This window comes from Halichoerus grypus, chromosome 9, assembly GCF_964656455.1.
Source record: "Halichoerus grypus chromosome 9, mHalGry1.hap1.1, whole genome shotgun sequence".
Taxonomy (NCBI): Eukaryota; Metazoa; Chordata; class Mammalia; order Carnivora; family Phocidae; genus Halichoerus; species Halichoerus grypus.
The window spans coordinates 19,995,015-20,059,343 of record NC_135720.1 but is presented as its reverse complement, the minus strand read 5'-3'; the positions used below and the strand labels follow the sequence as shown (position 1 = coordinate 20,059,343).

The window sequence follows — 64,329 nt, the reverse complement described above, 5'->3', positions numbered from 1 at the left end:
GTTAAAAAGATTCTAAAAGTGATTGTGGTGATGGTTGCACAAATCTGTGATTATACTAAGAACCACTGAATTGTACACTTTAAATAGATGACTTATATGAATAATATCTCAGTAAAACTGTTACCAAAAACAGCAAGTCAACTATTACCAGCTGTGGGCCTCTTGAAGTCATTGGGGTTTTGAACCCCTGGGGGGTTTGGGGGAGTTTTTGGCTTTTGTTTTTAAAGATTTTATTTATATATTTGAGAGAGAGAGAGTGAACAAGAGAGACAGCACACGAGCAGGGGCAGAGGGAGAGGGAGAAGCAGACTCCCCTACTGAGCAGGAACCCGACATAGGCTCCATCCCAAGACCCTGGGATCATGACCTGCACCAAAGGCAGACGTTTAACTGACGGAGCCACCCAGGTGCCCCGAACCCCTGTTTTTCAAAAGAAAATGCACATAAACCTGATTCCTAAGAATCTGGAAGAGGAGGATTTGCTCCCTCCAGCAAACATTAAGGTGCTGATTTGCAGTGGTAGATAGGAAGAATAACCTTTTTATTTTTTCAACTTCTTCTAAAAAAGGTAACTATTTCACAAGAGACAATCTATATACAAATACTTTTGAATATTTATTTATTTGAGAGAGAAAGAGAGTATGAGCACGGGGTGGGGGGCAGAGGGAGAAGGAGAGAGTCTTAAGCAGACTCCAAGCTGAGCGCAGAGCCCAACATGGGGCCTGATCTCACGACCCTGAGGTCACGACCTGAGCTGAAACCAAGAGTTGGTCTCTTCAACCAACTCCGCCACCCAGGCACCCCAATATACAAATACTTTTGAAGTATACAGCATTGAGTAGGTGACTTGGAACTCACCAACAAGTAATAAAATGTGATTCTTGCTCTCAAAGAGCTCATCGGTATAGTTGCTGGAAATAAATACACATGAAAAACTGTTACAGCACAAAAATTAATTTTTTCAAATTTAACAATACTAAATTACTTGTTACCAAGCAGCTACTAACAACAAGTGACAGGCATTATAAAGGTCACAAGAGGATTGAAGCACCAAGGACCTGGGCGGGTTGGGTCTGATAGCAGGTCATGAAGGACTTGCAACCAGAGCTTGGAAGGGACAGAAAACAAGAAAGAGGTAGGGATGAAGGGACACTGGTATTCCATGTCAGGTAACCGCAGCAATAAAAGCAGAGACGCAGAAAATCTCAAAGCATGTTTAATGTAAAGTGATGTTAGAGTAACAAAGGATACAGATTCCAGAAATATTTTTTCTTAGATAACTATATGACATATTCTACAATAATCAATTACATGTTAGACTAGTTCTGCGCTCTCACTTATATGTTTCACAATTTTTATTAAAAATAATAAAGAAACGGGGCGCCTGGTGGCTCAGATGGTTAAGCGTCTGCTTTTGGCTCAGGTCGTGATCCCAGGATCCTGGGATCGAGCCCCGCATTGGGCTCCTGGCTCGGCGGGGAGCCTGCTTCTCCCTCTCCTTCTGCCTCTCCCCCTGCTCATGCTCTCTTTCTCTCTCTGTATCTCTGTGTCTCAAATGAATAAATAAAATCTGTAAAAAAATAATAATAATAAAGAAACAAGCATATTATGATAGTTCTATAATGAAGAAATGGGAAGTAGAGAAAAAATGTCTTGGGTGTTTACTGTCCTAAGAAAGAATATCAAACTTATTAAAATCAAGAGGTGAACCATTTCATACACTTTAGTTCAATATGAAGACATGAGTTCAATTATGCTATTTCATGATAGCAAAAATTAGTATATTGTAAATTGTTATAATCTATTTGTTGGCAGTGAGTATGTGAGTACACCACCCACAAGCTTACCAGGCAAACAGTATTAATCATGGCAAGGCTAATATATATTTAATAATCTCATTTAGTTATCAAACTTCCTGAAGTATTACGTTAGGTACATGAGATTGCATTTTTTAAGTAAATATCTTTGGGATGCAGTAACATTCCTTTTAGAAAGTGTGATTTATTATCACTTTGAAGAAAGGATTGATTTTCCAGAATCTTTAATTTCCAATAAATGTCCAGCTCTGACATAGTCATTGCAGGGCCAGTAAATTCACCTGGAAAAAAAATACTGTGCTTTAATTAAGTTCGTTTGTCTCAGGTGGAGGAGCAATTGATTCTATGATCAATTTAGAAATACCTCCATAGAATAAATGAAAACATAGTTTATTTCACCAGATTAATGCCTTTAGTGGTCAGTCAGTTTAATATAGTTGGTTTCCCACATTGCCCTGAGTTAGAAAATTCAAAGAAAGAACAATTGGCGTTGGAACAGCAGAGTTTTAAGAACCAGAAGGAGCACCAAGTTCCTTTGTTTGATATATGAGGAAACCGGGACGCTTATAAAAACATCTTTTAAGTCTCTCATTTATTTGTTTTCATCTATACATCTAAATTTCCAAAACATGGGGTGCCTGGGTGGCTCAGTCGTTATGCGGCTGCCTTCAGCTCAGGTCATGATCCCAGGGTCCTGGGATCGAGCCCCGCATCGGACTCCCTGCTCGGCGGGAAGCCTGCTTCTCCCTCTCCCTCTGCTGCTCCCCCTGCTTGTGCTCACTCTCTCTCTCTGTCAAAATCTTTAAAAAATAAATAAATAAATAAATTTCCAAAACAGAAAGGATTATCAGAGAGACACACTTCCTTTTGTTTCCATGCCCTTCCTCTTACTCCATGTGGTCACTTCAAGTGTCGATGATACATCCACCAGAACATACACAATCCCATGATTGAGAAAAGTGATTTTCCTCAAGAAAATAAATATTAGTGATATTTTGGTTTTGTGAACAATATAATTATAGGGCTTTTTTAGAATATCTTCTACTAGTCTTTAAAGGTAATGTTTCCATACATCATCCGCATTTTAAACCTACTCCCTCCCTTGAGATTTTCCAGGAAGCTGTATTGTCCTGGGTTATGTCCAAGAGCAATCTTGACATCTTCCTTGTCTATTTCCCCACCTCTACTGCTCTTTTTCTTTCCTTCCCAAATAAACTATTTCACTGAACCGTATTTTCCATTTGTGTAAGTCACAAACAATTGAGTATCAGTAGTTTCATAAGTTTCAAATTAATCCTTGAACCTGAATCCTTGATTTAGGATTTGCTTCTAGGGCATCCATACAGAGAAACTAAGTTTCACCTATTTTTTTTTTAATTTCATATAAATGAAACTATACTGCATGTTTTCTTGTGTAACTGAAGTCTTTTGCTCAACACTATGGTTTTGAAACACATACATACTGTGGCATGTTAAGTATAGCTTAATTATTTTTGTTCATGTACAGCATATTTCATTGTTTGAATATCCCATACTTTATAAATGTTATTGTTAATAGATAGGTGAATTATTTTCAGTATGGCCTTATTACAAACATAAAGCTACTAACAGTCTGGTATGTACTTCCTGATGTACATTTGCACAAGTTTCTCTAGGACCTATCACTATATAAGTAGTTCTGTAAAAGTAGAATTGCTAAACCATAGAGTATGCTCATATTCTATTCGTTCTTTAAATAACATTCAAAATAGGAAACAATAACCTTTACTGGGTGCAATCCAGTATGTACATCTTCTGATTCAATACTTTCTACACAGCATATCTTCAATGTAAGAGTTTTAATTCTATGCAGAATTGAGTTGGAAGGCAGGCTGAAGCTTTTGATTCCTCTTAGAGTACCTTCTCCTGGATTTTCTCCTTGAAAAGTGTAATCTCCCTAAGTTTACCCTTTTTTCAACCAATAAATAAATCCAACTCCTTTAGTCATTTCTTCATAGAAGCTTTTCTTATGCCTCTAATTATTTCCATTGCTCTCTTCTGAACTGCCTCCAAATTTTTCAAATCCAGGGTGACCATGGAATTTATTGTCCAAAGCAGATAAATTTTGAGACTGAAAAGAGGTGTTAAAATAATTAACAGTGTTAATTGATTTACAACAGATGTAAACTAGATTCATCCCAGGCAAACCAGAATGAACTGTTACCTTACTCATATTACACTTTATTTAATGTGTTCTCAAAGCAAATAAGGAATGCTTCTGGAGGATGGGCACATATTAAGTATTAAAGAGGCGTGGATGGCTACATGACGTGTTCCCACTTATAGCCCCAGCCTAGAGACTTTATTATGAATTTATTATGCATAAATAACAACACATAATGATATTTCTAAACAGGAAGGGTAAAACACTGGGCTCTTAGTGGCGATGAGGTAATATCAGCTAGGTTTCTACTGTGTCCTTCAGGGAAATTATGATTGCATATTTGATTTTCAGTTTGGCAATAGACACAAATCTCAATGGTAATTTAGTACAAAAAGGAGATTTTTCTAAAGTATTAGCTGGTTGCTAAGTAACAGTGGAAAAATGGTAAAATCGGGAAAGTTTTACCAAATTCCCTTGTATTTACTGGCTTCAGAAAACAGCTCTCTTTTAGATAGGACCTGTTTGACAATTTGTACTTGGAAAACTGAAAGTGTGACATTTTTCTACAAGCAGAAATATGCAAAACGAAACTATTTTAGGCATCAAGAAATTTCACAGGGTTCGTATTTGTTTATACAGAACAGTCTATAATGCAACTCATTGTTTAGATAAGCAAAATATCTGAATAAAAATGCAAAGTATTTAGGAAAAAGTCTAATTGCTTCAAAATACTTGGATGTTCTCAAATAGTTTGGTAATAATAGAAGTGATCATTTAGTGGGAGCTATGTTGTGGTAGTCACTGAGTTTCAGACTTTGGTTATATTATCTAATAAAATCCCCTTAACTAGAAATTAGGATTCCATTTTGCTGGTTAAGACACTGAAACTTAACTGGTTACTTAAATTTTTGTCTGTTACAAGTTAGCAAATGGCTGAGTCAATATTTGAATCCAAAGTTTTTGACTCCAAAGGCCTTATACTTTTTATAAAATATTTGGAGGTTTCAATTTTATTGCTACCTCATAAAAAATGCTACAGTTCAAATGATATTAAATTAATTGTCACAGCAAATACAGTACTGAGATGTGAGGCTATTATGTTGTAAAAACAATTCAAAATGATATAAGTAGAGATTTGGGGGCCCACTTTAAAAAATAGAAGCTATGCCTTCCTTGAAAATGTATTTCTAAGCTAAAAAAAGTAATTATTAATATTTAAACACTAAAGAAGTTGACTTAATCTAAGAAGTATAAAAAAACTATTTTTTTAATGTTGAATTCCACATTCTTGGAAGTCAATTTAAGCAACATCAGTTTAGGGGGGAAATATGTATTAATTAGTACAATAATGTAGATAATCAAGTAGGAGGAATTTAACCTCCAAATTCATTGAGGTAAGGTATTTTCTGTTTGCTTCTCAAGTCTACCCACTTTTTGCTATGATAAAAGTACACTTTGGTGGAGAAATTTTTAACCTATCTTGTATGAGTTTGACATTATTCTGAAGCAGAAAACTTGAAATCTTTGGAGTAATGCTCCTGTGCAAACTAACCTTTTCAAGATATACCGAGAGTAGAAGATTTAAAAAGTATTCTTTCTGATGGTTTTCATTGCCCATCATGCATAGGAATTCTATGTGTTTTCTATTTTATCTTCCATCTAATTTCCATAAGTTAATCACTGTTTTCCTCTAATCTTCTTACCCTCTGGCCTACCTTCTTTTATTTATCTTAGTTTTTAACTTCTAGCAAACTCTGTTGAAATGCCTGAACTGTGTTAGTTGTCTTTCTTCCTTCACAATACATTAAAAGTGATCCTTTATTAGGAACAATCTTTTATTAGAAAAAAAGGTCATACTTTAAAGATCTATATGTATTATGAACTTTAGTCTTGCTGAGATTAATACAAAAGTAATGACTATGGTATGAGGAAAAAAGTTTTCAATTGTAGAATTACATATAAGTTCCCCAACATAATACAAGCCACATCTTCAGTGGAAAATATTAAAAATGTCAGGATAACTTTTCTACTTGCTATCTAAATGGGATTCTTTTATTGCTAGCTAAGCTGAAGATAACATATGAAGAATACTCTGGACAATAATTGTAACTTAGTGTCTCAAAATCAAGAATGATAGATTTCTATGAAACTTACACGACTTTAAAAAAAGATAAAAGATAGCATGCATTTTTCTTGATTTCTGAAAATTATAAAGTAATAAAGTACATTTAATTGTATAGTTCTATAAGGAATATCATTTCAATGCCTGATCAGTGAAGATTTGATTTTGAATGACTTAAAAATTTGGTTAAACTATAATATCATAATGTTTGGGATTGGCAAATCCTAAAGGGAATTAGTGAGTCTTTTTCAATAAAATGAAAAACTGTATCTGTTTAGCATGTATGTGTGTGCTGATTAATAACATTAGAAGAAAACTAAACCATTAGATGAGTAATGAGTCAATAATAAATAATCACCTTTCAATGTAGTTCAGCTGTGTGTGTGTGTGTGTGTGTGTGTGTGTGTGTGTGAGCACTAATGGGTCTGGGGAGAGAGGAGAGAGATCCCTCTAGTCGGGAAAAGCAGATATGAGAAGCCCCAAATCACGAGGATGTGGATATGAACAGTGGCTAGTAGGAGATCATCTCAGGGGAAAAATAGTGATAGGAAGATATTTAATGTTTGAAATAAAAAGATAGGTGACTTACCGACTTACAGTTATTTGTCTGGATTTGAAAGCATTCACTAAGCCCAACTAGGTACAGCGCCAACGTATCACAGCACCAATATTCATCAGGAATGCAGAGGCTTTCATCATGGTTGCCAACGATGATTAGTCCAAACTCTGCTTCTATGTTTTAGGTGTTTGCAGAAGAAGTAAAGGCTTCTGCTAGATCATGGTTCAGGAAACTGGTCAATGGGACACTCACCTGTTTTTGTAAATGATGTTTGTTGGAACGCAGGAAGGTTCACTCGTTTGCATATTGTCCTCAGCTACTTTCACACTATCCTGGCAGAGGATACATGCAGCAGAGACCAAAATGCCTCCAAGCCTGAAATGTATACTATCTTACCCTTTCCAGAAAAGCTTGTCCACCACTGCTCTACACCAGCGCTATTCTCTGCCTCAGCACTATTGACCTTTGGGGCCACATAATTCTTTATTTTGTGGGGCTTTTCTTTGCACTGTAGGATGTTTAGCAGCATCTGTGGCCTCTACCCCCTAGACACCTGCAGCAGATCTGCAGTTGTGTCAACCAAAATGTCTCCAGATGTCACCAAATGTCCCCCGGGGTGTGATAACACCCCTGATTGAGAACCAGGACTCTAGACAAGTATCATTTTTCTAAATTCCCTACAAGTTTCTGACATAAATTGTTCTTTCATGTTGACTTGCATAGCAACATGTGAAAAAGCCAATTTGAAGAAATTTTTATTGGAAATATAGAAATAATGGAAAAGGACTACATGCTCTTGCTTCTACCTTTTCTACCCAACAAAACATATGTGGACTCATACACTCTCACAGTACATGTCAGTCCTCCCAGCTAAGGCTAACTCCAACTCTGCATGATCTCAGCTCCTCTCAGCTACTCAAGGGCATGACAACAGCCCTTCCCCATGGCGCCACCAATTTCTCTTTCTTTACTGGATCTTTCCATCAGTAACATTTATGCTACTATGTGTCTCATTTCAAAACAAACTAACTAAACCTCTCTCTCCATCTCCTTCTATTTGCTGTTCACATATCTTTGATACCATTTATAGTATGTCTTCTTGAGAGATCTAAATCTTCAGATTCAAGAATTATGATGAATCCCAAATGGGATAAATGAATAATCCATACCTAGATCTTTCATAATGAAAACAAAGAACACCAGTGACAAAGAGTTTATCTTAAAAGCAGGCAGAGAAGAAAAAAGGCAAATAGGAAAGAAAGATAATGACTGACAGGTGTTTTCTCACGACAAAGATGGAAGCCAGAGAATGGCTGAATACCTTTGAAGTACTTCGGGGAGTACTCCTTACTCATGAGACTTCCTCCTAAAGAATTCTCATCTTCTGTAATGTTGGTTCGGCCGCATCATCTTTAGTGCAGGGACAATGGCAGCAGCACGGTACTTGTACTGCTTGCCTCACAGCATGATGAATAGATGCTGATTCCCAGTCGTAAGACTCATTTTGTTCTTCATTGATCTTGACTTCCAAATCACATAACCACTATTGCATCATTATAAATATATTTCACATGAAATAAATGTGGTCATAGAACTACTGATCTTTTCATTTTTAACACTTTGATGGTTTAGTATCAAAGCAAAAAGCCATTGAATAAACTAAAATGCTGTAACTAGTAAAATATTCTAGGACCAATGATACATTTCAACTGTTCATTGTACAAATCTATAAACTGTGAAAAATTTACTTTTTTTAAAGATTTATTTATTTATTTATTTATTTATTTATTTATTTATTGGGGGGGCCAGAGGGAGAGAAGCTTTCAAGCAGACTCCCCACTGAGCACAGAGCCCCACACAAGGCTCACTTCCAGGACCCATGAGATCATGACCTGAATGGAAACCAAGTCAGATGCTTAACTGACTAAGCCACCCAGACACCCCTGAACAAATTTACTTTTTACTTAAACAAGTAAATGGCAAAAACTTTGGGTTTATTAGTATTAAATCAGTGGTTATTTATAATCAATATCTAAGGCAATTCTAGACAAGCAGATAGGTCAATGACATGCAGCTGAATAGGTTTTAGAAAATGAAATTACTGGGGCGCCTGGGTGGCTCAGTCGGTTGAGTGGCTGCCTTCGGCTCAGGTCATGATCCTGGGGTCCTGGGATCGAGCCCCACGTCCAGCTCCCTGCTCAGCGGAGAGCCTGCTTCTCCCTCTCCCTCTGCCTGTCACTCTGCCTACTTGTGCTCTCTCTCTATCTCTCTGTCAAATAAATAAATAAAATAAAATAAAATAAAAAAGAAAATGAAATTACTTAGCAACTGTCAATTGTCAGGAGCTAGTAATGTGATTATAAGATAAACTTACTACATTTGTGCTTGAAAGATTTTAAAATTTTTTGGAGCTCAATATCTATCTCTAAGTAAATAAAAAGATTTTTAAAGATATTTATTTTATCTATGTGGCAAAATGGTATTTTTTCTCTCTTTTTTTCTTATCAAATTTTTTCACATAATGGGTCTCATACACACACACACACACACACAGACACACATGCACGCGTGCGCACACACACACACCCTCTTCCCACTGATTCCTTCAGGCTCTAGTCCATCCCAAACTGGAATAATCAAAGAGGGAATCTAAGGCTTTGGCAAAGAGAAAAGATTCAGAGACCCATTCAAGTTATACTATAAAAAAGCAGTCTATTGGTAAGAAAAAGCTTTCTCTCATGAATGTTTCTCTTTGAGAACTAAACGAAGCAAAGCACCCCCACCTAGGGAGCAACTAAATAGGAACAGAGGTAGTCTGGCCTCAGCATCTATGCTGCTAACAACTGATCAATACTCTTATTAAGAAGTGCTTTTGGCAGGAGAGATGAGGAAGGCTTTGTACATGTTGAACTGTGGTATTTGCAGCCATCCAGAAGATGTTAACTGAAAGACAACTGGGTCAGTCACTGTGGAGTTTAGAAGAGTAAACCTCTTTAAGAGTTACCAAACCTGGTATACCTGAAGGTGAAAAGTAAATGGGATTACCCAGTTAAAGGGGCAGAATGAGTGAAGAAGAGGACCAAGGATGAAGCTCTGGTGTGCCCTGGTATTAGAGAAGAGCCTTGAGATGGAGAAGGAGCATTTATTCATTTATTTGACAAATATTTGTGTGTCTGCTCTGTCTGATGCACTGAGCATGATAATGGGAAGACAAATAAGATGTGGTCCATGCCATTAAGAAGTCCAGCTAAGAGCAGCCAAAATAAATACAAGGAAAAGTAGGAGGGTGTAGCATAAAGGAAGATATAGGAGCAAGAGTGTCAAGTGTCACAGAGAATTTGAGTAAGATAAGAACATGAAAATATCCTAATGGAATTGGCAATTCAAAAGGTTTTTGCTGAGAATGATTTATTTGCCTGTGTTGAAAGGAAATCAAATTGCTCAAGGTGGTTAATGAATAAGACATGAGCTAAGGCACAGTAAGAGCCAACTGCTCTTTCAAGAGGCTCGACAGAAAGTCGGGAGATGGATTGGGATGGACAGAAGTGAGGAGGAGAGGGAAGCACAGGTGGAGGTTTCTGCTTTAAAATAAGATGGGTATATGCTATGGTGAGCGCTGTGAATTGTGTAAGACTGATGAATCACAGACTTGTGCCCCTGAAACAAATAATACATTATATGCTAATAAAAAAAATAAATAAAATAAGATGGAGAAGATAATCATATTTTTACGCTGAGGGAAAGTTAGCATGGAGATAGAATTTGATTGTACAGAGCAATAAATGCTGGTCAATGGAGCACGTTCCCACTAAGGGGTAAGAGAGAAAGATGGAATCCCAAGCACTGGTACAGGGGATTAGCTTTGTCATCAAGTAGGAATGAGTGTTTTAAGGAGGAAAAAAAAAAGCGAAGAGGAGTAAAGATGAATACACACGCAGAAAAGGTTGGAATAAATATGGGTAGGAAAATGCTGGGTCGTCTTATGGAGTCTTCTATTATCTGTGACGTTAGAACCAAGTTTCCCTGCTGAGAAAGAAGAGATGGAGATGCTCCAGACAGTTCAGGAACACAGAGTGGCTGGGTGACTCTGCATTCCTTTTAGTGTTTTGTCTAGAAAATACTTTTTTGGCATTCAGTCTTAGCACCCTGACAGCACGCAATGAGAACAATGAGATATAAGTCCCCACACACCCTTTGATATCAGGACTTCTAAAGGCCCACCTTCAACTCCCTAAGATGGCAACTGTAACTCCAAGAAAGCATTGATTAAAGGTCAGAGAGAGATGAATAATGGTAATGTGGCAATATGAATATATCCAAAACAGAGATACTAAGTTTAGGAGACTATTTTAGGAGGCTAATATTCAGTAACCTAAGATTTGCATTGTTCTCAAGTTCTCAGCTCCAGCGTCTCTTATAATAATTTCTATTAGTGTCAAAGATCTGAATTTTGACAGGAACACACTGTTTAAAGTTCATCCCCGTACAAACATCATTTCCACTCACTGGCTTTCCAGAAATGTTTTGTTGAGTGGACAAGAATGGAGAGGATGTTAGAGTTAACATGAAGAGAATGGTAAATAGCCAAAGTCTATTTCTGTGCCCCACTCATTAATGAGTGGCTATGGCTGCTGAACCTTTTCCTTTGCAGGATTAATGAATTATTGAAAGTGCTTATGAGTTGTGATATAATCAGTTTTGTTTTATTTTTAATTTTACACATGGATAAATTTTTTAATGCAGATAAAAGCAAGGATAAATGAGGAAATTATGAGTGGTAGATCAACTCTGCAGCACACAAATGAGACTCATGCTGTGAACATTTCTGTTTGTAACACAGTGTCGATCAAATTAAAAACAGACAAAACAAGGCACAGGTGAAATTTTCAAAACTCTCTTTAAGTTAACAATATTAAACCCTGTGAATTTTACATACTGGATATTTTAGTTTTTATTTTTGAGAGAGAGAGTGTGTGGGGGGGAGCAGGGAGGCAGAGGGAGAGGGAGAGAGAGAATCCCAAGCAGACTCCATGCCCAGCATGGAGCCAGACGCGGGGCTCCATCTCATGACCCTGAGATCATGACCTGAGCTGAAATCAAGAGTCTGATGCTTAACCGACTAAGCCACCCAGGCACCCCTATATTGGATATTTTAAATTGAGACATATTTGTAGGATATGCCATAGAATTCATTCTCTTTAAATGTAAAATTCACTGCTTTACAGTTTATTCACAAAATATCTTCCCTATCCCCAAAATCCAATACTCATAAATAGTAAGTCCCCACACCCTTTTTTACCTCAGCCCTTGGAAACAACTAATAAAATTTCCTTCTCTATGTATTTGCCTATTCTGGACATTTCATATAAATGGACTAATGCAATATGTGGCACTTTGTGTGTGGCTTCTCTCGCATAACACAATGTTTCAAGGTGCAACCAAGTCTTAGAATGTATTAGTAATTCATCCCTTTTTATCACCAAATAACACTTCATTGTATGGACATACCATATTCTTTCTCTACATCTCTCATTGACAGACATTTGTGTTGTTTCCCCTTTTTGGCAAATATGAATAAAGTTCCCATGAACATTTGTGCACAAGTCTTTGTATCCCCAATGCTCTCAGGTATATATGCTTAGGAGTGGAATTACTAGGCCATATAGTAGCTCTATTTTTTTAACTTTTTCAAATTAAAAACTTTAAAAAATTAAAATTAAGACAGAATTTTACTAGTTGTGAGTGGCTGCAGCATTTTCCATTCTCATCAGCAATGTATGAGTGTTCCAATTTCTCCATCTCCTTGCCAATGCTTGTTATTTTTCTACTTTTTAATTATAGCTATCCTAGTGTGTGTGAAGTGCTATCTCGTTGTGGTGGTGATTTGCATGTCCTTAATGACTAAGGATTTTGAGCAGCTTTCCATGTGCTACTGGCCATCTGTATAGCATCATGGGAGAAGTGTCTGTTCAAACTTGTTGCCCATTTTTTGTTTGGGTTGTCTTTTTAGAGTTGAGTTTTGAGTTCTTTATATATTCTTGATACTGCACATACCTGATATATAATATGCAAATGTTTTCTCCAATTCTGTAGATTGTTTTTTCTCTCTCTTGATAGTATACTTTGACATGAAATTTTTTTCATGGGTGTGGAGCCTACTTAAAAATGAAGAGAAAAGAAAGACTTACCTATAGACTCTGACATGATTTAGAAAAAGCAAAATCAATATATGAAAACTTTAAGTAAAAGGAAGGTGAAGAATCTAAAGCTGGAAAATTTAATGCCAGCATAGGATGGTTTAATAATTTTGGAATGTTTGGCCTCTAAAATGTCAAGATAAGACATGAAAAATTTTTAATTTTGATGAAGTCCAATTTATCTGTTTTTAATTTTGTTGCTTGAGTTTTTGGTGTCATATACAAGAAAACATTGCCTAATCCAAAATCACAAATATTTAGGCTGTTATTTTTTTTTTTTTTCCTAAAAGTTTTATAGTTTAGCTCTTACATTTAGATTGTTGGTCCATTTTGAGTGAATTTTTGTGTGTAGTACAAGGAAAGTCTCTAACTTCCTTCTGTACTATGTGAATATCCACTTGTCCCAAAACCATCCATTGAAAAAACTATTTTTACCCCCATTGAATTTTCTTGGCATGATTGTTGAAAATGTATAACCATTGTTGTAAGAGTTGATTTCTGGACTCTCAGGTATACAGATCTATACGTCTATCGTTATGCCAGTACCATAGTGTCTTGATTAATGTCGGTTTATAGTAAACTTCAAAACTGGAAAAGGTGAGAAAAAACTTTGTTTTTTTGCAAGATTGTTTTGGCTATTCTGTTAGGATCAGCTTGTCCATTTCCATAAAAAAAGACATTTTGGAGATTTGGTAGGAATTATATTGATTATATAGATCAGTTTGGGGACTACTGCCATCTTAACAATATTAAGTCTTCATGGGATGTTTTTCTGTTTATTTAGATCTTCTTCAATTTCTTTTAACAATATTTTGTAGCTTTTAGCATGTAGGCTGAACGTCTTTGGTTAAATTTATTCTTAAGTATTTTTTTTACTTTAATGCACTATACATTAAACTGATTTCTTAATTTTATTTTCAGATTGTTTGTTGCTACTTACAGAAATACAATTTATTTTTAAAGTTTTTATTCAATTTATTTAAACTTGATTATATATGCTGCAAACTTGGTGAACTCATTCATTAGTTCTAATAGTTCTGTAGTATACTCCTTAGAATTTTTTATATACTAGATCTTATCAGTCTGCAAATACTCCTTTCAAATTCTTTTTTAAAACTTTTTTTTTTTTAACTTTTTTTTCCTAATTGCTCTGGTTAGAGCCTCTAATACAATGTCGAATAAAAGGGATGAGACGAGTCATGCTTGTCTTGTCCCTGAACTTAGGAGAAAAGCTTTCAGTGTTTGCCATTTAGTTTAATGGTAGACGTGGATTTTCTGTATACACCCTTCAACAGGTTGAGAAAGTTCCCTTCAATTCTTTGTTTGATGAGTAGTTTTATCATGAAAGAGTGCTGGATTTTGTCAAATCCAGCTTTTTCTGTGGCTTTTGAGTTAATCCTGTGGGTTTGGTCCTTTATTCTATTAATATGGTGTATCACATGAAATAATTTTCTTATGTTGAACGAACCTTGAATTTCTGGGATAAATTTCACATGCTATGGCGCATGTTTTGTTCATATGTTGCTGGAGTTGGTTTGTTAGTACTTTGCTGAGGATTTTTGCATTTACATTCCTAAGGGATATTGGGCTATCGTTTTCTTATGATGTCTTTATTTGGTTTTGATGTTAGAGTAATGCTAGCCTCATGATGCTCTCCCCTCTTCTATTTTTTGGAAGACTTTGTGAAGGATTATTGTCAATTCTTCTCTATACATTTTGTAGAATTCAGCAGCACAGCCATTTGGGCTGGGCTTTTCCTTGTGGAAAGTTTTAAAATAATAAGTCAATCCCTTATACTTGTTATAGATATATTCAGATATCCGATTTCTTCTTCAATCATTTTTAACTTGTGTCTTTCTAGGAATTTATCCATTTCATTTAGGTTTTCTAATTTGTTGCCATAAAATTGTTCACAGTGTTCCCAATATAATTGTTTTTGTTTCTGTAAGGGAGGTAGCTATGTCCTTTCTTACATTCCTTATTATGGTAATTTGACTCATCTCTGTTTCTCTTGGTCAGTCTAGCTAAAGGTGTATCAATATTGTCGATCTTTTTAAAGAACTAACTTTTGGGTTGGTTGATATTGCCTGTTTTTTATTTCTTTGCCATTTCCTTATTTACCCTCCAGTCTTTATTATTTCCTTATAAACTCTTTGAGTTTAGTTTGTTCTTTTTTTTTTTTTTTGAGATTCTTAAAGTAGTTTATCAATTTGAGATATTTCTTCTTTTTTCATGTAGACATTTACAGCTATATATTTTTTTGTAGCCCTACTTTAGCTGCATCCCATATGTTTTAATATTTTGTTTTTCCATTTTTATTCATTTCAAAGTATTTTCTAATTTCTTATGTGATTTCTTTCATTCATTTAGGAATGTGATGCTTGATTTCCCCATATTTGTGAATTTCCCAAAAGTTCTTCTATTATTGATTTCTAATTTCATTCTATTGTAGTCACAGAATATATTATGTATGCTTCACATCTTTAAATGTATTGCTTGATGTATCTCCATTGGACAATGCTCCCTATACACTTGAGAAGAATAGGTATTCTGCTGTTGCCAGGTGGAATGTTCTGTGTCTTTTAGGTCTAGTTGATTAATAATGTTAATCAAATATTCTATATCCTTAATTTTCTGAATACTTGTTTCATCTAGTATTGAAAATAGATTTTTGAAGGTTTAACTATTATTGTTGAATTGTGTATTTCTCCCTTTAATTCTGACAGTTTTTGCTTCCTCTATTTTGTGCTTCCCTTGTTAAATGCATATATGCTTATTATTGTCATATCTTCTTGATGGACTGCCCGTTTTATCATTATAAAATTTCCCTCTTTGTATCTAGTGACAATTTTTTAAGTCTATTTTGTCTGATAGGCACTCAGCTATCTTTTGGTTACTGTTTCCATGATATATCTTTTTTTTTGCATTCTTATCTTTAATTTATGTATTTCTTTAAATCTAAAGGTACTTCTTGTAAATAGCGTATCACTGGATTCTATTGATTTTGTCAATTTCTCTTTTCTGACTATTTATGTCTGCCATTTCACTATTTGTTTTCTAAATGTCTTATGTCTTTTATGTTTCTCTATTTCTCCATTACTGCCTTTGTTTATATGAGTAATTTTCCAGTGTACCATTTCTATTCCATTTTTGTCTCTTTTGTTATATTTTAGGGTTTTTTTTTCAACTAAAATGTTACCCTATGGATTACAATTAACATTAGGTTGAATGTCTACCCAGAACCCAGAATATCAGAAAATAGAGTCTTTGCAGATGCAATTAGGTAAGATGACATCAGACCAGATTGGGATGGGCCCTAAATTCAACAACTGGTGTCTTTGTAAGAAGAGAGGACCCACAGAAACAGACACAGGGAAGAAGACTATGTAGTGACAGAGGCAGGGATTGAAGTGATGCAACCACAGCCAAGAAATTTCAAGGATTGTCAGAAGTCACCAAAAGCTATAATGAAGCAAGGAAGCAGTCTTCTCTAGAGCCTTCAAGGGAGCATGACCCTCCTGACACCTTGATTTCAGACTTCTAGACGGCAGAACTATGAGAGAATAAATTCCTATATTCTTAAGCTACTCAGCAATAATTTGATGTGAAAACCCTAGGAAGCTAGTTCAGGTTAATACCATCTTAGTATCAAGAGCATTAAAAACTATGCTCCTATATATCTCTTTTCCCTCCCCTTCTATTGTGCTGTTATTTTATATAAATTATATCTTTATACATGGTCTGCCCAGGAACAGATTTATAATTATTACTTTATACAATTGTCTTTTAGGACAAAAAAAACTTACAAGCAAGAATTGCATTTATGCTGTCTTTTATATTTACCTGCATAGTTACTTTTACTAGTGCTCTTTATTTCCTCATGTGGATTTGATTTACTGTCTAGGGTCTTCCTCAGAAGTCCACTCTTTCTCAAAGGTCCCCATGTGGGTGGGGGACATGACTTCAATATTCAGCCTTCAATGTAAAGCCTCAAAGTCAGCCAAAGGTAAGGACTTGTGGCCTTCTTAGGTCTTTATGGAGCATGCATACAGCGCTACATGTGCACATAGACTTACAGATTCCCAATAATATATCAGAACTTTGCAAAACCCTCCATGGACATAGCATTCCTCAGCCTTTCCTTTTATATTTTTTCGTTAGACTATTGTTTGCCCCAGCTATTATCACTGCCTCATGTAGCTACAAAGTTAAACTATCACTGGTTATTTCCAATAAATGCCCCTGGGTAAAGGCTGTTCACATTGGGTGATCGCTCATTCAAATCAAATAAAGATACACATTGCAAGTGGAATTTTCCAGGGAACTGCCAGATAGGTTAAATAATTACATTTCTCTGAGAATGGGACTTTGAAATACCTCCAAACCCATTCTGACCCTCCCATTGCTGTTAAGCTGCCAGTTCTCACCATAATTATAAGCTGTTGGTTTTCAAGATTTCCATAGAGCTTAGGAGAGGAAGATGGGATTGGGGTAGGTCAAAATGCCACAAAGCTTGCTGTTTTTACTGAGACTCAGCCATTTTTCTTGAATAAATGTTCCCTGGATCGTTGCAAGTCTTTGGTTAATTTCCTGAGTTCTGAAAAAAGTTTATTTTGCCTCTAGTTGCCAGTATTTTCATTATTCTTATGTAGAAGAGGATATTTCATATCAGAGGTCCTTACTCTGATATTCTCAATAATGTCATTTTCATATCTTGAAATCTTAAATAATGAAATAAATTTATGACCTAATAGCACATACTACATAATTTGTAAATGAAAAGATCCTTTGCTTTTCTTCTCTCTTTCCTCATATTCTTCAACTGTACCATTTCATTGCTCGTGTGCACCTCCACTAGAAAGAAAAGAAGAGCAAAGTATATAAAACTTAAATTGATCTTTCACTTTTCCTGGGTTGCTGTGGTAAAGAATTTCATGAAGATAGAGTTGAGTCTGATGACTAAATGAGAGATTTGAATTATCTTTATCTGTAATTTTTTATGTTAATTGTCATCATATTTTTTAAAAAAGGATAAGAGGCATCATAAATACAATATCTGCTAAGATATTGTAAAAAATGGTTAACTCAATTTAACTTTCAGTTTTCAGGTAATACAAGGGATGCTGGAAAAAGCTAAATGAGGAAGTAATCAGACAAAGGCAGGAGATGATTCTCACAGAAATCTGGCCTGGATTTTTCAATAAGTCAGTGTCACAAAAAGGGATTGTGCTAGTTTAAAAAGACACTTATAATATATAACAACCAGATGTAATATGTGGGCTTAGATTAGATACTGCATTGGACAAACCAACTATAAAGAACATTTTGCAGATTTGGGTATTATTGAATATGGCCTGGGTGTAGGTAGGACAAAAATTTACTGAAATAGAAAACAGAAATCATTAATTGGGAAAAGTAATTCACAAAATAATATTTACAGTATAGTATCATTTGGGTTAAAAATATGTTTAGGAAAAATCCAGAAATATAAAAACTAAAATGTTAAGTATGATTACTGTTGGGTGATAGAAATCTGATGTTAATATTTCTCATTTTTATCTATATTATCTATTTTCCTATATTTTACATGTACTATTTTTTTAACATTTTAAAACATCTACCTCTTAGAATAGCAGGTTTATCTCATGTTCTCACATTAACAACATGTATTTTATGATGTTCACTTTCAAAACTTCCCACAAATATACCTACATTACACATGACATATTTTCTCCAAAGCACATGAGACTGACTCTTTGTAAATCTCATCATCCTTTTGGTAGTATAATCTGTATGGATTTTAAGGCAATCTTACAAATAATATTAGACATCTTTGTTACTAGCTAAAGAATTCACTTAATTACTGGGGCGCCTGGGTGGCTCAGTTGGTTAAGCATCTGTGTTCAGCTCAGGTCATGATCTCAGGGTCTTCTTTTCCCTCTCCCTTTGCCCCTTCCCCATCCCCCCCCCCCCATGCTTGCTCTCTCACTCTCTCAAATAAATAAATAAATAAACTTAAAAAAAAAAAAAGAATTCACTTAAGCCATTTTGGCCTCCTTTGCCCACATCACACAATATTTCATTTAAAGCATGCCCTTCAGTGCCTCTACCGCATTCGACCAAAGACGCAAACAGTATCCTTTATTGTCTGAGAGTCACAGACACAACCATCATAACAGCTATTCTTTTTTTTTTCAAGGTTTTATTTAAATTCCAGTAAGTTAACCAACTGTGTAATATTAGTTTCAGGAGTAGAATTTAGTGCTCATCACAAGTGCCCTCCTTGACACCGATCACCCATTTAGCCCATCTCCCAGCCCACCTCCCCACCAACACCCCCCAGTGTGTTGTCTAGATTTAAGAGACAATTTTCTGGTTTGCCTCTCTCTCTCTTCTTCCCCCCTACGTTCATCTTGCTTCTATTCCTCACTCCACTATAACCTAAACTCTTCCAGCAGCCAGAATGATCCATTTAAGAGGACATTAGAGCATGAAGTAAGTCGGACTCAAAGCCATGTAATGAATCCCCACTTCACGTCAAAGCCAAAGTCTCACAAAAACCAAGGCTCTTGATCTGGTTTCCCATTGTTGCAGGATTACAGGGTCCTTGTCTCACAGAGTCCAAGAATGAATCTCGCGGACACAAAAGGGTGAAGTGAAGTGAAAATTTATTAGGTGAAGGTGAGAGCAGAAAGGAAAGAAAAAGCTCTCTAAAGTGAAAGGGGTCCTGAATGGGTTGCCACCGAGGGCTTTTAGTGGTGGTCTTTTATTGAAAACTTGACCAGGAAGCTTGTGGCCTTGAGATTCTTGGGCCGTCTTGGTTTGAGCAAGGACTATTGATAACATCCTTAATGACTTATTTCTTTGAGGTCTGGTCATTTTCTGTGATTACAATGTAGCCGCCAAAGAAAAATACTCCCTCACATCGGGGGCCAGGGGACCTAGTCTCTTATCTCTTGTTCACTCCATCTTAGTGCTTCTGCCTGCCAGGAATAGTTTCAGAGCCCAGCCAGGGCCCCCCACCCCCACCTCTCCCTGCCTATACCTTAACCCTTACCTCTCTCTTTGTCTATCCTGCTGTTTCCCCACCACTCACTCCTCCCCAGCCACACTGGCTTTCTTGCCCTTCCTTGAAGCTATTTAGCACACTGGTCTCGGGGGCATCTGTACTTGCCGCTACCACCTGCCTGGGACACTCTTCCCCTAGATAGCCACTCTGCTCATTTCCTCAAGTCTTTGCTCAAATGTTGTCTTCTTAAGGAGGCTTACTCTGATCATTTTTTTTTTTAATTACAAAATCTCTCATCCCCTCCTTCCTGATTCTTCTTTCTCCTATTTTTATTTTCCATAGAGTTTCCTTTCCATAGGCTATCTTTTACCAGAGATCAAGCATAACATTTCATAAAGGTAAAAGGGTCAATTTATCAGAAGACACAATAATAAAAAAGTATACACCTATGATGAGCTTCAAAATACCTGAAGCAAAAACTGACAGAACGGAAAACAGAAATAAATCCACAGTCACAGTCGGAGATTTAAACGCCCCTCTCTCAATCACTGATAGAGCAAGTGCTAAAAGAAATCAGTAAGAAAATATAACATCTGCATAATATTTACCCACTGCTACAGCCCAAACTGCAGAATACACATTCTGTCCAAGTGCACATGGATTGTCATCAACATTGGCCACGTGCTGGGTCGTAAAATAAAAGCCATGATAAATTTCAAAATTTTGAAATCTGACAACAATGGAATTAGAAAATCAGTGACAACTATTATCTATAAAATTCCCCGATTTGGAAATTTAATGACATACTTCTAAATAAATAAAAGAAGGAATCAAAGGAGAAGTCAAAAAGTATTTTGAACTAAATAATAATAAAATAACATCAAAATTTGTGGGATGCAACTGAAGCAGTGATTTGAGGGAATTTTCTATCTTTCGATGCCTATATTACAAAAGAAAAAAGACTTAAAATCAATGATCTAAGTTTCCACACTAAGAAGCTGGGAAATAAAGAGCAAATTAGAGGCACCTGGGTGGCTCAGTCAGTTAAGCATCCGACTCTTGCTTTTGACTCAGGTCATGATCTCAGGGCCATGGGATCTGGCAAGTCCCAAGTCAGGCTCCGCACTCAGCAGGGAGTCTGCTCGAAGGTTCTTTCCTTCTGCCCCTCTCCCCTACTTGCATATGCGTGCACGTGCTCTCTCTCTCTCAAATAAATAAATGAATAAATAATCTTTTTTTAAAAAGGGCAAAAAGAGCAAATTAAACACAAGGTAGAAACAAAGGAAATAAAGAGAAGAGGCAAAAGTCAGTCTCATGTAACAAACAAGGGAGAAAATTAAGAAAGACAAAGTTGGTTCTTTGAAAAAATTAATAAATTCATAATCTCCTGTCAAAAGTGGTAAAGAAAAACAAAAAAAGGATACACAAATTACTAATATCCGCCATGCAAGATGGGCCATTACTGCAAATCCTGTAAACACAAGTGTGATAAGGAGTCCCTTTCCTAGCACAACTCCCCTGGGCAAAGGAGAGCTTGTCCCTGCTCCCACAACACGTGGTCTCCCACCACTTGCAGCTGCTAAGGCAGCCCTCAGGAATGAAGTCTCCTCCAGCCCCAACTGCACTGCTACTCAGAATTAGCCCCACCCATGAATTTTGGTCATAAATTCCCCAACTCATAACATACTTCTGAAGCCTACTAATTTATCAACGTTATATCTTCAGGGCTATTATTCTAATTTTGTAAACTGAATGTAATTGGTGTTCTATGTGGCTCAGTCATTACACTGAGTTACATTCAAGGAAGCATGATTCATGAGTCAAAGAGTTTTTAGAATAAGAATTCCACACTTTGTCTCTGCCAAAGAACATCAACAAATTCCACAACATAAGCTACATTAACATTTCTCAAAACAACCTTTTCTCTCCTCCCCAGATCTTGGCTACCATTCTGGTACTCTGGACCCCAGAGTTTCCCGAACTTTTCTCCACTCTCCGGTTCTGGTATCTTTTCTTTATGCCTTCTATGTTTAGCCCATACTACTCCAGCATCCTTGAGAGAAAATCTTGCCACTATTTCTGCATCACAGTGGACCAATATGGGGAAACTATAGGATTTGATAACTTCCTGGTCCTCCCTTGAGCCCAGAGGAGTGAAACATAGAGGCCTTTCAAGAAGGTGATTCTTTTATTCTGACTCCATCACTCTCAAGAAATTCTGAAATTTTTCTGAAGAACAAAATTCAATACTTTCTTACTCTCTCCGGTTTGCAAAAAAGAAAGAAAAAAAGCAGAGGATAATTTTGATTTTTAATTGTCCCTAGTTTTAAATATTCAAGGGTTTTTATAAGAAAAATCTAAAGAGAGAAGGAGGGGCTACCAAATTTGGAAGTTTCCTAAGCATTTGTGGTAGACTAAAATGGGCACGATTCTCCCCATTCCCGTACACACACTCATTTGCAACATGACTTTGCCGCTTCGCCCATTGAAGTAGAGTCTATTTCTCCATTCCTTGAATCTGGGCTGGGACATTAACTGCTTTGGAAAATGGGACATTAACAAATATGGCAAGCAGTGACTTGGAGTGGGCTTGCACATTGGGACTTACTCTCTTGCTGTTCTTGCTATTCCATGTAAATAAGCCTGGACTAGCCTGATAGATGATGAGAGATATGTAGCCTAATCATCCCCATTATACCAGCCAAAGATCGCCAACTGCCAGACATGTCAGTAAGGCTCTGTTAGATCATCTAACCTCCAGCTGACCCATCAGCTGACCATGGATGTGTGAGCCAACCAAGCCAAGTCAAGCCAGACGAGAATAGCCCAACCAACTAATCATGAGCTAATTAAACATGTTTCAAGCCATGAAGTTTTGGGGTGGCATGTTATATAGCAAAAGCTAACCGAAACAGCATTAAAAATTATTCAATCATTGTTCATGATTAGTTCAACAGGCATCTATATGTGTAAGGCCCTCTGCTAAGCACAGGGTCCAAAGCCAAGTAAGACATGGTTTCTACCTAGAGGGATCCACAAAATACAAGTGTACAAATACCAGCAAATAGGTAATAGCAGTGCAGTGTGATAAATACTGAAAAGAGATTGAAGCAAAAAAAGCAGGGGAGGTCATAGACAAGAGTGACTCAATGGATTGGGATGGTCTAGGAAGAAACAGGTGACATCAGAATTGGATCCTCAACAATGAACCAAAGTTTTACCAGACAAAGAAGTTGGGGGGAGGGCATTCTAGACAAAGGAAAGGCGTAAGTAAAGGCTGACAGACATGAAAGTATATAATGTGTTTGGGAAATAGTGCAGAGATGTAGCCTCCAAGGGGATGGAAGAAGAAGTGATGATTAAGGAAATATGGGTCAAATAATGTATTTGGTTATAAATCCCAACTATTATAGAAATATCATAAAATTAAGTTAATGAGAAATCATCAAGTGAAAAATCACAACAATCTTGTTACGGTATGAATTACTGCAATTATTTTACTTCCTCCCATTCTCTTTGACTTCAGACCATGTTGCAGTGAGTAAAGCTATTGTAATGCAGGTCTCCTCATCTGCTGTTTATTCTGATAGTTTAGTTCACACCATCAGCCTCATTCAATTTATAAAGTTTTCTTTTTATGATTTATTTATTTATTTAAGAGAGAGAGCATGTGTGCAGAGGGGCAGAGGAAGAGGGAGAATAGAAGCAGACTCCCCGCTGAGCGTGGAGGCTGACTAGACTAGACTAGCATCCCACCACCCAGGAGATGATGACCTGAGCCAAAATCAAGAGTCTGATGCTTAACCGACTGAGCCACCCAGGCGTCCCTCATTTGGTTAATTTAATTATACTTGTTTAAATTGGAGCACATACATACCTTATGTGGTATATGTACCCCCAATCATATCAGAGGTACAGGTATTTGCAAAGCAATTTAACTTTTTTAAACAAAGAATGCAATCAATAGTTTTCTAAAGTCACTCCTTAGAAAACAGTGGAAAATAACTGGTTTAAAGTAATACGAAAATACTTCTTCCCAAAGTCATGAAAGCAAATTTGTTAATAACTATGTTCTGTAAGTAATAGATTATTCATGATCATGTGTATTTGACCTCACTAAAGAACATCTCTTTAAAGTGTTTGGGGAAGATTTATGCGAAGAACCATTTAAAGTGAATCTCTGCCTAAAGCCATTTCCTTCTCTGGAACTTCTCCATTTGTCCATGTATCTGGCATAGTTACTAGATTTTAGGAGTAGGAAGGGCAGGTGGAGAAAGATGAGGAGAAAGGAAGTAGCAATTCCCTGTGTAGCCTTAGGCATGTCACAACCTTCCAGAATCAAGCCTCCACTTGCCTGAGATGAGTGCTCAATAAATGCTTGCTGAATGAACTACACACAGTGACAAACTCAGCTTTGATTTCTCCAAATAGAAATGAGGCACTAAATGATCATTAAAGTACCTACCAATCCCAAGATTCAAATGTTTTTCCCATAAGATAATACAAAAGAATACAAAATGTATATAATGGTTCAATTTATTAATTTGGTCTTACGTAATACATCACTGTATTTGTTCTTTAAAAGGAACACGAAGTATAAAACTATAAAAAATGATCCTGAAAATTATACAAATTGTTTTTTCAAAGCATGATTTTAAAAACAGACCTTTAAAAAATGTGATTAAGATGTTCCCCCAAGGAATCATGAGAAAAGGTAAAAGATGAAATATGAACATTGACAAGGAAGCCAATTGCTCACTGTCCAAATTGTATTAAAATAAAGAAATAATGATGAATTACAACTTTATTTCTGCTGCTGTTAGCAGTACTTCTGTGATGGGATTCATGAATTTCATTAGGACCCTAACCTGAATAAATCTGTCACATTACTAATGCTGTAAATTAATTCTAAACCGTAACTTGAGCATTTCACAAACCTTGAGAAAAAGGTACTTTTTGGCTTTGGTAATAACTGCAAATTACTCCCACTTTATAACTGTGGTTAAATACATAGAACATAAAACTTACCATTTTAAAGTGTACAATTCAGTGACATTTAGTACATTCACAATGTTGTATAATCAACACTATCTTGTTCTAGAATATTTTCATCACTAAAACAAAACCAATACTCATTAAGCAGTCACTTCCCACTATCCCCACCCCTCCCTGCCAGCCCCTAGCAACCATTAATCTGATTCCTGTCTCAACGGATTTACCTATTCTGGATATTTCACACAAATGGAATCACAATTTGTGGGCTTTTGTATCTAGCTTCTTTCACTTAGCATATTTTTCAAGAAATACCATATCCCTTAGCATTTAAGGAAAAACCAACTATTAATGTAAATCATGGAAAAAAGCTATATTGGAATCTAAATGACATCTGAGGTAAGTGAATGAGTCAGTGCAATTACCTTTCAGAATGCATTCAAGTTTTTATGACTGATTGGTGCTTAAACACTGATCAAAATGAACGATACAACTTTAACATTTTATATGCAGCACAAAAATCTTAAGAATTCATTTCCACTGAATTATTAACCATTCAAAACAATTTATTTCTTATGTCAGCGTTTTTATCACAAAGCTATTGGGATGTTGCAGGGAATCAATACCATTCTCTACTTCAAATCTCTAATATAAGTCATAGTTTTTAAAGTTACCAATTGATACAAAAGACACCCACTTGACATAATTATTCACTGGGCAATTCTACTCTGGAACAGATGTTATACGTATAATCATTTCCATTTCAATGGTTTGATTTCTTTTAATCAAATAATGTAGTTAAACCTGAATGCTGATACTTCAGTTTTTTAATGCTACAAATTTGTGAGCTGAAACTTTAAAAGAAGCTGAATATGTTATTTAATCAAATCTAAACTTACTGACCAAAACTACTCAACATATGCTGATTAGAACAAGTTTTTAAAAACTCTATGTACTTCACCTAGGTTGTTTTGATCACCAAGTCAGAAAACTGAAGTCATAGCCTAACAAAGCAGTAATGACAATTAACATGGAAAAGAGGATTTCAATGAAAAGAAAATTCCAGGACAGCAAAGGGCAGGATCTCCTATCGCCAACTTCAATCTTTTGAGCAATAACACATTATTGCTACTGCTTTTATATTAGATCAATGAATGATAATGTAACAAGTAATGTTACTCTTTGACTGAAAGGGGTATGGAAAGCTCTCTAACTCCAGTCAGTTCTTTTGCCAAAGAATGAGCCAACACATACATCGACCTCTGTTTAAGGATCTTGTCTGAAAAAAAAAATAATTCTAGCAATTTATATTAGAAAAACATAAAAATTAAACCTGATGAATTTGCCTGTCCTGGGAAAGGATAATTTGACTTGATGAGTTGGTCAGTCTTAAGAATTCAACAGAAATGCAGTTTTATTACTTTCAAACACACAATATTTACCACTGCTAGAACTAGCTATGTATTGAAGAACCATTTCCTATCACAATACTTGCATGCAAATAGATTAATAAAATGATTTGGGGGATGCTTAAAAACTTTGATGTTAGTGAAAAGAAACATACTTATGCTGTCAGTTTGCTTCAGAAATGTTTTTCTTCATAGTAAACAATACTCAGACCAGCATGTCAAAAAGAAAAAAAAAATAAAACAGGAGATTCATATCAATGACTTTTTACTGTATTTCTATAGAGTACATTCATGAAGCATCTTGATAACCCATTTCTTCATAGTTATTAAATTGATGAAAAGTCACTCCCCAAATAACACATTTCAATGTCAAGCATTCTGAATACAAAATGTCAGTTTTGTAATGTTCTAAGGTAAAAAAAAAAAAAAAGCACCTCAAGATGTATCTCCATTAATATATCTCAAGATGTATTAAAATCTACTTGGCCAATTTATGGAGATTATACATGCAAATAAATATATGTATAAACAATAAATTTATAGAACTTTATCAATCACAGATACAAAAGAATACTTGTAAAAACTCAGCAAAAGACCTAGTTTTTGCAAAGGACTTTCAGACCAACACCCATACTTCATTTATTTCTACTTTTTTCCCTCTTGGTATTACCCAATATTTCTTTCCAAAACACATATTAGGAATCGAGTATTGTAGGCAACAATATTTTCCAAAGTAATTTCCTTATATCTAACTGTCCCTTCCTTTTTTTTTAATTAAAGATTTTATTTATTTATTTGAGAGAGAGAGAATGAGAGAGAGAGCACATGAGAGGCGCAGGGTCAGAGGGCGAAGCAGACTCCCTGCCAAGCAGGGAGCCTGATGCGGGACTCGATCCAGGGACTCCAGGATCATGACCTGAGCCGAAGGCAGTCGCTTAACCAACTGAGCCACCCAGGCGCCCTGTCCCCTCTCTTTCTGCATTAGTAAAGTAGAAAAGTGAACCATGTCAGGATACATTTCTCTGAAATACCCCCAGTCATCAGTACCTCAATGTTGAGTACCTCTGTTTTTTCATCATTAAAATAGAAACTTGAAAGGATTTATCTTTTGAACTTACTTTGATCTTTTAAATCAAAGAAAATAATTACATAAAGGTAACATTAGAAAGAAACCATCCTTCCTCTTTTTATTTAGAAAGAAGTTTACTAAAGTTGGTCTTTACTTACACACCTCAAAACTTTTTTATTTGGAATTCAGATTTAGATCAAATCCTAACTAAACCCATCACTGAATTACATTAAATACAATGGATGAGTCATTGTTGAGTTAATTTTCTTTAAAGGGATAACTAATATTCTCTTACTTTTTAGGCCTCATGAGCATGTTAAGTAAAACTACTGAGAGCAGTAGACAACCGAACACCTATTAGTGAAATTCTTTCCATAAAAGACTTTGCCCAGTCTACTGAGACAATGAGGGTCAATTGCTTTCTTCTACTGCAATTCTGAACATCCACCTCTAGAGGTCCCAATCACATCACCTTCTAATACGGTGTGTCATGCATTAAACACATTTTTTTAATGTGTGCATAACTATTCCTTAGAAAATTTTTAAAATTAATAAATCCTATGTCTTTTTAGGTTGGGATGCAACATATGAAATATATTTTGCTTCTAAATGCCAAAAACTACATTTAGATTGCTAGAGGTAAACAATATGTTATCAATATAGTAATATAAGCTACCATATTTTCAAGGGATATGGAAGTTTTTGTTGAAAACCTCATTATCTTCAAAGTTGCTAAGATCCCAATATCCATTGTCAGGGGATAGTTAATAATAACAACTACACTGATGGGATATGTAGCACAGGGTCAAAGACCAAAAAAGATTCTATACTTCTGATAAACCAGAAACTCAACCTTTAATATCTCCTAATGATAGGGTTGAAAGGATTCCTACAAATATTTTTGTAGGATTTAACCCAGTATTTGTCTACTTCTACTTTTTTTTTTTTAAGATTTTATTTATTTATTTGACAGAGAGAGACACAGCGAGAGAGGGAATACAAGCAGGGGGAATGGGAGAGGGAGAAGCAGGCTTCCCGCTGAGCAGGGAGCCCGATGCAGGGCTCGATCCCAGGACCCTGGGATCATGACCTGAGCCGAAGGCAGACGCTTAACGACTGAGCCACCCAGGCGCCCCTACTTCTACTCTTTTTATCCTAGAAATCTAGTATGTTCATATGATTCCACAACCACTGAACAAGAGAATGAATGATGGTTAGTCTAAAGGTTAATGCTAATGAACTATAAGTTGCACTGCAATTTACTTTGAACAGAAGAAATACAAGTGAAATACCAGTAATAACAGTAAATTTTAAATACTAGTGAATACTAGTTTTTAAAAAAATGCCCAACCACCATGGTACCCAATGTATTTTGTCATATAGCTATAAGACTGAGACAACATACATCAATTAACTTAACCATTAACAACAAATCACCATTACTCTTAATTCTGGATTATACATGTGTGTATATACACACACATACCCACTCCAGTACCACATCATTCAGACAGGCTCTTCTCTAAGTTCTCATACTTCACTGTGCCTCGGAATCCCCTGAAGGCCTTTGTTCAAGCAGACTGCTGGGTTTCCACCCCAGCGCTCCTCGTTAAGTCTACAGAGAGACCCAAGAATCTGCATTTCTAACAAATTTCCGGGTGATGCTGATGTTACCGGCTCAGGGACCACATTTTGGGAACCTCTACTGTAAGTGATCTGTGAGTCTCAAAAGGCAACTGCAGAGAGAGAGAGAGGGAGGGAGAAAGAGAGAGGGAGATGATTATATAAAAGGTGACACTGTAGTTATTAATGAAAAGAGAGGGAGCGAGCGAGCGGGCAAGAGTACACTCTCAAGAGAGAATGAGAAAAAGACATGCAGTTCTGGCAAAGGTGGCAGCAGATAAAAGTGAATACAGATATTTTCTTCCAACCTGATATTTGCCCTTTATCTTGCTGGTTAGAAAAAACTAAGAAATCATGGGGCACCTGGGCGGCTCAGTTGGTTGAGCCAGGGTCTTGGGATCAAGCACTGCATCAGGCTCTCTGCTCGGCTGGGAGTCTTGCTTCTCCCTCTCACTCTATGCTCTCTTTCTCCCAAATGAATAAACAAAACCTTAAAAAAAAAAACAAAAAACTAAGAAATCAACAAAGACTTCTCAAATGACAATTCACTGACATACAAACCTTTTCACGTTTAAAAGGCTAGACAGATTGTTCCCATTACAAGTTTTACTAAAACAATATTGCCAGGAACTCTTCAGCCTTACAATACCCCTAGATGGGACTACTTTCAGGAAGACACTGAAGGGGCACAGAAGTTAGCTAATGAGTTTTCCATATTAAAAAAAAAAAAAAAAAATGAACGCTCACCAGTAAAACATGGGTGAGCAATGATAATCAACAAACAACTACAACATGCAGAAAATCTACACTTAGAAACACTGTGTTTGGAATTTGTCAAGTATTAAAATTTTATTTAAATGAAAGTTTTTCCTTTTAAGTTACTGAGCCACATAAAGGGAAAATATTAATTTTATTAGAATTTGAACAAATGTTGCACAAAGAAAACATTTTAACAAAATCGTATGGTGGCATAACAAACAAAAAACAGCCAAAGATGTGTAAAAGAAATATAAGGTGGAAAACTGTTAAATATCTCATGATCCAGTGTAAAAACAAGAAGTCTAAACTTAAAAACCAAACAAGCACAACCATAAAACAAAAAGTTAATGTTTGTGCTATCCTAACCAGACACATTCTTCAGCAAAACTTTAAAAGGCAGTTATATTTTACAGTATTCAATCTTATTTCTGACTTTTTCAGAAATAGACTATATAATTCAACCTCACAGCTGAAAGTTTAAGCACTGAGAAATAATTATTCTACTAACTGAAATGACAGGTGAGGCAAAACAATTGATTAGTCTTTAATGCTGTATTTTCAACTGTAATAAGGGCCTGATCCAACCAAAAGAAGCCGGAAGCAGTTCAGAGTTCTTTTCTAATGCCCAAGGAACATCTCTGCCCAGTCCGACTGCCATAGCATTGTTAGCCTAGAAACAACAGAGCACTCTCAGGGACCAATGTAGGAAGAGAAGACACAATAGAAGTTTGATATTTTATAGCAAAATAACTTGTCACCACTTCAGACTACCAAATACCAGAAGTTACTTAAAACAAATTATTTAAGTATTCCCCAACTTTGCAACTTATTTCTAAATACTGATATATTCATTTTTTTAATTGACCACATCAGGTTAATAATAGTGTAAATCAATTTGAAAACTACAACTAAATACTTCAAGAATAGGACTTTGCATATTTTTCTCTTATACCTTGATCTTTACACAAAGATACAATTCTTACTATTTTGGTAGAGAAGTCTATGGGAAATAAACCTGGAAATGTTTTAAGGAGATTGTCAACCAAGACAGGTTTCTCCATTTCGTGATTGTCATCTTACAAAGATACCAAATTTCACATTGTTAAATATCTTAAAACAATATAGTTGTGATTTTTATAAACATACAAAGGCAAAAATTCTAAAGGCTTAGGAAAGAAAGTTAAGCCCTTTGCATTCCGAATATTTGAAATTTATTCACACAATATGCCCAATCTGAACTTTAAATGAGGTATATTTTCTTCTTTCCAAATATCAAAAGCCTAGCAAATATATCATACCATGAACAGTATCAAATTAAAATAAATTCACAGGCTTTTTGTTGGTTTTCATTTTAACCTGTCATAAAACATGCTGCCGTGAGTCTTTGGATGTGGTGTCTAAGAAAAAAGGAAGTTGCACATGGTCACTCTCTGTATGAGAGTTGCAAATACATAAGGTGAAAACACTTTTGTGGGTATTTTTAAAACATGATAAATGCATTACCAAACACTAGTCATGATTTTAAATATTATGTAAATATATAGTAAAGATCATCTATGTATCCACGATCGTATAAGGGGAGCACTAGAAAATAAAAATCTTATAATGATCTTATGGCAGTCCTTAAGCAATTGAATGTCTTTATCTGAAAAACCTATGCTGCAAAAATTTGAATCAAAGTTTTGCTTTCTGAATGCACGGGCTATAACCCACAGAAAACATGAGGGACAAACTGTTTGGTCAGGATCTTGTTAAACTAAGAAACAAAAAATTTAAAAACCAAAAAATATGCACACCATTAAAAATACTAATTCTGAAAATTATGCAGCTAAAAATTAAATCACCCTGTCCAGCAAGTTCCAAAATTTCACACATTTCAAACATTAAGGCAACTTTTTTCCAACTAAACAGTACTTTATAAAAATATATGTCACTTCAAAACATTATATACATAGTGGCAATAAATTTAGCTAGTTGTAATCTTTAATACATTAATAAAGTATCACATATTACAAAGAAATTATACTAGGTGTCTGCATGTATGCACAAGTGGAGTTACAGTTTTTAAAGTACAGGTTTTAAAACTGAGCGAAGTGAACGTCCCTCTTTAGTGAGTTCTCGTGTCACGCACATACATGGTAACGGGATTGCTTCCTCCCGTTTCTCTACAATATTGTAACTGCATTTCTTCAAGTGGTCAGCCATGCTTAGGATGTCAGCAAATTTCCATTCATTAACAGAACAAAATGCAGTACTGAATCGCCATACCTAAAAGAAAATTCTATTTCAGATTTAAACAAGTCAATTTATAAGAATCAAAATACACTTCTTACTCCAACTGCAAACATTTCTACTGTTAGAGAAATATCCAATATAAAGTTCCAAGCAGTTAGCTACAAAACTGAAAAGGAATAAATCCATTTGGAGGCAGATCTGTTTATTAAATACTTGTAGGAAAAATCACTTCTATGACATTTTAACTTCAATAAATGCAGTAACCAAAAAGAAATAAAAAGCAAAATTCAACATTAAAAACTACATCCAACTTGGCTTATTAAGCAATTTTTTAGAAGATTTTATTTGAGAGAGAGAGTATGCGCGAGTGAAGGGAGGGGGAAAGGGAGAGAGAGAATCTCAAGCAGACTTCCCAGCTGAGCACGCAGAGCCAAAGTCAGACGCTTAACCTACTGAGCCACCCAGGCGCCCCTAAGCAATTTTTTAAAAATCATAACCTCGTAAATTCAGAGGTACTTTCTAAAATAATATATTGCACACTCTTCTTTCATCTTATCCAATTGGCCATATAGAGCTATTCAGAGTCTGGAGATAGTGATGGTACATGTGTTATTTTTTTCCCCAAGTTTTTCTTCCATTCCTATTACACTATATGAGGTATACTAAATAATACACTAATATGTGGTGCCTGAGTGGTTCAGTCGGTTAAACAACTGCCTTCGGCTCAGGTCATGATCCCAGGGTCCTGGGACCGAGCCCTGCATTGGGCTTCCTGCCCAGCACAGTCGTTTCTGCTTCTCCCTCTCCTTTTGCTCCTCCCCCTATTCACGCTCCCCCCCCATAAATAAATAAATAAAATCTTTAAAAAAAATACACTAATATTTTGCCAAGGTACCTTATGATTCCACTATTTGTAAGTACCAAAGGTAACTCTGTAATATTCATGAATACAGGTACTTAATTTATTCAAAATGTTTCTGAAAATTTACATAAAACACTTTTGTTAAATGAATCTTATTTTATTCCAAATCATTGTAAAATGCATTTCTAGGCAAAAATTCACCTGCTATCCCTATTCATGCGTCTGTTGGTAAAAATATGAGCTACTTCCCCTTTTACCCACTCAGCAGCTCCAAGCCCTGAAACAATGTCATCTTATTAGCTCAGCAAGGACAGTTGTGGCCCCTTCTCACCTTCACAATTCTAAATATAAAGCTACCTGAACAGAGGAAATAAGCACGAATGGAGGACAGACCCAGGTAACAAGCAAGAATGGGCTAGATCAGGCCTAGGCATCCTAGCTAAGCTCATCAACAGGAAAATGGTAGAGCACTCTGAATGCACAGTAAACAGCAGATACTCTAGAAAGTGGCTGTGGATTGGAGGAGAGCCCTCAGCACTCATTAGAGCTTCTCAGGAAAGGAGGGCGATGCCTTCCAAGGTGGCTAAATGCCTTCAAATTCCCTGAGAACACTTTTACTTTTCAGCTGGCAAGAGAAATCACCACTGCTCAGCACAAAGGGTACTTACTCCCTATATTCCTTAGGGTTGTATCAATTACACCTCCTGGGGAGTTCTTTCCCAGGAGTCCCTGAAGGTCTAGAGAGTAGCTACCAACAGACACTACAGATATCACTAGCCTCCCTTACAATTACCTATACCTACAAAACTACAGAAGAATTAGGAATTTTGTTAAGCCTCAGCAAAACAAATTCATGAAAGACTCAATGGTGGCAGACAGCCTCCCCATTTCCACAAGAGTCTGGTGAAACAAACTCGGAAAAAAATGGATGATTCCCATCTCCTGCACAAGGCTTCTTAGCAATGGGCCAATTTTTCATTCAGAAGTCTTCCTCAAGTCCTTACTTAGTGCCCACGATATGGCAGTGCTGTTCTAGGCGGTGGATGTTTTGGTTCCCAGAGAGTCTCACTTTTCAAGGAACTGACAGTCTAATGAAACTGGCAATTCATCAGTGAATTACAATAGAGCATGAGAGTGCTCTAGAGTAGGGGTATACAGAGTAGGGGACTATTATGGGGCACCACACGAACACAGAGCAGTACACCTCCCTGAAAGTTTCAGGGAGGGGTTCCAGAGGCTCTCCTGAAGAAGATCTGTAGAGTGAGCAGGATATATAGCGAAAAGATGAAGATCACATGCTCCAGAGACAGGTTCCCTAGGTGTGAATCCATCAATTAGTTGGACAAGTTACTTCACCTCTCTAAACTTCAGTTTCTTCATCCATAAAATAGAGATAGTAGATTAAATAGGTAAACAGAAGTAAAATGCTTATTAGCACACTGTCTAGCATATTGCAAATGCTCAGATGTAGGTACTGTATTAGGGACAGCACATTTGAAGGCCTTAAGGCAAGAAGTCAAGAAAGAAAACATCAGGAAACTGTAAGTAAATCAACATAGCTGGAATATAAAATGACAAGAGGAAACTGGGGAGGTAAGTAAGGACAAGATTATAAAAAGTCTTAAATGGTTCTTTAAGAAGTCTTTCTGTGTCCCAGAGCAATGAACAAGCATTAAAGTTTTTAAACACTACAGTGTAAGAACTGTATTTAAGAAAATATTTATCACTCTAGTCCTTACGTAGAGAGTATGTTGGAGAGGGACCCAATTAGGAACAGAAACCCAGTTATGCTCTTAGGTAACCGAGAGAGAGCTGAAGGGGACAGAGCTAGGTAAATGGTGGTGGAAACAGTAAAGTAAACCTGAGAGGTATGAAGAAGGGAGACTCAAGAGGACTTTATGATTACCTAGATATGGAAATAAAGGAGAAAAAAAGAAGTCAACCTTATCTCCCAAATTCCTAGTTTAGGCAATTTGATAGATGATAATGCCACTTGCGAGATTTTTTTTAATTAAGCTTTTTCCTAGCTCTTTTTAAGATTTTGTTTACTTATTTGAGAGAGAGAGAGAATAAGCAGGGGGGAGGGGCGGGGGGGGAGAGAGAAAGAGAAGCAGACTCCCCGCTGAGCAGGAAGCCTGATGTACCCGACGCAGGGCTCAATCCCAGCATCCAGAGATCATGACCTGAGCCAAAGGCAAACGCTTAACCAACTGAGCCACCGAGGCACCCCGCCACCTGCTGAGATTAAGAGGGACAGAGGGGCACCTGGGTGGTTCGGTCAGTTGCCCATCCGACTCTTGATTTCGGCTCAGGTCATGATCTCAGGGTGGTGCGACTGAGCTCCACGACAGGCTCCGCACTCAGTGCGGAGATTCTCTCTTCCCCTCTGGCCCTCCCCACTGTGCATGCAAGCTCTCTAAAATAATCTTAAAAAAAAAAAAAAAAGAGGGATAAAGATATGGAATGGGTTGGACTTGTTGAGTTTGATGAAGCTGTGAGATAATCAAGTGGAGATGCTTACATACAAGGCTCTGGAGTTCAGGAGAAAGCGGCCAGAATACAGATGTGTGAGTACTCTGTGTAAATGATGGCGATTTAAACTCCCAAGAGTAGGTAGGATTTTCTGCAGGAACAGAATTCCCAGAGAATACTTCACCTCATAGGTCAATACTAGTGGGCAAGGACAAAATGAGACAATGCTCAGAGTATCCCATCCCAAATGGAAGAAAGACACCAAGTCCTCTGTATGTGTATACACACATATGCACAGCAAGGATGAAACTTTCTGCCACCAAAATTCCCATTTGGAAAAAAAAAAATCATAAAATAAATAGTGTGTTCATTTGTTGGTCAAAGCCTCAGAAGAATACAGAAGATGTAGAATTCTGAAAAACTGGAGCAATGAGTAAAAGTCAGAGAAAACCTAAGGGCGGTAAGAACAAAGTATCCAGAAATTTGAACCCTGTGCAACCAAGGTAAAATTTACCAAATTTTTTCTACTTTATAAAATGCAAAATGTCATATTGTAAGTGTTCTAATATGAAAAACTCCTGCAATAAAAGATATTTATGTTTTCTAGTTTCTATTAGATAGTGCCTCAAACAGAAGGTGGGCAAAACTAGGGGTGCCTGGCTGGCTCAGTCAATACAGCATGTGACTCTTGATCTCAGGGTTTTGAGTTCGAGCCCCATGTTGGGTGTAGAGATTATTTAAAAATATAATAATCATAATCATAATAAAATGTGAAAAAGTAGATTTTCACAAAAGAAAAATGGTGGACCCAAGACTTGCTCCAGGATCTGCCTAAATCTCCAGTTCAAGCCTCCAATATGCAACACTCTCTTGTACTGTACTAACCCAGAGCCCCCCACCAACAATATCAAATCCAAGTACCCTACTCTTTCCTCCCACTTCGACCTAACACATTTCCACATCCATCATGTTTTCTAGCCCCCAAATACTCCATTGGTCACTTACTAGTAGTAGCAGTTATAACTTTTCTCATTTCTCCCTATTTAAGTTCTACCTGAAATAACTAAGAAAGAAGTTGCTAGGAATGGAGAGAAACTGCCAATTGTAAGCAGCAGAAAACCTTCTCCTTGCTTCCTCCATTGTCCTATGGTGAAAATGTTTCAGATGGAGCTCAAATTGGAAGGTGGTTAACATGGGCTCAAAAGGAGCTGTTACAGAAGAACTGAGTATAGAACGGCTCAACTGAAAAAACAAGTGACCTCGGCCATATTAGATTAGAATTAGGATGTCTGTAATAAATATGTGATTATGACAAATAATTCTAAACTAGTTTTTCATTAGTTATTATTTTTAAAAAGTCTGTCAGATTAAAGTGTAAGTTTTAAGATGGTCAATTTTTCAACAAGATCTTAATTTTATTAATTCTGCAACATTGTCTACTGTATGTCAAATAAGGAGATGATACAGTTAAGATTAAACTAACCTTTTCTTTTATTTGCCATGACGAATTTCCTTCTGGATACTTCCTTTTTCCCCACTGCAGTATGACCATTCCACGAGACTGAAGCAGGCTGCCACACACATCCCTCATTAACCGGGATACACATGAGAGCTGGCATAAACTGAAGCCATCAAGAAAGCCTGCAATATGTTGCAGGACCTCAAAAGGAAGACTACTTAGATGGTCACTATGCAATCCCAACACACAGTTTCTAGCAGGCTCTACTAATACTGTAGAGACACATGGCTGAACTCCAAAGGACCTCAAATGGCGGTCATGTATAATCTTTGCTCCTTGTGTTGATGGACAAAATCTACGCTGAGAATAGGTACAACCATAATATGCTAAAGGACACCTCTGTTCCATCCAGCCATTGAGTCCAGCATGAATGTCACCATGCACATTCTTAAAATGTGAAGAAAATTCTTTTCTTCTAAATAACTGCCCACAAACAAATGTAAACATTGAACGCTGCTTGGGTTGGTACCTAGCAACACATTCCAATACTAAATCCAGCCCAAGTGTCTGAAAAGGACTTGGATTTGAAAGCTGTGGGTTGGCATGATCACAAGCTGAAGCTGAAGCTATTTCCCCAACCATTGTATTGGTAGCTAATATTGCAGATGGAAGTGAAAAAGTCTGAGTCCCAAAGTCAATGTGATAAACATCAACCATGCGACTATCAGATATACCCCTCCCACCTGGAGAATCTCCTAGACAAAATAGCAATGCTGCTGTGATTAGATCTATTCCTTGGAGGCCCATTGGATCTTCTGCAACTTCCAAATCTGATGTATCTACTGCTTTATCTTCTTTTGGTTTAGACCAACATGAGTTAGAAAGAAATTTGAATGAAGGAGGATGACTGAAAGATAAGACATCCACATTCCTCAAGTCCCCTAAGTCTACTTTTCTCCAACACAATGCTCCTTCATCCTCATCATCTGACATGAGGATATGCTGAACCGTGCCATTAGGCAAAGCACCAGATGGTATTACTTCCCTAAGTTGTGCTGCTACTGAAAGTGAACTGGAAGGTTGTGAAGTGCCATCTGATGCTATACATTCTCCATTTGTTAAGTTCCTTTGTTTTGAATCACCATGTAATTTCTGACTTGGGTCTATGGCCTGTGTACCTATATTTTCCAAAGAAAAGCCATTACAAAGAGCAGAAGTGCCATAAGAACTGGTGTTCGAGTCACACAATAAATCACTTGAACCATTTTGTTCAGACTGGACATTCAGACTTGTGTCATTATGGTCAATTCCACCTACTGCTCCTATCTCATCCTCATAAAAATGGTCCTGGTCTTTCAAGGGTCTATTCTGCAAGCTTCCTCTGGTGTCTTGCTCTTCATTCATTTCATCTGGGGAAGCGCGAAGACTTGTACTCAACATGCCACTGTCTCTTGCAGCGGTACTCAGGATATCTAAAGCAGCAGCCAAACTTCTGGTTGTTTCTACCGTAGCTTGATAAAGTGCACCATAAGATTCTTCATCAACAGACACCAAACCATTAGCATGTGGTATTTCTGGGACACTTGATTTAACGGAGATCTGTTCCCTAGGTTCTGATACTTTATCAGTCGCTTTTGACATCATGGTGGCTACTTTGAGAGATTCCAAGAGCATCCTTTGGTCTTGAAGGGCCAAGGCCATATCTAATTGTGCCACTTCATCAACATCTCTGCTTAGATTTTCATATGATTTCCGATCTGCATAACTAACTGGCCATCGGTTCCACTCCATAGTACAGCACACCACACTTGCTGGACACATTTCTAGATGTTCAGCAACTTTATTTCGAGCCATTGTAAATGGACAGCCGAAGTCACTATTTAAGCAAGGCACGCGTTCAAATGGACATAAAAGTCGATGCTCATCAGCTTTACAAGAATGGAAAACTGCTCCACACACCAACGGACAACCAATCAAGTCACAGGAAATCCCAGGCTCCGGTCTGGTCATACAGCGTCTACTGACACAATTCACACAGTGCGAGTGTGGCAGCTTCTCCTCCATGACGGCCTGTCCGGCTCTAGTTGTTGAGATGGGAAAAGATAACAAGTTAGGCAAAAAGCGGTTGATTTTTAGAAATTGCTGAGTAACAAAAATCAAGTCATAAAGGTGTATGTGTAAAATAAGCGTATTTGTCAAGTTTATTTTATATATAATCAATTCATCTTGAAACCACTTAAGTACTCATTTCAAGTAACAATGCAAAAGTTCATTTTTACATATCATATAACAAAATGCCTAAGAGGCCAAATGTCTCAAAATATACTGCTTAAATTCTAGTATACCGTGTAGTATATAAAAGGATGCTAAAAACAAATTAATGCATATTTGACTTTTAGATTTCAAAGAAGGCTTTAGCTTTTACATTTTAGTTTCAACTAAACTGGTTCAGAAGCACCCCACAGTACACTGACTTCATCATATTCCTGAGAGAATGATCTGAATTTCATGAATATACTTAACTAAAACTATTAGAACTTTTCTTTTTATTCCCTTCAAATATAGGAATTCACTTAAGATTTCATCTACTGATCACTCCTTCTACATATGCCTTAATACCTTCTACAACAAATCACCAGAGTAAGCCTTAATTAAAACAAACAGGGAATTTACCCAGAAAATATAAGTCCAGCTCCAGTTCGTGGCTATGGACAAGTCACTTACTTCCGAGGGCCACACCTTCCATTCACTCATGCAACACCTATTTATTGTTTAACTACTATGTACCAGGCACTGTGTCTGGTGTGGCAATATAAAGATTAGTAACTCCTCTCAAGGAGCTAGAGCAGGAGGTCAGAGAGACAACAGTAAAACTCATGTCACATTATTATGTGATCAATCTGACAGAAGTAAAATGGTAACACAGAGAAGATAATTTTCACTATGGGTAGGGGCTAGAGAAGTCACAGTAGTCTTCAAAGACGGGAAATCTTAAGCATAGGAGGGGAGAATGGGAAAGGGAGGGAAGTATTCAGCGCTGAAGTATCAACATATGTAAATGGAGAAAAACAAGAAGTGGCAAAACACATTCAGGGAACCTCAAGTTTCCCAGTATTGCTGGATCACAAGGTGAAATGCTAGGTAGCTGTGAGAGATGGGGCAGGATGACAGAAATAAAGCAAATCATGAGGACTGTACTATATACTACTCTAAGGAGGCCAGACTTTAGGTAACAGAAATTCACTAAGGATTTGAGCTGAGAAACAGTATCTATAAAATAACAGAAGGGGTTTACAGATACCTAATGGTCTTTCCTTTTATCAAGAAAAATTTTATACAAAAATAGAGAAAGCATCAGCACAATATACTGATTTAATTATAATTATTAATCCTATTCGATGTATCTTTGTCTATAATCTTCAACTTCTTTATTGGCTTGTCCCTATGAGCAGTAAAAACTTAAAAAACTATTTCATCTTTTAAAACCTAAATAATAAAACAGTATCTCCCTTCTACTATTATTCTTTTTTCCTAGTCAAGCTTCCAGAAGAAAAACAAAAAACAATTTTAAAAAAACAACAAAAACCTTTCATACCTCCCATATACTCTTCAGCCCTGTAATCTGGCTTTCTTTTAGCCAACAGTCATTAAAACTGCTCTGAGACCCTTGGTGCTAAAACCAAAGGGCATTTTTTCCAGACCTCATCTTCCTTGGCCATTTACCTCATTATGCTGACTATCCTCTCCTTTTTGAACTATTTGTCTTTCCTCAGGATGATACATTTCCCTGGTTTTCTCCCTACCTTTTTGGTTATTCCTTAATCTCTTTTTCTAAAATATTCCTCTTCTCCAGGGATCATGTCACTTCTTGCTCATTCTATTCATTCTCCCTGGGTGCTCTCAATTTCTCAAAAGCTTCAATTACCACCCATATGCTGAAAACTTACCTCTTGCCCAGATCCTTCTCTCAGACTTCAGATCTCTACAGCCAATTACTTATTATACATCTCTACCTCCATATGGGACAAGCAACTCATCTCAACATCTCCCAAATTAAATTACGTTGTAATAGGTAATACTTTTCTGGGTAAGAAGTCGATTCTTAGCCTATTTTCTTCACTTCACTGCATAAAAGATTACTAGCTCTCTGACATACTTTTCCATAAATGCTACCTGGGTTTCAGGTGGCTAATGTAAACTAATTAATCCTGAAATTGCTATTTATTTTTGTCCAGTCCAGGGTTGATTTTCCTCAAACAATAACAAAAGTCTACCTCATATTGATAGAGCTCTACCGATTAAGTAGAACAGTTCTGAGTTGGTGTTATGGCACTTACTGATGCTGGGGGGCAGGGAGGAGGTGGGGAGAACAAGGCATGCATTTAACAACCAAACCGTATTTTTTAATTGTGTTTAAAAATTACTAATACTTCTGAATGTTTATCCCCATACATTTTATAGGTTAAGACAGAACCTATAAGTTAAACACAGACATGCTAAAAGAGTCATAATAGAAGAAACGACAGACTAAAGATGACAAACATTTGTAAATTAAGCAGATGTTCAAAGAGAAATGTTAGTAAGAATTAAGGCAAATGTCATGGAGTGATTAGATTGTGAAAACAGCTGTAGCTTTCTTATTTTGCAACAACTAGACGGAGTTCATCTCACATGCTGAGGGTTATAAGCTTGACTGTTACTAAGAGAGAACCTAAAAATACAAGCAGTTCCGAAGAAGTGACCACTGCTCTCATAACCTGTAGAACACTTTACGTTATGTGCACATCACATGACCACACCAGGCAGAACACATCTCAAAAACATCACTTAATTCAAAACTGTTTAAAATAGCAACGGCTACAAACAACTAAGTTAAATGCAAAACAGCAACAACTTTGAAAGGAAGACACAGAGGGCTCTCTAGCTTCAAGACAGTTTGTTCCACACTACTCCCCTTGGAATAAGAAAAATGTTTAAAAAATAAAAATAAAAGCATCCACAGCAATGAGGCTACAGCATTTATTTATTGAAGTAGACTTGGAAGGAAAAAAGCACACTAATTATGTACCAATTTTCTCCTTACATATACCATTTCATTTAATGTCCCTTAATCTTCTTAACAACCCAGAGGAAACTGAGGTTCAGACAGGCTTAAGGGACTCGCCCAAGGTCATCTCCCTGGTAAGTGGCAGAGCTAGGACTTCAACCTATATCCAATCAACGCATATGGACAACAACAGATATGTTTACTCATAAAAGTTTAAGAAAATAGGCAGCACTTCAGTAACTGGTGATCCAATTTTAAGATGTTATTTGAGGAATGGAGGTTACACAACTTTGCCTGCAGTTTATTCCAACACTTGATCACCCCTGTGGTCAAGAAAGCCTTTTTGGTCCTTTGTAATTACAATAGCACATAACTTTGCTTTGAATATCAGTGTTTAAAACTATTTTAAAAATAACTTGCATTTATAATAGTACAAACTTAGAGACCAAGAATATAAATTTAGCAATTCTCAAAACAGCAAAGTAGGAATCAAGTTTAATTCCATTTTACCAGTAAACATATTACAAAGTAAGTTAAGAAAAAGCACTAGATAATAACCAAAGAGTATTCTGGGGATAGAATCCTCAGCTTCAGAATTTAAAATTTCCAGATCCATCCTTTTTCTAATCAAGATTATTACCAGATTAAATATGCCTCCATAAGGTATTCTGCAATTGCTCATAAATCCTGTGAAACGGGTTTAAAACATCTGTCCCTGATTTCTCAGTCGAACAGTGACACAGCGGGCCCATTAGAAAACATGTTGTTGAAACGGAGGCTTCAAGTTCGAGATAAGCTTAATTTAAGACTCCTCAATATTAAGTTTTCTTAAACCCTCTGGAAAAAGGATCTTAGCATTCCAAATAACATCTCTATAATTTACACTTAAAGTTGAATGGCTGGAAAAAGTCTCATTAGACTAGAAAATATCTGTAAATGATTAAATACTTTACAATAGTTTCAATTTTCTCCAATAGAAATTCTTGGCCAACTCAGACTCTGTGACTGACAAGCAATCCATAAAAATAGTTCTAAGACATGGCATTTTCCCATACAGTGAAAGGAGGCCTTGTCATTTAAAGCTATTTCTATACATAAAAATAACTGCCCTCAAAAAACCATTTCTTTATTTTTCCAGATTCATTAAAATAATTAAGGAGATAAACAAAGCATTGCAAGTTAGCGTGATTTTAAAATATGCTAAGTCAGGTCACCCAGAGCACTCAGCACAGCTTGCTGCCGTGTGCACCTCTGTGAGCAGGACACACGCAGACATGCGCGGCACCCCCTCCCCGCAACTGCTGCCTCAAATCTTTAAGTCCCACCTTAAATGTTACTTTCCACATACCAAAGGCAAGGTCCGGATCCCATATCATGCTGTGTGCTCAATACACATTGCATTTTTCCTTGTAAAACTAGTCACAACTCTAAGTAAATCATTATCCTTTAATATCTGCCCCGACAGGAAAACAGGAAAACTATAAGCTCCTTGAAGGAGGCAGGACCATCTCTTGTCTCATCCATTCTTGTGTTTCCTACATTCCAGATTGTGCCTAATTGGAGCTTCACTTATTTTAGAAACATGAATAAATGAAAAGATTATACTGTAAGAAACAGCCAAATGGATTCCAAAACAAAATGAGATTTTTGATTTCATAGAAAACTACATACTTCATGAAAAAATACAACCTTACAGACCTAGTACTATACAATCAGATTGAGTCAAAATTATACCTTATTGTACCAGTTACAAAAAGTCAATAGTGCTCCAACATTTACTGAGTACCTAAGTCATATGTCCCAAGCATTACATATAGAGTAAGATAAATCGTCTATGAAAAAAGCAAGTCAAAGGGAAAAGGAAGTCAAAGAAAGTTAATTTCAACCTTCCGTTATTTTAAAATCTTAAAAAATGGTCATAGAAGGCACAGAAGTAAACATTTACCAGTATATTGTTCCACTATTTTAACTCCCTAATCAACTCTGCGCTCTGGTTACTGGTTACTTGAATACAGAAGGCATCAGCTTCAAAAAGAAAAGCAGAGGTAGAGGTAGGCGTACACACATGTGCACGTGCCTAAGTAGGTACTGGGCTAAGAAAAGCAGCTCAAAAAAGGAAGTGGTATCCGCCGACTGCTTAATATTGCAGTTAATATGGTACTAGGTGAAGCAGAATTCCACTCAAACAATAAAATGTTGCTTCAGTGTGAGGATGAAATGGAACTATAGACAGACTTGTTCAATTAGTTAACACAAGTAAGTCCATGACTGAAATTTTACATTTAGCAATCAGTTATAAGCTCCTCTAAGCAAGTCTCATCCTTCTTGTACAGTCGGAGGTACTAGACAGAGTAATACAATTAATTGTACAATTAATATTAAATACAAACACCTCCTGGCTGATTTGTGATCAAGTGCAATCAGTTTTAAAGACCATAATAAATCTATACTCTCAGTTGGGCATCTTAACTAGTTTAAGGGGGGGGAGGGGGGTGGTGACTAGGCAAGATTGAAAATCCTCTATCATTAAACTCCCAACTCAAACACATGCCCTCCTGATGAGTCCAAAATGGCTAAATGGGTTACACTGTATACATTCTTTTTATTACACTTTAGTTCTGACTTTTTATAGAATGATGACCTAATTAAATGGAAAATGTCATATTTTTCACCCTTCCAGTTATGATATAATAAAACATATATCTTCTATGTCTAAATAAGGTCATGAGTAACTTATTCCAAAGTGAAAGTTCTAACTACTTGCAATGTTCTCCACTAAATAAGCAAATGAAATTATTACAGATTTACCTCAGAAATTAAAATAATATTAATATTTAATTCTCGGACCAGAACCTGTTTGTGCTGATCCTCAGATAAAAATAATCCACCCAAATGGCGGTACTCAGCTTATTAAAATGGGCAGCATGGCATCGGGGAATGGGCTTCCAAGGAATCTTAGCTTTGTGACCGTAAGGCAATTATTCTACTGTGAAAACAACCTAGAACTCTACAAAGGTTGGTTATAATTATGTGTGTGTCCAGAAGGATACAATGTATTCCTCAGAAAAGGGATGTACTTCACCTAGCAGGACAGCCACGTTTACATACACAAAGCTTTATGTAAAATTATTTTTTATATCAGGTCATTTACACTTATAAAGCTTATAAAAAGCAATTGTATGAGGAAATAACCTATGTTAACATTATCCACTCAAAAAATAAACAAACAAACAAACAGACATACCCCTTCTGTAAAGGATTTTCAGACTGGGTTTTGAGGTATGCTTATCTGTATTTAACTATCTAGCTACCTACATTGCAAAAGCCATTAGCCCAATGCCAATCCCACGTATTTCATCAAACTGAATTTGATATTAGATATTTTATATAGCCTTTTGATTGCAGACTTTGTCAAAGAATTCTACAAATACGATGTCCTTTTAATGAAACAATCATAGGAAATCAGTTAAAAGATGTATCCAAAATCATACAAAATAGCATAGAGCTTATCCCATTAAAAGTCACATTTCAGTAATATAGTACATCAAATAGTAAACACACATTAACCAACACCTATGTGGTGACCTCAAAATACCTCTCTAACTATATACATTATCTCAAAGTATTACTGCCCTTTAATGGGTATTTTATTAGGACACTTTGTATTCTTTAAAAGTCTTCAATGCTAGAGATGGAGAAATATTGGGTTGAAATTAAATACCCAGCACACTTGGAAGGCATAAAAGTTTGCCTATGTCGGAAACTCCAGTTCTCTGATAACACTCACAAAACTCCACCCACCTACACTTCCAGAATCACAAAAAAAAGCTTATGTCACTGCATTAAAGTACTAGATAAGAACGAATTGGCAACTTAAAAGTTACCAAAACACCATGTTATCCCTAATTAAGTTTCTGGAGTAAGAAACAGTGACTAAGCATAAAGAACAGTGATTCAGCCAAAACTGCATATTAAAATTGAACCCTTAGAAAAATCCTAAACATACATTTTATGCTATCCCTTTCCCCTTGCTGCGTCGAAAACTGGAGTGTTTTCTAAAACCTTAATAAAGATGAGCAAATGCAAAATCTGTTCCTGTTACTTGTGTCTCTAAAGGATACAACACAGTACTGAAATGCAGCAGAAAGAAAGAAAGAAAAAAGGAAAATTTTAAAGGTTCAAAACATTTGAGAAGTTTGTATTTAAAGAGTTTTAAGTTAATCTACACTGATATCAGAATGCCCATAAATAGCTTCATCTTGGATCAGAGTCAACAAAGTAATTATGGAATAAAAGGTCAATTCCTTCCCAACCATCTTTTATCTGGGACTTACGACACGGCTCAGAAAGAAAAACAAGAGGGGAATGGAGCACAAAAACCATGGTAAACAACATACTGCTCTGCCAGTCTCTCTCTATTCTCCCAAAGACACACGTTAAAAACATACTCGAAGGAGATTACTCTGAATTCAACGTGCACTCCATGGCCCCCTTCCAAGCAGCGTTCCACGGGACAGGACACAAATAACTTGGAAATAGTCATACCCCTCAGATCTAGAAAATCAGGAAGTTTCTCTTTAATAAGGACTGCGGCTAAGACGAAGATCCGCTCACTACCATGAATGGAAAAGTTACCAACTTCACTCATCCCGTAGAGACAGCAGATGATGCCGCCCAATTTTACTTTAACCCGTCTGTCCCCAAACAACCCAAGTTTTTAACAGGCAAAAGGAAACAGAAGCCGCGTTTTCAAGGTTCTTAGGGCTTCCCAAGTTTACCTCCCGCTTCACCCCTCCCTCCCCTGCATACAGACAGACAACCAGGCCAGGTGACACGGGGGTCGGTCCCCGGCTCTGGGTCGCCATTTGCTGGCCGCCTCCACGGCGGGCCCGGCAGGACGGCCGGCGCGGACGTCCACGCCGCCGACGCCCTCTCGGCGCGCCAGGACAGCCGGCCCGGGACCCGCAGGGCCGGCGCGGGCGCTGTTTATTTACTCCGCCCAGCCCCGGGCCGCGGCCGCCCGGGCTGCCGGCCTCACACGGCCCGGCCGCCGCCTCCGTCCTCGCCGCAGCCCGCGCCGCGCCAGCCTCGCCCGCCGGCCTCCCGACACTCACCGCCCCGCGCGGCCGAACCGCGGCGCAGGCCCTGGCTGCCGAGGCCGCCGTGCTCGGCTGCACCGCGCGATCCCGGCCGCTCCGCGCCCCACAGCCCCGTGCGGTCCGCCTCCTCCTGGCCTCTCAGCCCCGCCGGGCCGCCGCCTTTTCTCCTCTTGTCCAGCTCTTCTGCCTCCTCCCCCGGCGGCCGCCCTCCTCGCGCGCCCCGCCCCGCCCCGCCCCGCTCGGCCCCGCCCCGCCCCGCCCACCGGCCACGGCGGCGGCTGCGAGCCCGGCGGGGACGCGCACGCTGAGCCCAGCGGGGACGCGCACGCTGAGCCCAGCGGGGACGCGCACGCTGAGCCCAGCGGGGACGCGCACGCTGAGCCCAGCGGGGACGCGCACGCTGAGCCCAGCGGGGACGCGCACGCTGAGCCCAGCGGGGACGCGCACGCTGAGCCCAGCGGGGACGCGCAGACCTCCCACGGATGCTCAAAGCGAAGCAGGAGGTTGGGGTCTCAGGAGTCCTGGGCTTCGCGCGTCCAGCGAGGGGATTTCCACTGGGCCCCACGTGCCCTCCCCGACAGTGCTACCAAATCTTGTTGGACTTTAGCATTTTGTGTTCCTGGAAGGAATCCTAGACCCGTAGTTTCGGAATTGAGGAAACAGAGGCCCATGCAGACTGGCGTGTTTATCTTCCTAAGTTGTAGGATAAGCAGCAGATCCCTCAATTCTCAGTGCGGTACTCTTCCCATTAGGTCATATTTAGGAGGAAGCGGGGCAGCTCTCTTTGAAGATTTTTGAAGATTGCTGCCACAGGCCTTCCTGCCTGCTGACTCAATGCACTCAAGTCCTGTAGCTTAGTGTCGTTTGTAGGGTTCTACCTACCCTGGGACCTAGCTCAGACCGGGGTTCAGGCGTCACGAAGCTTTACTGGACCCCAGGCGGGATAGCCCACCAAGGTCGGCTTCTGTAAAGGACTAAGGCATTCTGCACACAGACCGCAGCGGCAAGGTGGTCTGCATGGAAAGGTGACACAATGTAGCTGGAAAGGTGCCTTGACGCCACTTTCACAGAAGACTTTACAAATGACTGAGGCTTAAAGAAATATCACATGGCCATATCAAAGAATTGGGGTCCATTATCCTGCTACAACCACCACGCCTTGGTCTAAGGCCAAGAAACGGACTCAGAATCTTGGGTGGGGGGGTATCTCTCATCCCCTCACTCATACACCAGTGTCCATCCCGTGGGCTTCTGCCCACTACCAGTGCAAGAGAACTATGACAAAGAGAAAATGGCTCTAATCCTGTCCATGTGGGTGGGGGCAGAGACGGGAAAAGACTATTTTGTAATCTTTTCTGTGGCTACTATTTACCCCCAACTGGTATGGCTTGGAATAGATAGATCACAGGTAATTTGCCATCCTGCAGAGAAGTGACTCTCAGACCTTTAGATTTTAAAGACCAGTATTAAAAAAACAAACAAACAAACAAAAACTGAAGAAAGAACTTAGATTACTAACTACCTTTTTACTGTGCTAAGAAAGAAGTAAAAATTGCACCTTTTGTATTAATGCTTCATTTAATAAATTAAAGGAGATTTTAACGCCATTAGCCAGGACATAATCACAGAATAAAGGTCAGTTCTTTAAATGAATAAATTTAGCTTTTTGAAAAATTCAGTCTATTTTTCTAATTTTGTCAAATTTGGCTGCAGATGGACTCTCGTCCTCAGTCCAGAGTTTGAGAGACAGAACTAGGCAGGAAAGCTAACAAAGCAGGCAGGATGACCTGGTGAGAGAAGACACAGGTGCCGCTCATCTTGCCCTCCCCCTCTCGATATCCTGGATTGAGTCACATATCTGCCCTTTGCCTCAGTTGTCCTCCTACAAAATGAAGTGGCTAGAATAGATGATCCCTAGAGCCCTCTCTAGCTTTAAAACCTCACAATTCCATGACTGTACTTACTGAAATCTGGGGCTTTCCCCTTTACTAAATCACCTGGCTGATACTAGGTCACCCCCTCAGGCTGAGTAATTCAGGCTATAAACTTTATCTTCTTTGCCCCTTCCATCGCAGTAATTTTCCATGTCCAGGCAATCCAAAAACAAAAAACAAAAATTCCTTTCTTCTTGTCTTTCACATTCATTCCCAGTTACCATCCTAGGCACATTTCAATTTCTGCTGTTCCCTAACCAGTCTTTCCTCCTCCAGGGTTTCCCACATCAAACCTGCCACTGACATAGTTCTTCCTAAGACATCCTTTTCATAATGTTATGTCTCATTCCGATATCCATAATGACTAAGGGCCCATGGGAAAAGTCTCAATTCCTGCCTTCAGTTGCTCAAAGAACATCTTTCATTCTAGCCTGATTAGTTTCCTTTTTTTCTCCACCAAACATCATACACAGTCCAATTCCAAGTCACCTGTGCCCATGTAAGAGCTGTGCCTGAACTTCTGCCCTCTTAAGCTTTAACCCCACATCCTCTGTGAGAGGCTTCTGCAGCACATACATTTATCTTCAGCACTTGGACCTGTGCCTCAGGCCTCTGTTACCTGCTTTTCAAATGTATGTCAGCTTATAGATTATCTCAACCCCTCAGAAGCATGTTTTGCATTGTTTTTGTATCTCCCCTCAGTCTCTAGTATCCTGCTGTGCATATTGTAGATAACTTAATGAATACTTGCTACTTCATAAACAAAATGTGCACTCCTCTCATTTCATCCTACCCCCATTTTCATTTTCTGTCCTGTGTTCTAATTCCTCAGGTAGACTTCTCTTAGTGCCCTGTCAAGGAAATTTATCTAAAACTTCAGTGGCAAGCAAAGAGAATGCTAGGAATCACAGGTTTCCTCAAATATGCTCTCTTCTCTAGTATACATGTAGTCGACATAGACTTCTAGAGCAATGCTATCATCTGTGTGGCTTGATCACCCAGAGGAGTGAAAGGGACCCTGGAAATTTAAAGTAAAAAAAGAGGTCTTGCTATAGGATATTGTTGAAATTGTCCATCATGTGCATTTTAATGTTTCACAATAGAGTTTCACAATAAGGAGTAGATAGGTTTGACCTACCTACTGCCTTAAAAAAAAGGAGGACCTCACAGCTCTTCAAAACACACTCTGCAGGTTGTCTCACACTGGTTGAGATGAGGCATAGCTCCTAATGGTTTTTTCTAGAGGCCATTCTCAAGATGGGGAAGGTATAAGAACCATAAGAATATAGTAACACCACAAGGAGAATCACAAAGCCTAAACACCAGACGAGACTGTAAGAGAGAGAAGTTGCCAAAGAATGCAAAATTCAGTTGATAAAGCAAATTTAACAACCAAATTGTTCTTCCCTTTGTTCAATGTCAGGCAAATAACATACACGTACAAGATTTTCTTTCCTACGTAGACCAGCCAACACTCAGGTAGTCCAGGGACCAAGGTGACAGATAAGTCTGGACTGAAGTTTAAGTCATGCACTAATTAAGGAAAGCATCATTGGCCAGAGACAAGTGTGAGAGGGTGGGGGCTGATTTGCAGCTGTGAAATCATGGGACAATCGGCATTCCCAGCTGGGACTGCGGTGGGAAATACCATTCCTCTTCTGTGATATGCTCATAAGGAATTACAAGAGAGAAAGAGCCACTTTGAATCACCTAATTGCCAGAGTTTAGAATCTAATAGCTGTAATTATATTTTCTATATAAGTTTCTTTGAAGTATGTAGAACATGACAATTAACCTACAATTATATGGTAATTTAGAAAGAGCCTGCCAAGGATCATATTCATAACCCCAAATCAACCTTGCAGTTTTATGTAAATAATCAGAGGAATTTGAGCCAAGGAAGCATGGAATGTTGGAAAAAGTGAAAAACCCAGGTATTATTCTTGTATACCACAGACTCACTCTAGGACATTGTTGAAATTATTTATCAGGTGCATTTCATTCATAATTTCGGTTATTATAATTAGATTTATTAATACAATTCCTAGCATGCAGAATATATGCCCATTGACCAAATAAAGGAACACATGAATAATTTTATCCCCAGAAAGGCTGTCGAGTGCCTTCGAGGTGTTTGTATTTACATTTCAGGTAGCTACCACTAGGTGGAACTAGATCACGTAGGAGCAGGTAAACAGGTAGCCTTCTCTCAGGTGGGGGTAATAAAGAAGTAGTCTTAATCAATTGTCTACGGATATAAATGTAACTTTGTTAAGCTAACAGTACATTTGGGGGTAATATTTAATTTCTATGTATAAATTTCACATTATTCAAAGAAATTTGATGTAGGTTAGCTATCTGGGAGAAACCACTTTTAATTTACCCCATAAAAGAGCTCACTATTCAGTGCTTATACTGTCTTCTCCGTTCAATTGCAGAGGTAGCAAAGTTGCATGCCTGCAGCTCAGTGGCATGCTAGGAACGGAAGTGGGCTCCCAGGGAGTTGTTGGAATCAGAGAGGCCAATCGTTGCAAAGTTGTTACTTAGTTCTAGCCCAGAGCTGCTGCTGCCTGAAAATGGAGGGAGGAGTGTTACTGTATCTTCTGATGATTTTTGCAGAAGCTCCTGGAAATTTAGTTAACTGTGTCAAAGCCACCTCATGTTGCTTTTAAATTTTTTTGAAAACCTGTACAGGGGGGAGAAGATCAACCGCAAAAAAAAAAAAAAAAAAAAGCCTACATCATCAACAACCCTTGTTTTCGTAAGTCACACAAAAGATGACACAAGAGGACAGACTTAACTTCTGTGGGCAGCCAATCTCCAAACTGTTTGAGTCTCACTTCCCTCTGGAGCTAGATTTCCTGTGCTCAAATGCTGGCTTGTCTATTAGTGGCTAATCCTGGGGCAAGTGCTATAGATTGAATGTTTGTGTCCCCGACCTAAAATTCATCTCCAAGGTGATAGTACTAGGAGGTGGGGCCTTTAGGAGGTGATTAGCTCCTGAGCGCAGAGCCCTCGGGAATGAGATTAGTGTTTTTATGAAAGAGACCTCGCAGGGCTCCCTGGTCCTTCTGCCCAGAGCAGTGGGCTCTGACCAGACACTAAATCTGCCAGGAACACGATCTTGCACTCCCCAGCCTCTAGAACTGTGAGGGGGGAAAAAAATGTCTATTGTTTCTTTTTTTTTTTTAAGATTTTATTTTTTTTTAATTAATTATTTTTTTTTTTTTTTTTGACAGACGGCGAGAGAGGGAACACAAGCAGGGGGAGTGGGAGAGGGAGAAGCAGGCTTCCCGCTGAGCAAGGAGCCCGATGTAGGGCTCAATCCTAGGACCCTGGGATCACGACCTGAGCTGAAGGCAGAGGCTTAACGACTGAGCCACCCAGGCGCCCCAAATGTCTATTGTTTCTAAGCCACTCAGTCTGTGGTATTTTATTACAGAAGCCTGAAAGGGTTAAGACTAAGTTAGTGAGTTAACCTCTCCTTGTGTGCCACAAGACTCTGAGATGGCCCCAAATGATCCATGTCTTCCAGTATGCACACTTTTGTGTAAACTTTTCCACCTTGAGTGTGCGCAGGATCTGTGACTTGCTTCTAAGACGTAGAATATGTCAAAGGCGTTGGGCTATCACTTACAAAAGATTGTGACTTGTGTCTCGTTGGCAGACTCTCCCCTTACCGGCTTTGATGAAACAGGTCACCATGCTGGGGGGACCCACATGACATGAAACGGAGGGCATCCACTGGACAACAGCCAGCTAGGAATGGAGATCCTCAATTCAATGTGCCCCAGGAATGGAATCTTGCCAACAACCACGTGCATGAGATTGGAAAGAGATCCTTTCCCAGTCAGTCCTTCAGCCTGAGACCTGAGCCCTAGCCAACCCCTTGATTGCACTCTTGTGAGAGACCTTGAACAGAGGCCCCATTAAGCCATGCCCTGACCCATAGAAAATGTGATATGGTAAGTGTTTGTTGTTTTAAGCCACTTCGTTTGTGGTCATTTGTTGTGTAGCAATACATAACTAATATGCCATGCCTTACCTTTCTCGTCTCTAAAACAGGAAAGATAATAGCACTGCCCACCCGCACCCAGCATAGGCTATTGTGCAGCTTAAATGAGTTCATCCACTCTAAGGAAAGTACTTAGAACAGTGCCCAGTGCATATGAGCACTCAGAAGCGTCGGTGGTCTTCTCTTCAGGCAGAGCCTAGAAGTAGAGCCAGGCATCTAAGCAAGGAAGATATGGTAGACAGAAGCTAGAGAGCTGTTTCAGTGCTGCTTCAAACCCAAGTGACAAATTCTGACACGGTGTTGGACAGAGGGAGATTCGTTCCCACCTGTGTACCACCAAGGGCAATTTAGCTGCAGAGCTTGACAGAACTGTAGGGCCACCTGTGGAAGCCAGGGGAGCCGTGTCCTCACAGAGGGTAGAGACTCAGCCTCTCCCTCAAGCCAATGGGCAGTGAGGAAGAACCCAGGCGGAAGATCATCAGTGGATTTATCTTTGAGCACATGTGACAAACTCCCTGGGGAAACCCAGAAGCACCTAAGCCAGCCTAGGAGATGAGCCTCTGAAGGGTAGTATGCCCTACCATTGAGATTTGTAGCTGAATCCTTCCGTTAAGTCTTGGAGTGTCAATCGGTAACCCCAAGTGGCCTAGAAGCAGGGTCTGTTGTCTATCTTGTGCATTCCTGTATCCCCAGAATCCAGGGGAGGATGATATAGGTGATGTTAAATAAATATTTGCTAAACAACATGTGTGTTACTCCAATATTTATAAGTTGTGATTACCTCCTACTTTGAAATGGCAATACAGTTTTCACAGACTTTCTTTTGCCTGACCTTATACTTGACAGTGAAGGAAAGAGGATGCATAATAATATTGGGCCAGAACCTCACCTGCCCACAGGTGAGGCACATTTCTGGGAACAAAGGCAAGCTGGTCCTCAGGGCATGTGCTTTTCCACTCCAGGTCAATATCTGAGGTTTGCCAAAGTTAATTTATCTTGCTAAGACAGAAAATTTCCTCAATAAATAACTTAACCAACATCACTTTCATTTCTCTTTAGTTATATAAACAATTCGGGATGTATTCAGAGTATGGATGATGGGACTGGTGAAAAAAAAGTGTGTGAGCAAATCAATAATTATGAGTTGATACGAATGATCAGTCAAGGTTGGTCAAGTCGCTGCAGTAGGAAAAGCTCTATCACATAAGTCTCAGAAGTAAACACGTAAACTTGGGGGAGTTTTCTCATTAGAAGAATTGCATGTCTTTTAGAGCATGGAGGAGAGAACAGAAAGACCTAGAAAGCAAGAGTGGGCCTTTCTAATTCTCTTTCCAGTATATTCTCCATTTCTATCAGTATACCAAGCTGAAGCTAATATCTGGCAAAGGGCCCACTGGTTCATCTCTGAACTGACTCTCCCTTGAGGAAAACAAAACCTGAGAAGAGATGTGTGTCTTGTCCTCTCCCTCAAGATTGGAAAGTCTGAGGTGTACGCAGCTATGTGAAAGTTGAGTGGGACACAAATTTGTCAATGTGCTCCTTTGATGATTATGAGGTCTTCTAGAATAACTTAATAAAAGACAGATAACCCTGGAATAGGCAGTACTTTATTAAGGATTATGGGCATTTGGCAGTAGCCACAGATCTGAAGCATGGGAATGGGAGATTCTCCATGCCACAGGATGGTGACAGGGACCAAATGGGGAGATGGAGGCTTCCAAATTTAGCTCTGAAAGTTCACCTCCTCTTTGTTCCACCTATGGACTTGGGGTCCGTAGAAGCTAAATCTTCCACCCAACTACCCTAAATCTGTTATCTGTTATCTGTTTCTTTTTTTTATGTGAATTGTACATTAATTCCAGTATAATCAGAACTGGCATAGGATACAATTCTGACATCACCATGCCAAATTTGCCTGCTCCTTCCTGGGCAAATTTTGTTCCATGTAAACGTTTTATTGAGTTTCTTGGACACAAAGGAAGAAGCAAAGTTAATTGCCCCTAATATTCTGCTCACAGAATTCCTGGAGCTAATTTCACTGGCATTTTATGTTCCCAAAGGCATTTTGACTGTTCGTATCACCCAGATTTTGTAAGTAGGAAGGACAATAAAATCAATTGCTGAGCCAGGTCCTGAGTCTAGGACCCGGCTCCCACACACTGTGATTTAATTAACAAGACATTGAAAACAAACACAACTCACACAAAAACTAAATTAACCCTAAATTGACTTACAGATCACTTATCAGATGCTTAATTTCATTTCCAATGTGATTTGGAAGGATCGAATGCAAGCCTGTGTAGGTCATTCATTAAAACTGATGTCACTACGACGCAAATGCCTCATCATCTTCTTTGGGTATTGAATCGGTACCCAAGTCTCTCTCAGACATTCCAGAGCCCAACGAGCTGGTCACACCCTGATTCTGCTCCTCCAGACTCTCTCTGCTTATCGTATGCAGAGAAACATTATAAACAACATATGCTCCTATTCCTTCCCTTCCTTAGTGAAGTCATGTAATAATGTTCTTTGGAGAAATAGAACTGACTGATGCCTCCACACTAGAATAACTCTCAGCTGTCTCCCACATTTGGTTAAAAGCTTTTAATGTTTATTAAAGAAGATAAACATTTGTGAAATGGGAGAAAGCAGACTTTGGAAAGAGACCAAAGGAAAATAGTACTATTGAGGGCTGGCCTTAATGCAAAGTACATCAAATTAAATGCACCTGACCTAATGGGTGTACAAACTCGTGGCTAAGACGGCCCTGATTTGGCAATATGTGAACAGCAACATTAAAGCATCCTTAAACAAAACAAAACAAACAAACAAACAAACAAATGAAAAGCATCCTTGAGCTTACCTAAGATGTCTGAGAAGATACAGATCTCAGGATCAGGGATGAGGGGTAAGTAAAAGAACTCCCTGAGATGGGGAGCTGCTCAAGGATGTCCTCTTTATTCCCTAAGAGCCCACATGTGTCTACATGTGACTCTAGATTATCCACAATAGCTTCCAGCCTCAGCCAGACTTTGCTTTAGGAAAGGCAGGTGCCCTGCGCCAGAAGGGATGAGACTGGCCCACACACCAGGTCGGGAAAAATATTCTTCCTTTTGACCCTCTGTTCTTGCCTCAGCCCTTGAAGTCCTGGCTTGGACACCATTGTCCTGCTTTGCCATTTTCACTAGCAAAGGCAAGTTCTCCCGCCCCAAAGTCAGATGAATCCATCTTGATAAGTACAATTGAACTAAGCTAATTTTAGGCGAAGAGCCCCTTACATTTGTACAATACATTTTAAATTATTTTAAGCCATCATAATCCAATTATTGTAACTTTGCTCTCGCTCTTGTGAGTTACTCAAGTTATCCCTACTTAGCATTTGGGGAAATAGGGACGAAGAGCATTTAAGCAAGTTCTATCTCCAGGTCTTTCAACACAGGACTGGAAGTAGAGCTGAGATCCCCTGATTCTGTATTTGCCCTCTTGCAGGAACAAGATGAGCAAATACGTTAGATCTTACAGACGATTAACCCATCATTTTATAAAAGAAGACATCAGATGCAGACACTAAATGCTGTCCAAGGCCAATGTTAATCATTGCAGTCAGAACAACTGGGACTCAGCAAACCTACTGTCTGGCACCCACGCCATTTTGAGTAGCAACTTGCATTAAAAAGAGCAACACTGGGGCACCTGCATGGCTCAGTTGGTTGAGTGTCTGACTCTTGATTTCAGCTCAGATCACAATCTCAGGGTCATGAGATTGAGACCCACATCAGGCTATGCTCTGGGTGTGAGGCCTGCTTGGGATTCTCTCTCTCCCTCTGTCCCGTTCCCCCACCCCCCCTCTCGCTCTTAAAAAAAAAAAAAGAGCAACACTGCTGTGGGGAACTGACACCTCGTTTTTCAGAGTGTTTCCAAGTCTTGCTTTCTGGAGTCGTGTTACTCACAACCACCAATTCTGAACGAGGTGGCCCAATACTCCCTATTTCTGCCTACTTGCTACACCTTATACACAGGATAATGAAAGATCAAGTTTCCTTGCTTGTAAGTGAAATCATAACTTGTCAGGGTGGCAAGGAAATTGTTTAAAACTTTGAGTGTCTGTGTACGTAGAGAGACGAGGAAAGGGGATAGATAGTTGAGAAGGAATTGGGTGATGATAATATTAGGAACTAGATGCTGAACCCATCCTACAGGCAGCAGGGATTCATGGGTCAAGGACAAGGCTGTTCAGTGGAACAAGAGAGGGACCTATGCGAATAAGTAGATCCCAGAAGGGGAAACAAACAAAACACTTATTTAGTAGTTTTACAGAGATTGATTGAATCAGATTGAAGTGGATTAAAAAGATAGTTTTGTTTCTAACATTAGATTGAAAGGCACTTCAAAAAGTCATCTATATTGTTGTTGCGGTTTTTTTTTTAAGATTTTATTTATTTACTTGACAGAGAGAGAGAGAAAGAGAGCATGAGCAGGGGGGAGGGGCAGAGGGAAAGAGAGAAGCAGACTCCCCGCTGAGCAGGGAGCCCGATGCCGGACTCCATCCCAGGACCCCAGGATCATGACCTGAGCGGAAGGCAGATGCTTAACTGACCGACCCACCCAGGCGCCCGAAAGTCATCTATATTGTAATAAAATTTTGCTGTATTTGTGACGTAGAAAATAATGGCTTTGTGTCCCATTTCAGTCACAAGTCCATTTAAATAATAAAGCATGGCATAAAAGGGTTCTACTATAAACAGATTCTACTATAAACCACATAGGAAAGAAACATTACTTACTATTTTTTAATACATGAAAAAAGTCTTTGAGATTATGTTTCGAAATAAGGCATTTAACTTAAAAAAAAAAAAATCCCACATCTCTCATAGAAGTCAGTCAGTCCAGGGACACCTGGGTGGCTCAGTTGGTTAAGCATCTGCCTTCAGCTCAGCTCATGATCCTAGGGTCCTGGGATCGAGTCCCTAGTTGGGCTCCCTGCTCAGCGGGGAGTCTGCTTCTCCCTCTCGCTCTGCCCCTCCCCCTGCTTATGCTCTTGCACACTCTCCCTATCAAATAAATAAAATCTTTAAAAAAAAAAAGTCAGTCCAAATTGTTTATTGATTGTGTTTCTGCAATTTGCCCTGATTAGCATTGGTTAAATATGTGATTGATATCAACTTTAGACTCAGAATGAGCTGCTGAAGGGCCAACACTAAGGAATTTACTGTCATTCAGAAGCACTGGCAGTGGGGGGTGGGGGAAAGCAATGTAACTGGAGTCAGCACCTGAAGTACAACCACTGAAGAACGCCTGGCCACAGGGAAGGGCAGGGCCAGGGCCGAGCCTTCTGTCCTGAGAACTCTGCTAGGCTGCCCTCGGCTCTGCCCTCCCCTGACCTGGCGGCCTCTGGCTGCATGACCCACGCACCCTTGCTGGCTCTTTCTGGCGTAGCTGTTCCTGGCTGCGTCCTGCTCTGGCTTGAGCCAGGCTCGTCCTGGCCCACTAGCGCGGTGGTGTCCCTCTGCCTGGGGCCCTGGCTATCTCTCCCCGTCTTGTCCTCCCAGACTCTCTTGGGAGCGAAAAGCAGAGGCATACTAAAAGCTTAAAGCCTTTTTTTTTTTTTTACAAGTATACACTGGGAGGATTTTTTTTTTTTTAATTAATAAAAGTGACTTCATCATAAAGAATGCTGTAGCATAAAATTATTAAATATTCTGTCCTAAGATCCTATATACTTAGCTACTATTTTCCCTTATGAAAATTTGCATTTTCCAGGGGCGCCTGGGTGGCTCAGTTGGTTAAGAGTCTGCTTTCTGCTCAGGTCATGGTCTCAGGGTCCTGGGATCGAGCCCCGCATCGGGCTCTCTGCTCAGTGGGGAGCCTGCTTCTCCCTCTCCCACTGTCTACCTCCTCTGTCTACCACCCTGCCTCTCTCTCTCTCTCTCTCTCTGTGTCAAATAGATAAATAAAATCTTAAAAAAAAAAAAAAGAAAATTAGCATTTTCCAGAGTTTGAAGCAAGAGTACATGAAATAAAATCCAATAGGTATAGTCATACTAAATAGAAGAGAAAGAGCTCTAAACCCAGAAGGCAATGAACATTTCTAACAGACCAACAAATGGCAGAAACTTACAGAGGTCTATGGTTTCTACCACACATGCTAACTTTTTAAGGTTAGTGTAAGACTGTGTGGCGATTCTGTGTTAATAATAGCTCAGAAGCTCAGGCCTTCATATCTTATGATATCAGACTAGAACTAGCTTAGTGGTGAAGCAAGGGTCTGGAAGCACAAACGGATGCCAGACACGATGGATTTCCAATTAAGATGTTAGCAAATGTGCTCAAAACCATCTGGGAATTTAAAAAGCAACTCATGCTGAGTTTCCATATTTGCCCTGGTTTCTCTGATAAAGATTTATTTTTCTGCCTTTTTTTTTCATTTTTTCATAGAATGAGCAAGTTCTATTTTTTTTAAATATCACTGGATTTTTTTTTTTTAAGTTTCACTATGTTAGATATCTCATGTAAGTGGAATCATACATTATTTGTCCTGCAACTGGTTTCTTTCATTTAGCACAATGTCCTCCGGTTTCATCCATGTTGTTGCAATTGGCAGGATTTCCTTCTTTTTTAAGGCTGAATAATATTCTATTGTATGTATCTACCACGTTTTCTTTTTTTTTAAAGATTTTATTTATTTATTTGACACAGAGAGAGAGAGACAGATTGAGAGCACAAGCTGGAGGAGAAGGAGAAGGAGAAGGAGAAGGAGAAGCAAGCTCCCCGCTGAGCCGGTAGCTGGCTGCGGGACTCAATCCCAGGACCCCGGGATCATGACCTGAGCCGAAGGCAGATGTTTAACTGACTGAGCCACCCACGCGCCCACATTGTCTTTATTCATTCATCCATCAGCAGACATTTAGGTAGTTTCCATATCTTGGCTATTACAAATAATGCTGTAATGAACATGAGAAGGTAGATATCTCTTTATGATCCTGATTTCTATTCTTTTGGATATAGACCAAAAGTGCTTATCAGGGGCTAGGGGAGGGGGAAAGACGGAGCTGCTATTCAACCAGTATAAAGTTATAGGTATACAAGATGAATAAATTCTAAAGATCTGCTATGCAACATTGTGCCTACAGCTGATAGTACTTTTCAGACAGAAAAAAAAAAATCTGTCTTGCGACTGCACACTTTTTATTTATTTATTTATTTATTTATTTATTTTTAAAGATTTTATTTATTTATTTGACAGAGAGAGACACAGTGAGAGAGAGAACACAAGCAGGGGGAGTGGGAGAGGGAGAAGCAGGCTTCCCGCGGAGCAGGGAGCCCAATGCGGGGCTCCATCCCAGGACTCTGGGATCATGACCTGAGCCGAAGGCAGATGCTTAACGACTGAGCCACCCAGGCGCCCCTGCACACTTTTTTTAAAAAAGATTTTATTTATTAGAGAGAGATAGCATAAGAAGGGAGAGGGTCAGAGGGAGAAGCAGAACCCCCGTCCCACCCCCGCATTGAGCGGGGAGCCTGACGCGGGACTCGATCCCGGGACACCAGGATCATGACCTGAGCTGAAGGTAGTCACTCAACCAACTGAGCCACCCAGGCGTCCACGACTGCACTCTTAAATCAGTCCTGAGGACAGCGCTATAACTGGTGTTTATAACAACATTTTGTAGCACATACGAAAAAGCGGACATGTTCAGGAGATTCTGTTTTAAAAAAACAGAAACGTGTATTTATCAAAATTTCTATTTTAAATGGTTAAAACAAAACAAAATAATACAGCCAAATCATTTTCAAGCTGAAAAGAGTAACACTTACTGACTTTTATTGCTTGGCTTTTTAGAATATTTAGTTCCCAGAGGCTTCTGGAGAAGTTTTCATTGGAAATTTATTATAGAATTTTCTCTAAATAGAACTAACAATACTGCTTAGAGCATTTGATTAATCAACTTAGGTTGACAGAGATCCCTGGGGACACTCTCAATTTAAAGTCAAAATCACCTGAATTAACTCACCTCAATTTCTGCACGAAGAGCTAAAAAATAGTCTACCTATTTATAAGAAGGAAACCCTCTGTCTTCCTAAATTATAGAGTCATCTGCTTGGTGGAGTTCATTTAACAGACATTTACTGAGTTCATCATATATGCCAGACCATGACTACTTCTTTATGGAGTAGACAAGCATTAGGTAAAATTGATCTACTAATGGATCATTCCTATATTCTTTTTCATATATCTGACAAAAAATAAAGTCTGGAAACAAGTTCAGAATTTTTGCATGATTTCTGATTTATTGTCATCTTTTGATTTAATAGGGATCTATAGGCTAAGCTTTATCATTTTAATATAAATAGCAGGTTTTCAGTGTGGATGTACAGAGTTTATCACAAAACTACATGCAAAAATAAGAGTGGAAAGGAACTGATAAGTTAATTTCATTCCTAAATGGAGTCAGTAAATCAGTGCAATTAATAAACTGGGGTATTAATAAAATGCATGCTCTCTTGACAAAGCGAATTATAAGGGCTACATCCATATAGAAATTACAGGAATGGTTTCATAGATCAGCTTAACTTATTGACTGGTGACAGTAAAATTAATAATAATAATAATAATATCCCTTGATCAATATCAATGATACCCAAACCCACACTGTCATTTTGGTATACAGTTGATGCTACTTAACTCCACTGTGATGAGTGAATTTAACATTAGCAACACACTGAGTTCTCTGGGATACTTCTTTTGTGGGATACTTCTGTTCTAGGCAGGCCCATCGGGATACAGTGTGCTCAAAAAGGAACTACTCCAAAGGCCTGCATATGGATCTTTGGAAACTACTTTTATAGATACGCATGATACAATTTTGTAAATTGTAATGTAGGATATTTAACAGACAATTTGTTTTATTAACTATTGCCTCCTCAAAAAAACAAACAAAAAAAGGATAACTACTTTAAAGTCATTTTTGGTTGATAACTCTGTCTTCAAACTATTATTAGGAATCAATGTAGCATGACATCTTGTCTACTGATGTAGATGTACATTTGACAGGTAGTCTCTTTTGGAGGCTAGATCATACAGCAGTTCAAAATTTGGTGTTCCTGAGTGTATCCGGGGAATCTTATAATGTTGGGATCAGTGTTCAGATACACTGGTTTATAATTTTTGTCAACTAATTGTCAAGTGATCTGGAAGAGAAATTTGGGGCTTTTTGACATTCATTATTTTCTAAGGATGATCTTGGTTGGGCCTATGGAAATTCCCTCTTTCACCTCCAAGAGGAAGTGGAATGGCTTCAGGAGAATGGCTTGAAGGTCTTTGTTTTTCACAAGTTATCCATTCTAACCCTGGCTCTTCCCCTCAGGAGCCATATGAATGTGTCCTTAATTGGCAACGTAGAAGAGTTGCTACTTGCCAGAGATACATTCTTGAATTCTTTGTTACTCAAGTATCTATTAAAAGCTCAACTAAGAGAAACAATGTCCATGGATGATTTTGGAAAGATACGCATTTCATTCATTCCTTTATATTTTGTCCTCACTGTATTCCCAACATTTATGTCAGACAAGTAGTAGGTACTTCACAATATTTGTTAATTGCATGAAATCTACCACTAGATTAAGTCTCTGAAGAGCTAAGAGATGAAAAAAATAAAATAAAAAGAGCGAAGAGATGTATTCTCAGAATATATTGTTTTATCCCCTCCAAAATTGTTCCTAAATTGCATTTGGTATGATACCCTGGGATTATACTAAGAATGTCTCTATCAATCCTCCTGTGGAACTCATGTTATTAGAATACACACTCTCTACTTTATGAAACACCTTAGAACATTTATTTTCTCATCCTAGTATAACAAATAGTCTTGCTCATCTTGAAAATTTGATTTGTTTTATTTTATGCATATCATGAATTGTGTTACCAATCAGATTTCCCTTTTCCAATTCCTTGTTATAAAGAAAAATCTGTAGCTCAAAATGCCATCATGATTGCATTTTTCAATTATTTCATTTCTACTTCTATTTTCTGCCCCCATGTTTGTTTTTCCCTTTTCACCCTCATACAATTTGTAGTTTATGTTTTACTGGCATATTTGATTGGTAGTTTATTATATATTTTGTGTATCCCTTTAAATGATCTTAAATCCCTTTTACAATAAAATAGAGTATTAGCAAATGAAATATTTAATCCATCAATTAAATTAAAGATTAAATTTATTGTATAGAAGAATTTGACAGTCATAATCTCTGGTTTTATAAGTCACTGAGACAAGACAACCTTGTGGAGTATACTTGCTATTTGTTCTACCAAAACCCTCCTGCCTTCTTCTGGAAAAAGCAACTCTGTCTTCTGGAAACTGCTTCTTTTTCCACTGCAGTCATGCTGTCCTCTGACCAACTTAGCCTCATAGGAAGTGTTGGGCACTCCAGGGATGGGCTACTATACCAAACTGTTCTATTCAGGCATCTCTGCAGTTGTTTCTTGGGGACAGGGATGTAGTACGGGAGAGCCAGGCCTGTCCTATGATGGAATTGAGATAGAAAACTTGGGTGCTGAGAGTGATCACATTTCCTGCCTCACAGAGAAAGCCTAGCTCTGTGTGTGAAAAAGTTGACACAAAGCAGAGACAGCAAGTGAAAGAGAGAAAATAAGTGAGAGAGAGAGGAGAGATCTGGCAACATTCAAATTCCTGGTTCTATCTTGTCCTGAGACCCAGCTGATTCCTGGTTCTATCCTTTCCTGAGACCCAACTGAATCTTTGCTTCTCAGGGGGTTTGGATGTTCACTCCTTCTTTACATTTTGTAAGATAATAGTTTCTTTTTCTTTTTTTCTATATTGGTTCAAAGTGGGTTTCACTTTCAAGCAAGAGTCCTTGCTGGTGTATGTTGCTCCCGAGCTCTGTTGTGTGGAATCTGGAGCGTTAACCTGCTTGCAAAGAAAAGCTTTAGCCCTAATCCTAGTCAGCCCTACAGCCTACCTTTGCACAAAGATGTGACTTAATCTTCATTTTGCAAAGTGTATAGCTGGCTCTAATTTTCTTTTCTATTCTTGTCTTTCTTTCTTTTTTTTTTTCCTTTTTTCTTTGTGCTCTAATTTTCATTTAAAAGAAATTCAGCAATGCCTCTTCTATATCTGATGTAGAAAATACTTGAATTTTCTTCTGCAAGATAACAGTATTGCAGGCATTTGTCAGCAAACTCAAACTCAAATTGTTTGCTCTCCTGATTGTGTCAAAATTTGGGCGTAGACAATGGTTACTAGAGATGTAGGGACATAATAACTAGCATTTTCCAGATTGTTCTACTTCTATCTCTATATCAAATCAACAGAATTGTACATGCTGGGGTGGGTAAAATGGAAAGAAGATGGACTTTAGACAGGCAGACCTGGCTCCGTATCTTAGCTTTACAACTTGGCCCAGTTCCCCAGTCTCTCTCAGGTCCCTCTTAGGTAACTTGGGGAAGATCAGTAGCATCTACCCCATAATGCTGTTAGAGAAAACAC

At 38.3% G+C, this 64,329-nt stretch overlaps 1 protein-coding gene across 3 annotated transcripts; it reads right to left on the bottom strand.

Moving 5' to 3' along the window:
- Positions 1 to 24,365: 24,365 nt before the first annotated feature.
- Positions 24,366 to 47,062, bottom strand: FBXO30 (F-box protein 30). Of its 3 annotated transcripts, none has more exons than XM_078054613.1 (3): positions 46,889 to 47,062; positions 36,752 to 38,807; positions 24,366 to 29,053 (listed from the first exon to the last, which is right to left on the bottom strand). In XM_078054613.1, exons 2-3 carry the CDS (start codon positions 38,789 to 38,791, stop codon positions 28,988 to 28,990), a joined length of 2,106 nt encoding a protein of 701 aa, XP_077910739.1. In that variant the 5' UTR covers positions 38,792 to 38,807; positions 46,889 to 47,062; the 3' UTR covers positions 24,366 to 28,987. The 3 variants fall into 3 exon arrangements, with proteins under 3 accessions (XP_077910739.1, XP_035943590.1, XP_035943589.1); XM_036087697.2 differs by lacking the exon at positions 24,366 to 29,053 and adding an exon at positions 29,834 to 31,967; XM_036087696.2 differs by lacking the exons at positions 24,366 to 29,053; positions 46,889 to 47,062 and adding exons at positions 29,834 to 31,967; positions 39,401 to 41,628.
- Between the last annotated feature and the right edge of the window lie 17,267 nt (positions 47,063 to 64,329).

Excerpts from the sequence above, each read along its gene's own strand:
- FBXO30 (XM_036087697.2), bottom strand. The coding sequence starts at position 38,791 with ATGGAGGAGAAGCTGCCACACTCGCACTGTGTGAATTGTGTCAGTAGA. Across the intron at positions 31,968-36,751 it reads CATGGCAAATAAAAGAAAAG|GTATGGCGATTCAGTACTGC; the intron begins GTTAGTTTAATC and ends ATTTTCTTTTAG.